The 72,089-nt window shown below is 42.1% G+C and overlaps 3 protein-coding genes across 27 annotated transcripts in view; 1 reads left to right on the top strand and 2 right to left on the bottom strand.

The window, feature by feature from the left end:
• Positions 1-18,320, bottom strand: part of camk2g2 (calcium/calmodulin-dependent protein kinase (CaM kinase) II gamma 2) — a 90,332-nt gene extending 72,012 nt beyond the window's left edge. For 14 of the 25 annotated variants that reach the window (XM_050070882.1, XM_050070874.1, XM_050070876.1 and 11 more), the window contains exons 1-2: positions 18,127-18,320; positions 16,979-17,073 (exon numbers count right to left, since the gene is read on the bottom strand). In XM_050070882.1, coding sequence (XP_049926839.1) covers positions 16,979-17,073; positions 18,127-18,191 — 160 coding nt within the window. In that variant the 5' untranslated portion in view covers positions 18,192-18,320. The remainder of the gene's footprint in view (positions 1-16,978; positions 17,074-18,126) is intronic. The other 11 variants (XM_050070894.1, XM_050070895.1, XM_050070887.1 and 8 more) reach the window with 2 other exon arrangements.
• Positions 18,321-37,086: 18,766 nt separating this feature from the next.
• On the bottom strand, positions 37,087-48,150 carry si:dkey-174i8.1 (arylsulfatase I). The gene is made up of 4 exons (XM_050070902.1): positions 48,092-48,150; positions 39,558-39,806; positions 38,430-38,762; positions 37,087-38,164 (listed from the first exon to the last, which is right to left on the bottom strand). The coding sequence occupies exons 1-4, from the start codon at positions 48,148-48,150 to the stop codon at positions 37,087-37,089; spliced, it is 1,719 nt and encodes a 572-aa protein (XP_049926859.1).
• Positions 48,151-56,570: 8,420 nt separating this feature from the next.
• synpo2la (synaptopodin 2-like a) lies at positions 56,571-70,800 on the top strand. The gene is made up of 4 exons (XM_050070872.1): positions 56,571-56,946; positions 61,675-61,826; positions 62,089-62,807; positions 65,585-70,800. The coding sequence occupies exons 1-4, from the start codon at positions 56,845-56,847 to the stop codon at positions 68,200-68,202; spliced, it is 3,591 nt and encodes a 1,196-aa protein (XP_049926829.1). The 5' UTR covers positions 56,571-56,844; the 3' UTR covers positions 68,203-70,800.
• Positions 70,801-72,089: the final 1,289 nt, after the last annotated feature.

The raw sequence follows: 72,089 nt of genomic DNA, 5'->3' as shown, positions 1-72,089 counted from the left end.
AAAAATTCTATTAAAAAAAAAAAAAAAATGTATTAAAAAAAGTCATACTTAAGTGGATTGATTTTGTCCCCACCCCTAATGATGTAAGTCTAGCAGAGATGAAGAGCAGGCTACATTGGTCTGGTTGGCTCACTTCTTTCTAGGGCTTTACCTATGATCAAATTCAGTCATTTAATTCAAATATTCGATGATTTTTTTGGGGGGGGGGGGTTCCATCTAAAGTTTTAAAGTTTGAACAGGACTCAGCTGGACGTTCAGTGCAACAGCGGCATTCACTTCATATAGCAAACAAGCTGACTATGCTAATGGTGGATCGGAAATGTGCAACAACATTTTCTTCCAACACTAGATACCAAACAAACCCAGAGACAGTGTCTTAATAAGTATCTATAAGCTGTAAATTCACCACATCTACGCAGAAGAGAGAAGATAGCATTATCTCGGAGCCTTACAGTTGAACGTTTCTCCTCCTGTAAAAATATCAATGTTGCTTAATAACTGTAGCGCATTGTATTACGTAAATGCTAATGACAACTGGACATTTCCTACTGATGCTGCTTCATGTTAAAAGTATTTAACTGTTTAAACACAAGCTGACTTTCATTATATTTATTATAGTAGTCAGAGGAAATGCAGTGTTTGTCAGTGAGATTAGCACTACCGCAGCAGAGCAGTGTGAAACATTGCAGGGAGTAATGAAACAAGAAGGAGCAGCCACAGGGAGCTGTTAGATGAAGAGCTGCAGGCGACAGGCTGCACACCTCCAACTTCTTAGCTGTGTAACCAACTCCTTCTCCCTCATTAATATTATCAGGTTCCCTATTAGCATTGGATTTAATTGGAGATATTGCCAAATGGGCACTTTTGCCATCGTCTTGTCGATCGACTTTCCTGATGTTATAAGTGAAATCCGACTCCTGCTACTCTGTGATGAGACTCTGCTGCTACTGCTGTATGGAGGAGACACTTACGGCTTATAATTGTAGCATCTGTTGTCCAACTAGTACTGATTTTAAAAAAGTAAATCGACTGTGGGGGTAATGGGCAAGTAATATAATCAGTATATGCCTGAGCACTGCATAACACCAGTAACATCTACGACAGCAGCAAGCCGACACGTCACACAGCTCCCTCTGGAGCCACAAAGCCACACAGATTTACTCGGCCAATTGTTACATCAGTTGAACCCCTGATGTGGCTCCAATGGCTTCCGTTAAAGCCCTCCAAATGAAAATAAACAAAAAGTCAAATTTTCTGAAAAACCTAAATTCGTCTGATTGACAGCCGAGTGCTCTGAATTGGTTTCCTCGGGTTTGGGGACTTGGGATTCACACGGCGAATCGGACTGCGCTATGTTACAATTCATTGTACATGACACTCAGTGAATATGGTGGCCGAGTTTATGTAATCTCAGCTGTCAGGTGTGACGAACAGGATGCACGTAAGCTAGCTGTTACCATGGAGACAGGCCGCTTGATTGACAGCATGACAGTCAGTGTGTGATCAGGAATGGATTATCCCCTGGCATGTCTGAAGAGCCTGGAGAGCCGCATATGTACACACACACACACACACACACACACACACACACACACACACACCTGGACATTGATGCTGTTCATTAATTTCAGGAATTTATCAGTGATTATTTTGAATATCTAAAAATAATCACATGAAAACTAGAATTGTGTTTTCATTACCTTGGAATAAGCCATATACATCTACATAGGGAGCAGGTCGCCATATTGCACCGCCATGTTTCTACAGTAGCCCAGAATGCACAAACAAAACACATGCTCTAGATAGAGGCCAATCTGCAATGAGCCGTGTCTGAAAATCACTGATTTGTAACACCAAACTACTTTATGCAGTGTTTTTACTGCTTTAAATCATGTGGTTGTTGTTTTTAGAGAGGAGGAGACTGCTGCCAATAATTTGTCTCCCAGTAAAAACACCCCTGAATGACTAGATGTTAAGTTATAAGAAAAGAAAAAGGTGAGCACACATTAGCATATCATGGTGAAGTTGCTTGTCTCTGATATGCCAAACAGCATCATAGAAACACTAATTTGTAACGTGAAACTGCTTTATTCAGTGTTTTAACTGGTTTTTAATCACCTTGTTTGGTTGTTTTGGAGAGGAAGAGACCTCTGTGGATAATTCGGCTCCTGGTAAAAACCTCCTGAACAATTACCACTGAAGGAATTCTAACTGGGAGAAGTTTCAGCTGCTGCTAGACACCTCTAAATCCATCTATATTTTACACACTGAACTATTTACTTTCTTCCTTTCCTTACAATCTCACCACCTTCCTTCCTTCCTTACTGACCTTCATGCTACCTCACCTTCTTCCTTACTTACTTCCTTCATTCATTACTTGCTTCCTTACATACACACTTCACTGAGCCTTATATATGCTTGTAACCAGACAGAGATCCTCCTCTTCAGGTGGTCTCTGTCAGGTTGTTTTGTCCACACCAGAGTTCGATACAACTTTCATACCAGCCTGAATGAACCAAACCAAAAGGTGTAATGCACCAAACAGGCTAGCCACAAAGACACCTTTAACCAATCCACTCTTTTAAAGATATTTAAAAAAGATTAGCTTAACATTTAGCTCACACGATAAGCAGTGGATTTGTTCATGTGTGACACACGGCAGGGCAAAAATCTTATGAGGCAGAGAGTTATAAAGAGAAAGAAAAGCAGGAGACACAGAGAGTCAAATTTGGAGACGGCTGGCGTAGGTGAGAGCATTGCCAGCATGACGTGATCTCATTGTCACACAGACACACACAAACACGGTCCCAAACATTATTGCAGGATGCCGCTCCCGTGTGTGCGCCCTGCTTTATTGCCTTTTCAATCTTCCAACTGTCGCAATAAATAATCTCAATAAAATCCTCTCTATTTAGAGAACAGCATTACTTCACTGTTGGAAACTTACTTACCTGTAAAGTGTAATTACTGCACCCATCTCACAACTAAATATGGGTTTGATGTGTGTGTGTGTGTGTGTGTGTATGTGATCTTATACACCAACAGAGACACACACACAGTGCATTCAACCACTTCTTGTTGGCACACAACCAAGGAACCAGTGACAGAGAGCTACTTGAAAGTGAGCGAGTTTCTTGCACAAGATAAATGTTTGTTGGTGTTAAAGCCGGAGTACAATAGAAATAAAAGTATGAGCATCAGCACACTCCAGTCTGCGCTGTGTTTCTCAGTCAAGGACATTCTTCAAGCTCCACACATGAACAAATCTGCTGCCACTGTCAGAAGAGGGACGCACAAACAAGACCTCCTGCGTGACTCACACACACTGACGAGACAGCAACTGACAAGGAAGCACACACACACACACACACACACACACACACACACACACACACACACACCTGAGATACTCTAATGTAATGTAATCCAATGAAGTGTTGGCAGGCAGCCTTCCCTTTGAAACAAACTCACTAGCTTCCTTGGAGTGATGAACACAGGCAGAATGGATGTGAACACAGTATGACTGCAGCTAACAATTGTTTAAATATTCAATAAATATCCAAACTACTTTCCTATTTAAAAGATTAGTTGTCTTGTTTAAAGAAAACTAGCGAAAATGTCTAGTATAATTTCCCAGAGCCCAAGCTGACGTCTTCAAATACCTTGGGCTCTAGTTTCCTGGCGCAGCGCAAGGTGGCGAACCCCGCGCAGAGCTAGTTTCGAGCAGCGCAACCCGAGGCGCGCTCAGTTTGGTAGTTTGGCAGACCGAGGTGCGCTGAGATGGGTGTGGCGGTTCACCTCAGGTGGGGGTGGGACTTAACTGCGCTCCATCTGTACTGCAGACTAACAACATCATCGTGCTTGACAAGAAAAAACAGACACTGAATTATAGAAGCAATTTATCGACAATCCCTGGTTCTTGCTTGTCAAACGTGAAGATTTTGTCTTTTTTTTTTTAATCACTGTAAATTTAATAACATTGAGTTTTAGGATCATTGATTGAACAAAACAAGCAACTTGCGATGGTCTTTATCCACTAATGAAGACCCCTTATTCAAAACATGTTGGTACATCGTTCTTTCACTCGTTAAATTTTCCATAATCGCTTATCCTAATACAGGGTCGCGGGCGTGCTGGAGCCTATCCCAACTGTCATTGGATGAGAGGCAGGGTTCAACCTGGACAGGTCACCAGACTATCACAGGGCTGACACACAGAGAAAGACAACCATTCACACTCACATTCACACCTACGGACAATTTAGAGTCACCAATTAACCTGCATGTCTTTGGACTGTGGGAGGAAGCTGGAGTACCTGGAGAAAACCCACGCTACTATTTATCATAATTAACTAATAATCCAATTAAGTTTTTTATGTGAAAATACCAAAAAATCCCTAGCACCAGGTCCTTAAATGTGCCCAATGTCTGGTTTTCTCTGTCATATATGATATTAGATTGAGAAAACAGAGTGTGGATGACCGGTCAGACAAAACAGGAAGGTGAATAATTGAATGTTTCAACGTTTTTATGGACCAAATATTGAAACAATCGACAAATTAAAGGATGATAATAACAATCATGAGCTATAATGATGACTTGTATGTTAATATTTTTTTTATTTTTGTTTTATATGGTTCGCTGCAGTCCTACTGATTTGTTCATTGACTTCTTGTGACAGATCAACCCCCTCAGAAGTAACGATCAGCATCCCCTGTCCCTGTCCAGCACTATATGGCAAATTAAAATTTTATTCAAGTTGGCTCCCACATGATGCCATATGCTTCGGACAGGGAGGATAATGATGAGCACATAAGAGCGAAAAAGAGGGCAAGATGAATATGACAGGAGGAGAGTCCTGGAAAAACACACTGAACCTCAGGACACACACACACACACACACACACACACACACACACACAAGGCACTGTGTCCTTTGAAAGCCTTGATAAGAGGACGGTTTGCATGCTGTGGGAAGACGAACATCATTCAAGTGTTACAGTGCATATAACCCTGACCGTCTCACTCTCTCTTTCCATATCTACATCTTTCTCTTTCCATATATGACTCTCCAACTCTCTTCCTCTCATCAAATATTCACAGTTGGTCCCATAAAACATTCACCATGCTGTGCTGCTACGTTTATCTGCCCTCCGCCAATCAGCCTCCAGCGGGTGCACTAGAAGCCCACCAAAAGCTTGAAAACACACACATACACATTGTCTGCCTGCGTGGCCTGCAATGTGGCGAGAGGGGAGAAGAGACGACTACAAACAGGGAGGAAGAGGTGGCAAAAGAGAGGAAGAGACAAATAAAGGGCGAGAATGGTGGCTGAAGGAGACGCATGAAAGAAAATCAGATGAAGAAAGGAAGCAAAGAAAAGGAGTCTGAGGGTCCACTCCTCAGCTCGTGTCCATGTTCAGTGAGAGCAGAGCAGCCTTGCACCTCAATAATTCAACAGCGGGACGAGTGCCGCCAGCCTCTCCCCTCCTTCTCCTTCTCTCTTTCCCTGACATCACAGGGCCTTACCTAATAACAGTGTAAAAATACACTCACTTCACAGTTCGACACAATACGTGACACATAATTGTAGCTAAAAATAACATGAAACACTGTCGAGATGGATCACACTATCAACAGTGTTTCCACTGGGTGTTATGGCGCGTCTACACAGAAAACGTTTCAGCCACATTTTTCAGTCGTCCGTCCAACGTGTGTCTGACAAAGCAAACACGCTCCTGTTTCAATCAATGCAGCTTTATACACAAGCCGTGTTTCACTCACAATATTTACGGGTAAAGGCAACCTGAAGCATTTTTACACTTCAATTCTATTTTCTATGTAACTGCATAACTACAGCGATTGTGTGTTGGGCTCTGAGCTCTGCCAAAACGCCGGTGACCTACATTCAAAACTGTGCCTGAATTCAATTAACTGATGTTCAATTAACTGCTGAGAAGAACAGCAAATCTTCACATTTCAGAAGCTGGAACCAGACTGTTTTTGGCATTACTGCTTGGGATGTGACTGAAATGATTCACAGATCATCGAAATAGTATGTTGATTATTGGATTTTGAATGATCACTGGGTTTAAGAGTTCCAACTTATCTAAATCCAAAGGCAGGGGCAATATATCAGGAGGGATGATTGCCTTTGGCGTTTTGTCTACTGTGATAGTATACTGAATATCTTTAGGTTTTTAATTATTAGTCTGGCAAAACAAACACCACCTTGGGCTCTGGGAAACTGTGATGGAGATTATTCATTGTTTTATGGCATCTTATAGACTAAACAATTAATTGACTCTTCGCTAAGTCCTGCCCCCAGACGCAGACTGGCCAATCATAGCGTAGCATCGGGCCGGCTCAGATCAGGGTCCGACAACAACACAGCTTAGCTCCATTGACTCTAATGCAGTCGTTTCAGATTTCCTTAATTTTCAGGCTGGTTTTGTGGATTTGGAGCTAAATGTTGTGCCTGGGGCACGTCGTGTATTAATGATACTCGTTACCTGGAGAGGTTGGAAAAAGATATACGTTTCTTCCCTGTTCCAAAACCAAAATCAAACCCTGAAAAGTGTAGGGTTAGCTAGCTAGCTACTGAAGATATAGCCTGCTGAATGTATACACATGCTGCTTTTGCTTTTTAATGATTATAACAGTGAAACAAAGACCGACCCTGCTGTACAGGAACCAGTGAAGGGAAGCAGGGAAACTTTGCTCATATTCAACCAGCTGTGTGTCATCGCAGTGTGCACAGATGAACGTTGTTTGACTTCCCCCAGAGAACCCTGCCTGTCCGGCAGCGGAGGTCAGGGGGCTGGCAGTGGCACGAGAGGGAAGCCAAACACTGTTCATCTGCACACACTGTGATGCCACACAGCTGGTTGAATATCAGCAAAGTTTCCCTTTATATTCATTGTCTTGTGTGGCGATCAGCAGTGATGTAGTGGTTCACTTTTACACTGTGATCTGTAGCCTATAGTTCGGCTTTAGCTTCTAACTATCTTTGTCTTCTTAAACTGTTGTTGCTGCCGAGTCAGTTTGACATCCTGGATATAGGGGGCGGGGCTTAGCAAAAGGTCTAGAAGAACTGTTACATGGGACAGATGTCAGGGAAGGGAGGCCGTCTTCACTTCCTTCATTTCAACAAGATCCCCAAGTTGCTGAAGTTGGCTCCAACAAGAAGTAAAACTTGGCTCAACTTCTGCAGCATGCACTGTAGTGTCATCCAATGATGGATTGCATTAGTCAATCAAAGACAATGCAAGTGCACATTCCGAGCAAAGTGGTCAAACCAGTCATATAGTCCTATAAACTACTGTGCAGTCTTACCTATGGTTACATTAATATAACTGGCCTCCCCAGTTTGTACTTTATCTTCTTACTGGTACCTGTAGCTACACGCCTCCATCAGCACAGTCCCCGAAGACACTAGCAATTTTGGCACCACTGAAGACGAGTCTAATCGCTGGCTCACAGCGTCTGTAGTTAACAGCTAACAGGAATGATTCAGATGTACAGAGTGAACTCTGCAACTGCAAAAATCAACTGAGCAGGTATACAACCTGCTTTAGTCTCACTTTCATAAAGGAAGAGCTCAGTTTTGGACAGTGAAGAAGCTAAAAATAACAAACTGTACTGTAAGGGAAACGCTGTTAATGTTTACATTTAATAGGCAAAGTGCCAGTTCACAACAAAGTGTGAGTGCAAACATTTGTTACAGTATTGTCACTCTGATTATTGTATATTGCTGAAACACAGTTCAGCACTTAATGAATGAGTCTGGCAAATTCAAAAAAAAAAAAAAAAAAAGAATCAACAGAATAAATTTAAGAGATTATTGACCTCACATATGTGCTGCCTTCAGGGCAGCACGCACTGAAGGAGAGACCAGTACAGGCCCACAACAGACGGGCCTTGTATGCAGCTTGTTAGCTGCAGATTAGCTCATGCTAACTGGGCAGACGTTGAACTGACTGGCAGGACAGCAACTCTGGACTCTGGAGACTGTCCTTCAGCACTGTGTCTAAGCTATGTAACAGCAGCAACAGAAAGTTTGCTTATGTTGACTATAAATGTATAGTTTCATAGGTTAACTGAAGCCTGGTTGCATTTGTTTTGTGTTGTAAGCCAATTTACATTCTTGTTCTTACATGATTTATTTATTTTTTGCGGGTACTCAAGCACTAATAATTTAACATGAACTCTCAAATATGGGAGTTACTTAGAATGGCCTTCCCTGAAACACAGTGAAGCATTTAGCAGCTAAAGAGCAAGATATTTGCCTCAGGAGTTGGTGGTGACCAAAAACAGAGCAAAAAGAGAGCAAATACGGGTTTACATTCGCCAGGTGGTCACAAACATGAAAATGAAATACTTAAATAGACATCCCTGAATTTCTTTAAAAAAAATTAAGCTCTATGTGACTCAGTGTTGAAAACATTTACTCATCCACTGGTGTGCTTTTTGTTTCATTTACCACGACATGTTTTACTGCAGCATCATCAGTGGATGCTGTGAAAGCAGAAGACTGGTGATGACAGGAAGCTCCATAAATGGAAAGCTGCGGACGGAAGCTGAGCGGCAAAAGCAAATGCTGACTTGTAGATATGCGAGGTTTGGCTTTTACACAATGAGATGAGCTACTGTAACGAACCTCCGGTCAGAAAAGAGATATGAAAATATCTTCAAAACTTCCTTTTATTGTATTCTCAAAAAAATCTAACCACTGACTTGGTACTTTATCTTTGTATGAACTGGATTCAAGCCTCTCCACGAGATGTGCAAAAGTCATGGCTCATCACAAAAGCCACGGAGAGGACTGTATCGCTCTATCTCCCCTTTTCATCAGAGTGTGCACAAAAGCATGTGAGAGCCCTCCACCACTAAAGTAAGAGTAGCATAAGCTTATAAGCACACTTCCCTTCTTAACTTCTGCTTCCCACGATTTTTATCAGGCAGTCTCTGCTGCCTCGGGCTAACAACAATTGTCATTATCTACTTCTGTAAACTGATGCTAAAGTCACTTGTGAAATACAGTATTACATTATTAGAAGCTTTAGTATCAGCAGACATGGATTGCTGAAACATTTACGCATCTGAGCAGCCATTATTTGAAGTACAAAAATGACAATTCACCATTTTGCGGGGGTTAATGTGCCAGATTATTTCTTGGCTCTGAGCAGTTGCCAAGCAACCAGCAGAGACTCCAGGAAGTTACTGTGACGGGCCAAGATTAACCCCCAGTAAAACGATCAATGGTCATTCTATCACTTGAATTTTTTATAGAGATGACAAAACAAATATAACATGTTGATTAGCAGATTAGTAGATTACTGCCAGCCTTTATGCTAAGCTATGCTAACCAGCTGCTGGCTGAAACATTAAGTGCAGTTCAGACCAAAGATTAGCAATACGACGAGTTGAAACTTGCAACTAATTGCAATGCTCTGGTCTGCAACATTCTGAAAACCTGCCAGCTGACACCAATGTGACTAGACAAGACGGTGTATTGATAGCAAGAATTCTTCGTACTTCTGTTTTCCAGATTTTTCAGGCTTATTTTGTCGCTGAATATTATATCTGTAGCTTCGTAAAATATGAATACGTATAGTGACAGTGAGATACTTGCTACAGTTGCATTTCTAGTAGAGATGAAACAGCAAACACATAAACAAAACCACCTGAGCTTCAGATGTAAAGTATTCAAAATAAATAAGCCACAATAATTTAAACAACCAGCGTCAATCAATCAATCAAATGAGTATGTGTGTGTGACACAGAGCGAGCAGCAGCAGTGACCCAACGTCCAACACCAACACACTGAGGACAGAGACCAACATACATGTCAATAGCCAAAGGGGTGCAAATAAGATGTTGTCAGAGCACACCACAGCTAGCAAACACATCGTCTGTGGACAGTTTGTAACTGAAGCTGACTTCGCTACAAGCTGAGTCACAGGTGACACCATCAGCTGGCTTGGACTGAGCTGAGACTGGTCGGTTCACACTGCTGCAACTTCTCTCTGCAACGTTCTACAATGGTTTTAACTTGTTGCGAATACTTGGTCTGATCTGGGCTTTCTATTTAACTGACAGTTATGAGAGTGGCGTCGATCTTCTCACCTGACTATGTCTGAAAGTGAATGAGCGAATTTCCCAAAATGTAGAACTATTCCTTAAAATGAGGATCCATCAGTTGATCAATAATTCAACCACAATAACAAACTGGTGCAATAGACATTTTTTAAGTGTGTATATCTGCTTCTGTGTTTTTTCTGTTTGCTCATGCATGACCTGTACAGTTTTGTATCTTATTCATGTTTCACTGAAATCTACGACCCTTAAATATGATCCCTGATCCCCTCTTTTTTTCAAGACAAAATATTATCAAGATTCATTAATGACAAAATGTATCCATAATAAAAAAACCTGACTCTCATTACATTCAATTACAATGACCGTAAATGTAAATGTAGTGTGATTTTAACAATGTGTGTCTGTGTCGTTACACACGTGTGTGAATGTCAGTGGAAGTGACAGACCACGTGTGCATGTGAGCATCCGCTTGAGCGACTGTGCGCATGCATGTGACACCACATGACCCAGCCATAATCGCTGACCTCACTGCCAGCCAATGTGCCCTCCATGAGCCACAGAGAATAGGGCTTAATCCCGCCCACGCACACACACACTCACACACACACAAACCTCGTAAATACCAGCGATATTCCAAAGTTGCTCAGACATCAAACCGCCAAAGCTGATACGCTGTATACGCTCAGAGTTTGCAAACACTGGTGAGGAACACCCAAGCAGAGATCAGACTGGACATTTACAGTATAGATTTGTTAAATTACAGCTGTAAAAAAAGAGCAACAGAGCACTGATGCTCCAGCTGCTGCAGCACTGCTTGGAGCAAGACTCTGCGTGTGCTGCACAGCCTGACATATTAATGTGTGTGTGTGTGTGTGTGTGTGTGTGTGTGTGTGCATGGAGAAGACATAACTTACACGGCTGTTACTGTAAATCAGGGCTATTAAATTATATTGTTCAGGGGCCACAAGTTCAGACAGCTAAGGGAAAGGGACCTGACATTTCCTTGAGCTATTACTGTCATTACTTCTGTGCACTTGATTCAACACGTAGGAACATCATTGCAATTTACATTAACTGTTAAAATTTTACAACCTATTACACAGCCTGCAGTTCAGTCTAAGATTCACTGAATTTTGTCACGTGACTGTTGATGTAAGCCAAGTCATTCATGGCTTCCCAGTTGCGCTGAGGAGCTTATTGGTTTTCACTGGATGTGGTGAATGCAAACAATTTGTTCTGGGCTAAAATTTAAATTAGACATGTCCAATAAAGTGATTTTAATAAATATCACTGTTTGTTTAGATTTTGTTGGGCACACATGATGCTTTCAGGAACCACTGGAAATTTTAAAATCCAACGACAATTTCTGTTTTTTTGGTTTCTGGCTATGATGAATGGTGTAATTTTAAAACAGGAGCACTCTGTTGATTTGAAAGGTTTATTGTGGCAATTCTTTTCTTCTTCAGGTTTTAAATTTGATCAAATTGTGAACACAACTCATCAGTGGGTCGGTCTGGCCTGATCGGCAGATGGGAGTTGGGCCGCCAATTGCAAAGGCCTGCTGTAAATGAAGACATCATGTTTTTGATTACAGTTGACTTATCTTGTCTACATATTGAAATCATTGTTGTGTGGTTCTGATCATAATTTCAAACAGTTATATCCGATAACAACGTACCCAAATTGGGGGAAGAAGAAACAAGTGATGATCGGACAAGCTTATAAACAAGTCCACAGTTTAGCCAAGTTACCAAAACCACTGTATTTGGATGTAAATCACATTATAGTGGAGGCTCACCAAAACCAAGGACACTGTGATGGATGTCAACAATTGACAGACAGTTAAATGATTTTATCATAAGCTCATTTCTGTAACTCAAATGTTCTGGAGGCACAAACTGTGGACGAAGGAAAACTGTATATGTGTAAAACTACAAAACATATGTTGGGTCAAGGTCAAACCAAGCCTCAGTCTGTAAACTGCGATGGATTTTTAAAATGTTAATAAATATACAGTGTCTGATCGTCTGACTGCTCGTCTTTCTTGCCTCATCCCACTCATGTTGCTGCATTTCCAGATTTCATCAATTAACTTGGTGAGTACATTGTAACTTAAAGATGTTGGTGAAGGCTCTCTGTCATCCAGGTCGAGGTAATCCTAAGTGCTTTATTGTAGGCAACTGGACCTACTTGAGTTTCTTGAAAATCTCTCTCTTCCAAGAAGAAATTTCACCTGAAGACTGAAGAAGCCTCTTGGATGAGAGGTGAAACATCTTCAAGAAACTCAAGCAGGTTCAGTTGCCTATGATATAGCACTTAGGAATGTGACGTAAAGAAACAATCGCTTTTATGAAAATAAGACTTAAATGTTATAAACCAGGCTTATTCTTTACACAAAGGTGCCTGTTCGAGTGTCACATTTCTTTTGTTTCTCTCACTTCTATAGATATGGTGTATGTGTTTGTGATACTCTTTTCCATCACCACTTTTGGCCACGCCGATCAAACCATGACCTTCCAATTTGTCTTTCCATTATCTGTTAAGACGTGTGGAGCCACACCAAGCCATGCTAGAGATGGACGATCTCTGGTGTAGGGACAAAAGTGCGTCTGACTACTTCCAAGCAGGCAGCTGTGACATCTCGCTGACTGCAGTCAAACCCTGACAACCCTCCTGAAACAAGCGTGTGTTGCGAGACTCATCTAAACTCTGTCTGTGCAGGAGACCAGAGAGAAAGACATTTTCGTAAGTCTCCGTTTTATAGTTTCTAACTATGTCTCTGTGGTTTGGAGTTTAGCTTCTCTCTCCTGCTTCCTGTTTTTACGTTAGTTATCTACTTTATTTTACAGCTTCATGTTCGCTTTCAGCTGTATAGGAGTCTCGTTAAGTTACTGCTGATGGAAACCCAACATTTCCTTATTTGCTGCTTCACAATAAAAGCTTTTAGATAACAAAATAAGGGGGGACTTTTATTGTGAAGAATGTTCAGGAAATGAAATGTGTTTATCACCAAACTTGCAGAACTCTGTCAGCGGCTTTTCTTCAATAAAAACAAGCCCTCTAATATAGCAGGGACGACGAGTACAAGCAGAAACAGATGAAGAGCTGCAGACTGCACCTCACCTCCAACAGGTAAACTTCTTTCACCTGCCATGCTGTGTGATGGAAAAACACTTGCAACAAAATAATGGGGGGCTTGTAAACATCATCACCAAAGACAAGCCATCATCATTATAGACCCACCTTCAAGTGGGTAGCCCTGTTGTAATGGAGACGCAAATCCAACCAAACCAAGCCAAGCCAGCATGAGCGTGGCAAAGAGAATGAGTGTGTGGGGATAGAGGCGGGGAGAACATGCTCCTTGTGATTGTATAAAAAAACACATTGGCAGCACCAGCACATTTCAGCTCTGACTAAGGGCAGTGCGCACTGAAGGAGAGGCTAATGTGTGTGTACTTGACGATGTGAAACTGTATACAGACAGAGGCCGTGTACGCATGTAGTTAAGTGTGAGAATCGTGAAGTAGGTGAGAGAAAATGTGTGCAACTGTGTTTTTCTGCTTCGAGTGAGAAAAGAGCGGTCGTAGATGTGTGTGTGTGATAATTGTGACCACGACCTAGACACACACACACACACACACACACACACACACAGAACACGGTTTCTCTGCCAGACAGCCTATGGGATGAAGAGTTTCACCCCTGCTGTTGCCGGGTTACTAGCTCCGGACCACTGCCAACACAGCCCACCACACACACACACACACACACACACACACACACACACACAGTAGATCAAATCGCCTGGTGAGAAGGGTTTTTAAGATCTTTCCTCAAATCAATCTTTTGTTTACAGAGAGGGGAGGGAGGGGAAGGGAGAGAACATAAAAAGGAAGGAAAATGACATGGGTGGGTGTGTGAGAGATAGAAGAGGCAGAGGGGGAGACAGAACAATTCAGCTTGCATCTCCCGGGAAAAGAGCAGCCCGATCAGTCCAGAACCAGCCCTGATCTGCACTTCATATCATCGCTCAACCTTTGGTGCAACCTTCTGACGTTTGCACACGCACACACGGCGTCTGCAACAGGCTCGCACGCCAAGACGAGACGAGACGCAGCGAAGGATCAATGGGATTCATGTGCAAACACAAACACATGTGACAACCAAAACAACCAACAGACAGAGACGCTTGGATTCAGCTACATGGCAGAAGGAATACCGTGACACACACGCAGAGCAACAGGCAGACTAAATGACAACAAATCTGCCACAAATAGTGAAGCACAGGTGGTGATATTTCAACATGTGTTACGCTGCTACGCGTAAACACACACACGGGCTGGCAGTAGCTGCAAATGTCATAAGTCTGATCTGACCACATTAAAGGGAAAAAAACATATTTCAACTTATTTTCTCAGTTTCGGCTTTCATTTCTAACAGTTACAGTAACACTGTGCTCCTCAGAGTAATAACTGAGATCTAGACGCACGGCAGCGTCACTGCAAAATAGTCTGAAGTGTCAAGACACTTACCAGACGACAGTTTATCCAGATTAGCCAAACCCCTTCATGTAGATATAAAAACCAAAGCGAGAGCACCTGAATTATCGGTCGTGGGTCTGTCAGTCTTTATCAGAAATTCTAACTCCAACTCAAACGTGGGAAAAACATAAATATACAAGTTGCGATATTTCGTTTAACAGCCAGAGGCATTCCTAAAATACTGACTGGCTGTTTGCTGACTTTGTAATGCACAAAACTGCCTCGTAATGTTGGCTTGTGACTCAAATGAGTCAGCGGAGGCAAATGAACAAAACATGGAGTACTGCATTTCACCAGACAGAGTTTACATTCATTCATTCATTTTTCGTAACTGCTTATCCTGTTGAGGGGGTCACAGGGGGCTGGAGCCTATCCCAGCTGACATTGGGTGAGAGGCAGGGTTCACCCTGGACAGGTTGCCAGACTATCACAGGGCTGACACACAGAGACAGACAACCATTCACACTCACATTCACACCTCCGGTAAATTTAGAGTCACCAGTTAACCTGCATGTCTTTGGACTGTGGGAGGAAGCTGGAGTACCCAGAGTAACCCACGCTGACACAGGGAGGACATGGAAAATCCACACAGAAGGGCTCCCCCACCCTGGGTTCAAACCAGGAAACCTCTTGCTAGGAGGCGACAATGCTAACCACTGCACCACCGTGCCGCCCAAACATTTGCATGCATGCTGAAAAAGCAGACAGATCAGCGTGGGCAGGGTTAGAAGCATAAACTGGAGGGGGCTAATGTGACGAACAACAGTAGTCCAAGAGTTGAAAATTAGCAGTTTATCAGATGCTTTTGTGAATGCTCTGTATTGATGTCCTTGCATTTTAGGATAGGCTACAGGGGTTGCAGTTTAGGGCTGCAACTAACGAATATTTTCATTGTCGACTAATCTGTCGATTATTTCTGCGATCAATAGACTTTATCGAAAAATGTGTTACAATGTTAAAAAATGTCGGCCCGTCTCTCCCAAACCCCAAAATTATGTCATCTAATGTTTTGATTCGTACTCACGCCAAACGGTTTTAGTTCACCGTCATGGGAGAGTGTGTAAAGCTGCCTATATGTGAACATAAGAAGCTGCAATAAGAGTATTTTGGGGGACTTTTATAGTACTTCTCTATGAAAAAAGACTCAAACCGATTAGTCGACTACTAAAATAGTCACCGATTACTTTAATAGCCGATTAGTCATCGATTAGTCGACTAATCGTCGCAGCCCTATTGCAGTTAAATTTATTTGAACAAATTAGACAGCGCATAGAGCAAAACTGTGTAATTGTGGCCTGGGTGACTGTGTGCAGACAGTCTGAGTGCTGCACTGCACATCTCCACGGTTTTGTAACAATGTGGACAGGCTGTGTTGCAACAACTGGCTGGCTACATGACCTGGAACTATGTATACGCTGATTCTACAACAACAGAGCATGACTACAGAAGAGAAGAGGTCCTTTATTGGAGCCACTCTGACAGCTTTGTGCAAAAGCGGTACAAACAACCAGACGTTCGCAGGGACCACGAGCGTCCTCTGCTCTACACCGATCGCAAGAGGCATGAAACAATGAAACAGACATTCACTGGTGATAATCCTTCACTGCACAGAAATACTTAACCTCAATTTAAGCCACTCACCATTACATTTGAGTCACAGAGCTAAGCACTGGTGACTCAAATGTTTGTTACAAGATATGCACAAAGATGTAGTTATGGGAATCTGTGTACTTCTCACAAGCACAGCAGGTCAAAGTTAAACCAGGAAGTCAAGTTTAGCTAACCTGGGAGTTTGTTTAAAGCATCTCTGATCATCTGACTGCTCATGTCCGACTTATTTTTAGCTATGTTGTCGTGTTCCCAGATCCCAGATTTCAGCAATTAACTGTATGAGTCCAGTGTTATCCTAACCGACACAATCCACCGACCAAACTATTAAAATAACACCCCAGAATTTTCCTTTATCTCATCCTACGAGCCGCTGTGAGAGCTGGGGATATTTCAGGCTAAAGGTCAAGCTGGTGCGAGAGACAAACAGTAACCATAACAAACCAAAAATGGTTGCGGGCAGCTGCCAAAACCCACTGAACCTCGCTGTACAACTTAAACCGCAGCAGCCCCGCTCTGCCAAGTGGCCTCCAGCTCTTCAGGAATCTCCGCGGACAGGGATTGGACAGAGCGCCTGGATCGCTGCTCTTCAGGAAACAAACTAACAAACCTGCAGCTGAGCTGACATCACCGAGCAGCTACAGCAGCCTACCGTTGTCAGCTTTCAGTTTGCATAAATTCACGTTGACTCTAATGCCGAGCTACACGATGGATATCTGCTGTGCTTACCTCTGGCTGAGAGCTTTTTTGTGTTGATAATTTTAGCAGCATACTCCTGGCCGGTGGACTTCTTGACGCATCGGCGGACGACTGAGAAGGCACCCCTGGAACAGAAGAAATCGATGACAGATCAGTGAAACCACTTATAAAAGCATAACATCACATTTCTGCACACGGGGGGGAAATGCACAAACTTGTCACACACTAAGGGCATGCATGAATCACACACACCTAAAGAGAGGGGAAAGGAAGTCACATGCATAATTAATACAGTCTGATATCTGTGTGGGAGATGTGAGAAGAGGTCCTGGCTACTAGTGCGTGACAGGGGGAGGGAGAGGGCTTGTCTCATTGTGAAAGGACCCAGTCATTAGCTCGCAGGAAGAAACATGAGTACAGGAGAATGAAGCCACTGAAAGGTAGAATTAACATTGAGCTGGCTGCATTTTTGCACAGACGCCTCCTTTAAACTCGTGCTGTCGGCTGTGTTGGAAGGTGGAGCAGCTCTATTAGCCACACGCAGAGATTAGATGTTACAAAGTGGCTTTGTAGCCAGGACATACACTGTAACCTATGTGTCCTTTCATGTTTTAATCCTGCATGCAGTGCGTGTGATGCGCATAGCCAAAATGTGCAGCCACCACAGTCATGTTTGCAGCAAAGCCTCGTCTTCCCCTTTTTTTGACATATACAGTAGCCCTGCAGTCTGCTTAGAAATGCACAAAAACACAGCTGAATGATTGAACAGGAGCGCGAGGATGCCACCAGGCAACGGGCGCGTGCGACCCGAGTTTTCGACGCGTGCTACCTGCAGATAAATTGACAAACAAGTTGCGTGGATGTTTCGCACCTTTAGGGTTACAAAGCGAGCGACAATGGTGCGATACAGCTTTAAATACACACTCAGGATTAAACACGAGCCTTTGTGCTGCGAACATGAACCTGCAGCTGACTGTTGCTGAGGTGCTTCTCCTACCCTTCCCTGTTTTTTGACAGCCCCTCTCCCTTTGCCTTGTCAACACTGAAGTAAACGCGCACAATGGCAGCAGCAGCAGCAGCAGCAGAGAGGAGAAAAACGTGCAAACACACACACATGCGCGCACACACACACACTGAATGCAACAAGAGCAGCAGCAGCAGCGGTGACGGTCGCTTACTTTCCGAGTTCCTCGTACAGCTGATATTCGTCTGTGAATCTGGTCGAGGTTACAACTGTAGCCATGTTGACTCAAGTGCAGGCAGGGGAGAGGGGGGAATCGGCTCGCGCTTCAGTGGCCGCCTCGCGCAGGTTTCGGGAGGAGAACTAGTGAAGGCAGAGAGGGGAAGAGAGGCTCGAGCTCAGAGAGGAGCAGGGAGTGGGAGGGGAGAGGAGAGGAGGGAGGATAGAGAGGAGCTGTAGTAACGAAGATCCTCTATTGAGATGATGACTTACTCTGTGGTTAAAACATAAAGGGACATTTGAACTGGTCTGCAGAAGTGGGTGTTAGTATTTATTTACTTGATGGAATATCTTGTGGTTGTGACATTTTCTATTTGATTCTTTATTTCCATTATGTTTCTTACTTTGAGCTCATCTTGAAGTTGGTGAAATGACGTCCCACTGTCTGCAGAGTGCATCTTTTCCAACGCATAAGTTGCAAAATCTTAGACGACCACAGCTGCTGCTGCTGCACTCAGGGCACCGGTACATACTCCCCTGTGCAAACACAAACATTCATATACAATCATTAGCCCCTGATGCCCTTAAATATCTCAATCCATAAGGACCGACAATTTTTGAAGACAGCTTGCTCCCTCAGGACACACCACTTTGTATTTATTCATGATTCAGTCCTCATTATTGAGTACCTGGTGCTCCTTTTAATAAAGCTTCCATTTTTCAAGATTCAATTGTCTTGGGCCCTACACCCATACTGCGGCCACAGAATTACAACATACAACATGGTAAATAGACAAATCAACATCATCCTACATTGAGGTTGCAGATTGAATCCAACTGAAATGTTTCTGGTGTGCAAAGTGTGTAAGAGAACTACGATGGCCAACGCGAAAACGTTAATAGCCCTATCTAGAATCAGTGTTTGGTTTGTCCATTCTGGGCTACTGCAGAGACAACATGGTGGACTCCATAGAGAAGGACCCGCTCCATATGTGTATATATAGGCTATGTCTCAATCTCAACAAAAACACAGCGATTCTTATTTTAAGGTGGTTATAAACCTTAAATTAGGTGTATAATCCAAAGCGACAGGCACTGTGCTGGACCATCGTGGTGAAGCGGGAGCTGAGCCAGAAGGCGAAGCTTTCGATTTACTGGTCCATCTACATCCCAACCCTAAAGTGCAACACACACTGCCACCGGCGTGGAGCTGTGGCCGTCAAGTGGCGCCCTCCAACACACATTGGCAGCAGCGCGCACCGTCTACACTAAAGTGTATTTCCCACCCCAGCCCGCTAGGTGGCTGTACCTACACTAGTTGCCAACGGTTGCCAACTGCTAGTAATGGAAGAAGAAGAGGAAAAATTTTGAGGCAACAACAACTTGGATTTCACGGGTGAGCTTCTTATCAAAATCGTCTTATTAAAAATTTGAAAAACTTAATAACGTTAAGCATCCAGAAACCCCTCTGAAAGTTGCAAATGAAACCCACAATTGACTAGCTTAAAACATTTAGCTAACGGGTTTTTTTTAGCCTTTCAGCTTACTTTTTTAGCCTCAAATGTTAATCCTACTGCATCTCATATCTTTCGTTATTGTTGCTGTAATTTAACACAAACAGTTTTATGTTTTAACCTGTAATGTTTATTTTAACAGAAGTAGTAAAGGTGGCTGTAACGTTACCTACACTAGTTGCCAACGGTTGCCAACTGCTAGTAACGGAAGAAGAAGAGTTGATACTACGGCAGCTAAGACATACATAAAAGGCTTTTCTCGCAGCGCTGGCCGCGCTGGAAATAGAGCAGTGGGCTGAAGCAGAGCGGCGCGGCATGCCGCCGGTGTGGGTTTGTTCATAGAATATAATGAAAGCAGGCATTTTGACGCGCGGCGTATGGCGGCGGTGTGTGTTGCACTTAACGTATGGTCATGAGCTCTGGGTAGTGACCGAAAGATTGAGATCGCGGATACAAGCAGCGGAAATTAGTTCCCTCCGTGGGGTGTCTGGGCTCAACCATAGAGATAGGGTAATGAGCTTGGACATCCGGGGGAGCTCGGAGTAGAGCCGCTGGTCCTTTACGCCAAAGGGGTCAGTTGAGGTGTTTCGGGCATCTGATCAGGATGCCTCCTGGGTGCCTCCTGTTGGAGGTGTTTTGGGCATGTCCCACTGGTAGGAGGCCCCGGGGCAGACCCAGAACATGCAAGAGGGATTACATATTTCGTCTGGCCTGGGAACACCTTGGGGTCCCCCAGGAGGAGCTGGAAAGCATTGCTGGGGAGAGGGACGTCTGGGGTGCTTTGTCCCCATGACCCAGCTACAGTTGAGCGGATGAATAGATATAGATATACATGCATGAAAACATGGTTATGAGTATTATGTACCATTTCTGCCAACATATCCCCCGAAACCTTATACACTGAATCTTTTAATTTGGTCTTCTTTTCTAAAAGAAAAAAAAAAAGATAAAAAAAGATAAACGACCATTTTAATATTGAAAATTTGTAATTTTCTGTGGTGGATTCTGATGGGGTTTTTTGTCCACCCTATTTTCATACATGGGGCTCATCGTCCTATGAAAGCATCTCTTCACATTGCCCTAACCTTTAGCTTTCATCAGTCTATGAAACCTTAAATCCGAAGTCTGTTTTTGTGTCTGTCTAGTCTTTTTATTAAATGCACAATAGTTCTATTCATCTATGTTCCCCTGCTGTGTTTTGTTTTGATGTTTTCTCACACCAGAAATAATGTCAGAGTGAGACCTCTTCCTGCTGTCTGCTCTCTGGCAGTAGTGGTAGAGGTGGGATGAAAGCCACGCGAGATCTTTTCTCTTGTTCCAGGAGCTACAGATCCAGGTTCAGTTTCATCATCTCTCCCTTCCATCTCAGATTTATAGGCACAAAGGTAGAGCTGACTGCAGAGCAGCTGAACAGAGCAGCATCCTTCGAAGGACCGTGTAGTGAGATGTGATGCCGCAATATTTTAATATTGGCACAGAGCAATGAGCTGCATGCCCACTGTATTATGGTTTTCATTTCCGAAACTGGGCCTCCCAAAAAAGGAGGATCAGTCACAGCTCAAAATGTGGCATCAGGAGACAGTAATGACTCAATATTTGGATTTTGTTTCACACCTTCTACTGTTTGTTTCCAAACCATTTTATAAATCATATTCAACAATCTGACCAAAATCTTATTCTGTAGCTGAAATAAATCATTTTAAAAGTCTTAAAGACAGTTCTTTATATTTCTTTTATTCTTTAGTTTTTAACACAGAAGGCTTTCCAAACTGACAGACTATGTGTTTCTGTTTTTTTTTAAATTATTTATTTTTTTGGTGGTAATGACATGTCTTGAAAAAAAAAGAAAGATTTATTTAATTTATCTAAATACTTCTGACACTAGATTTATTTAATTTAATTTTTAATTTAATTTAATTTTTTTATTTAATTTATTTTTTTATTTAATTTCTTATTTTTTTTATTCAATTTTAATTTTAATTTTAATTTATTTTATTCTAAATTTTATTTTTATTTCATTATATTTATTTTGTGTCCTTTAGTTTCCATATCTGAGGACACTGAGACACTAAAATGTCTCTGACATTGATTTTAGAGCACAGCTACAGCTTAAAAACATTGAAATAATACAATAATGATCTCACACTGTGTTAGTGTTACCCTTAAGGCTGTTTCCCTGTGACAGTGCATCCGTACAGGCTATCACCTTCACAGCTAAATGCACATGCCCTCCTCTGTGTCTTTTAACACTGTGTGTGTCTGTCTTCATTCACAGTGCTGACGACTTCATGACCGTCACTACCATCATTATTATCACAGTGTGTTTTATCTTTCACAATCACAGCTTACGCAATCATGACGATTGCATCACCCCCATTGTGGCAACTTCACAAATTAATTTAAAATAAATACCTAAAATAAATACAACACAGGGACAAATATCAGTGTTCAAAGAGCCTTGATAGCAAATATCTGATTACCTCTAGTTTATAATCTACACCAGCCGGAGGAGATCTGTTCAGGGACTCGAGGCTTCGATCCGACTCATGTGCAGTTTTAGGGATTTTAACTGTAAGCTGGAGCGTCATTGTATAAGAGACAGGGAATTATATGTGTTATGTAACGGCCTGCTGCACTGTAAAGGTTTATCTGAGCTTTCATGAATATCTCATGAAGGGTATTAATATATCCTCTTGGCACCGCGTTTAAGTATGTATGTGTGTTTGTGGGTGATTAACGTGACGAGCTTACTAAGCAAAAACTGTTTTGTCTCTCATCCTTGATCGCTTAGATATTGCATTGATTAATATACATATGGTTTAAGATAATCTTTTAGTCCTATATGATGAAAAGTGCTTCTGGAGCATATCACATGATCTCTATCCACAGATGGAGAGTTTTCAAAGCACTTTAAAAGCTGCTCTAATGAATATTTTACATTAACACTGGGTCGAATGACTACCTTTAATTTAAAAAGTGTCACTAGTGACAAACTCGCAGATAATAATCCCCAACTCTACTGTTCCTCTCAGCTCTACTGAGTGTTTCAGCAACTTTCATCTCACTCTTTGGTTTCACAGCCCACTCACCCACTCTCATCAACATTGTTTCCGCTTAAAGAAAAAGCGTGACAAAACCCACTGTGTATACTCCCTGCCCAACACCAAACTGCACACTAAGTTAGTAAGTAGCTGCTGGTGAACACAGTGGAGCACTTAGCGACTTAAGAGTCAAGTATTTCCCTCCAGTGTAGGTGGAGACCAAAAGCAGAGTAAAGATTGGACTTGAATCTAACAGGTCACCAAAAACATGGCTCCAAATGAATGACAATGGTGTTCTGTTTGCAACAAGTGTCCCATACAAACTTAATAAGGTGCTGTCAGTGTACTGTACACAGCTTGTTATTCTTGCATTCATGTGGATGCTACTTAACATGCACCACCTACCAAAACACTGTTGCAGATCAAGTACCCTTCCTCATGGCAATGCGCCATGTCATGTCACAAAAATTGCTCCGGAATGGTCTGAGGAACATAACGAAGAACTCAAGATGTCGACCTAGCCTCCAAATTTCCCAGATCCCAATCCAATCGAGCATCTCACCTCGCAACTCACAGGACTGAAAGGATCCGACGCCAATGCCCTGGTACCAGACACCACAGGACATAGGACCTTCAGGGTACCCGTGCACCCCACAGATGCTCAATCAGATTGGGATCTGGGAAATTTGGAGGCCAGGTGGACACCTCGAAGTCTTTGTCACATTTCTTGGGCCATTCCTGAGCAGCTTTTGCAGTGAGTCATGGCGCATTGGCCACTGCCATCGAGGAGTGCCGTTGCCATGGCAGAGTGTACTTAGTTTGCAACAGTGTTTTGGTGGGTGGTGGATGTCAAGTGGCATCCACATGAATGCCAGGACCAATGGTTTCCCAGAGGAACATTGCATTGTAATAAGATAATCAATGTTATTCACTTAATCACTTGATAGGGCAGCTATGGCTCAGGAGGTAGAGCAGGTTGTCCACTTATCAAAAGATTGGTGGTTCGATCTGCGGCATGTCTTTTGTGATCAGTTTTTAAAATTATTTGTATAACAGAAGCCCCTTTGCAGTCATATACAGTAAGTGACAAAAGGCAAAGTATGGTATCATATACCCCACCCCCACCCTCTACCCCCTGACACGTTAAACCAAGGAAGAAGCAAGAGAAAAAAAAGTAAATTAAAAATTTTAAAAGGTAGAAGTATAAATAAGTACATATATAAATAGAATATTGATAACAATAGAAGAAGAGGAAAACAATTACATGCACATGCACACACACACACACACACACACACACACACACACACACTGAATATCATAGAAAAAAAAAACAGGAAACCAACAATCAAACCAAAGTCCCTCCCCCTCCCCCGCTGCCCAGGAAACGCAAAACCACTATAGACATATACCAACAACAGTCAGACACAAAAGAGTAAGATAATTGTGCTTATTTCCTTCATGATACAAGATGATATCCACAGAGATAGCCAAGAATATACACAGTATATATGTACGTGAAATACACATACAAAAAATATATTATGTACATGTATGTGTGCGCATAGCATGTACAAAAAATTCTCAACAACTCAACAAGCAGGTAAATGTTAGAAAGAAAAAAAACAACAACCACCTAACTGGTAACAATTGGTTAGTTGGTTCTCTAGTCATCATGTCAAAGTATACCCGGGCAAGATACTGAACCCCAGACTGCGTCTGATGGCAGATCCACTGGTGTGCGAGTGCGTGTGAATGGTTACTGAGTTGCAGGTGGCACCATGTATGGTAGCCTCGGCCACCACTGTGTGAATGTGTGTGTAAATGGATGAATGAGGAATGTAGTGTAAGAGCGCTTTAAGTGATTGGAAGACTAGAAAAGTGCTATAAAGCTGCAGTCCATTTAGCATTTTACCTGTCAGTTTACTTAATGATTTGGCTTTTCAGTTTATTGATTTCGGTGATGCTTATGGGATTCTCCATGTTTAATTTGTAAGGTAGATTAGATAGATGAGTCAGATTAGGAGCACGTTCTCACTCCGAAGTTGTCGAAATCCGGTGCTTGGGCAGTGACTTGGGTGTCCGAAACCAACCAAACCCAAAAGGCATCCTTTAATGTCACTATGATATGCGGGTGGTTGCTCTTATAGTTTAACAGTGCTCAGCAGTGTCGGGGGAAACACAGTGGGAAAAGGACAAAAGTTAAAAAGTCCAAGTGGTGTGGGCGTGAGTGGTGGTGGATGGGTCAAACAAACACCGACCTTCACCCGAGAGAGCGGTTTTCGTGTCCCGTAAGATTCTAAAGCCAAACCCTGTTCTTTTTTCCTAAACCTAACCACTTCCTTTTGTTGCCTACACCCAACCATGTGTGTTTGTTGCTGAAGGAAAAAAAAAAAGTAAATTTGTGGTGGTATTTTGAAAGAGACTGTGTGTAAATGTTAAATTTCCTGTGAAAACAGAAGTGTATCTTGAAAGAAGAGAACTTGACACTGTGTCCCAGAACGTCAACAACCAACGCAACCAGGGTACCTAGCACATCATATGAGGACGTGGAAAGTCCATGAGCAAAACGTCACTGTGTGGCCAGGTCTGAGTGATAATGTGTTGAGCTTACAGTCAACTGAGAGTTAATATCAAAGGGCCATTGTACTGAGGAAAGCCTTGAATGAATGACTGATTGAATCAACCTTGTCATGAGGTCATGAACTGTTCTTTTACCTGATGATTTATAAGGCAAGGCACTCTGAAAGTCCTGCAGAGAACACCATGTTTGGGTCTTCTCTAAGAGAACTGGCAACTCTCAATATTTTAGAGATATTTCTCCAACGAAGATTAACTCTAAAGTATTTCCTAACAAAGGGGCCTGTCTGCCAGGTTGGCTGTGCCTCCCGTTCTTGATAAATTGCCCTTAAACCCTCCTCTCTCTACCTGTGTGTCTGAATTTCCTGGTTGACAGCATTACTTAAAGATGACATTACCAAGTGTATTGAAAGGTTAATTTGCGCTTACTTCATAGAACAAACAGACACTTGGAGACTGTGCTAGCTTTTGGCTACATCAAACAGCAAAATGCCTTTAGCATGCTCCATATGTGCAAATGCAAACGTACACCTCCTTTTCTTTTCTTTTTCTCTGCCTTGCCTCTGAACTGTGAGTGTATAACTGGAACTGTGTTTAGAGAGCATTGCTGGCGATTAATGAGTGTTTGCAGTGAGCACAGGAGCAGTGCGACCAGTTTCTGCCGTAATTACAGGGAGCTGCTCTGATATGAAAGCCTAATTAGCGAGGGTGCAGAGGTACCGTCGTATTAATTGCTGAATTGCTGTGTTTCTTGGTGATGTGCCTGTCAGAGGGGTCTTAGACAGGCTGTGCAATGACAGGTTGAAGGGTGGGTGGTAACAGTGGTATAGAGCAGCCATTCCCAACCTTTCAGGCTTGCAACCCCTTAAGATGAAGCAGTGAGTACTTGCAAAGCTTTGTCGCAAGTTGCATATCTGTATGTTTCTGAGCAGTTTGACCAAAAGTGGTTTCTCCTGACTGTTTCATTTTGAGACAAATTGTTATAAGTCTGAGAATGGAAAACTGCTACTGAGTATTACATCAGAAAAATAGCAAAGATTATAAAAGTGGATATAATGTTGTGTGACCGAAGACATTTTTCATTTGCCATTTTATTTATCATCTTACCACCCCTCAGATTTATCTTGTAACCCCTTGCAACCACTGGTGTGGTGGACATCTGGAGGAAGAAGCAGGTTAGGCAGTGATACATGAGATGTAAAATGAAGAGGTCAGTAGAAAGAAAGGGGATGGGGAAAACTGAGTCAAACAAAATTGGGATTCAAAAATTCTGAATCTTCTTCCTCTCTAATCCTTAAATACAATCGGCTTCATTTTGGTGAGGTAACTGCCTCACATTAGTAATAATTCACTGTCTTCCTGTCTCGATACCTCCTGCCTCATCACATGACACTGCATTATTTAACATTAGAAAAATAAACCCTCAAGGAGAGTGTGCATAGAGAACCAACAGCTTCCAAAACAACCCAAGCAGAATAAATGCTGGCATTGTTGGCACAAAAAACACTTGGTTTGAATTTAAATACTTGCTTTTGGTGCCACAATAATGGCTAGAAATGCCGCTGGTATATCACTTAAAACACCTAGTTTTGGTGTCACAATCCCAGCTGGAAATGCCACTGATGCCTTGTTAAGAAACACCCAAATTTTGTGCCACAATTATAGCTTGAAATGCCGCCGATGCCTGGCTAAAAAACATTTGCTTTTGATGGCAGTCGCCGCTAAAAATGCTGCTGATGCCTTGCTAAAAACACCCGCATTCTGTGGCACAAGTGCCCCTGGAAATGCTGCGGATGTTTTGCAAATAAACCTCCAGTTTTGGTGGCCCAATTGCTACTGGAAATGCTCCCAATGTTTCACTAATAAACATCCAGTTTTGTGGCACAGTCGCGGCTGGAAATGCTGCCGATGTTTTGCTAAGAAACAACCGGATTTGGTGTCAGAATTGCCACTGGGAATGCCACTGATGCCTTGCTAATAAACACCAGGTCTTCCTGTCACAATCATGACTGGAAATGCCACCAATGTCTGGCTAAAAAGCACCTGCATTCGATGGAAGAATCGCCACCGGAAATGCAGCCCATGTCTTGCTTATAAACATCCAGTTTTGGTAGCAGTGTCTCGGTAGCAGTGCTGCCAATGTCTTGCGAAAAAACACCTAGTTATGGTGGCATTATCACCACTGGCAATGCCCCAAATGTTACACTAAAAAACTATTATTTGTTTGTTGTTTGTTGGTCTCAAGCAGTGGTATGCAGCTTGGCAGCCATCTTGAGGTATGTCTACTTTACTTGAGTCAACTTCCACTCCAGTAGATTTCTAAAGGAAATACTGTATTTTTTGTGTCTCTACAGTTATGTAACTGTTACCAAAAAAACCTGCTTACTATGATTTTACTTACAAAACAGATGATCAGCTTCTTAAATATGATGTTAAATATGATGGTGAATTAAAGGTCTTGCATACTCACACAAGTGTTTTCAGTTATGTGTCAGATTAGACCTACATAGGTTGCAGATGTGTAAAGATATACTGGGATTTACTTCACTTGGACACAGTCATCATGTACTACTAAGAATGATGAAGTTGTCAATTGTTCCATAACAAAACTAACATGCCACACACCATAATAATACATCTTGTGTTTTTAAGATTAAGAAAACAGATCATCTTTCACTCTCTTGTGCTCTGAAAGCTAAACTTCCTTGCAGCAATGACACTGTAACAGCAGTGTTGTGGAGCCACAGAGGCCGAAGGAAGGGGAGTGACTCATTCTGCAAGAATGTTTTCAACTTGGCTCACGGCTGCTCTACGTATCTTTGGAGAACCTCTCCTCCCTCATGCTGACCAGTAACATCACACAACTTTTATGGTGTTGAGATGTATGTGTGTGTGCATGTGTGTGTGTGTGTGTGTCTTAGGGAGTGACCACTAAGCACAACACCCAGAGGTCAAACCCTCCTATCTGCTGCCGAGCTGCACTGAGACAGCTCATTGAATGTCACTCAGTAAATCTGTTTTCAAGCTTTAACCTTAAGAGTTTCCCTGGGAACACTATGTCATGTACAGTACATTAGGGTGGATCTATTACCTTTCTTTGACAACTACTAAACCGTCACATTGTCCCAAATAAGTATTTAATAGAACATCAGTGCTATTCCAGTGCTTAATGAGCTGCAATTTACGGTGCAAGAGACTCTCGCGAATGTGTCCCAATCGAGTCGTTGATACCACTCTGTCTCACTGAATGAGCGCAAAGAAAGGGCTGCATTTGCTTTCAGTGTCTTATCGAGAACACAGTGTCCAACTCAAGGAAATAAAAAATAGTTATATTTAAAACAGTTTCATGAGCCCATTGTGTTTAACTTCACGACTTTGCCGAAGAATCTGGAGATCTGAAGTTAGCCTTACCTTCAACTGATTATCCAACAGTGGATATGACAGCTCCCTCCCACGTACTGGATAGCACAGTTTTGTCTGTGTGTGTGTGTGTGTGTGTGTGTGTGTGTGTGACACCTCCTCCGTGATTTATATCATCTGACGGTGCCTTATTTCTGCGGGCCATCACTGTATACTGGGAATCAGATGTGTGGGCATCTAACGATTGTCTTCACCAGTTTCTCACATGTATGGGACTCTGAGGGTCCCTCAGCAACATTCCTACAGTTAACCCAAAGTAGTCTCATCAGATCTCATCACTGGAGTCTACTGTGTGTGTTGGTCACTGGTTCCTCTGTGTGTGTTTGTTACATGCACATATACAGGAGGAGGTGAGCAAAGCGCCTTCAGCTTCATTGCTCCTTGGAGTGATGTCATGGAAGTCATGAACTCTGTGCAGATGGATATTCTTTGAGAATAGAAAGCCTCCAGTTGTTTGATTTCCAGCACTTTTCATAAAGAAAGAGGTCACTGAGTTTCTCCTGACATTTGTGAAACAGCTCTTGATATAGCAATATAGTGTTGACAGAGAAGACTGGCCACCCTGTACATCCTCTCTATTTCTATAGTGCTTTCTTTAGTCATAGGACTAAGAGACTACAGCAATACTATTGGCTCTGTGAGTCACAAGTCTACTCCATCAGAACTGCTTGCCAAATGGTCGAATAGTAAACGCCTTTACAATGTCATAGGGGTGCTGTGTCCAACAATTTCTGTATCTTTCTGAAGCCCACAATCCAACATTTGTAATCACTTCATACAGGGGGATGAGAAAGGAGCCAAGGTTTGAGCTAGCTCTCTTTTTTAATGTGTTACACAACTGTGTCTGTCACTTTTTCGTGAACAACCAAGTGCAACTCTATGAAAACCATCCACTGACTTTCTGAAAATGTGCGCCGTTAACCGTATATTTGAATGACATCGTGTCTTGCTCTTCTCTATGACAACATTTCCATCTCACCTTTGAGAGTGTCCATTCGGATCAGATATTAACATTTAATTTCTGAAGTGATCTGACAACATGTTGTACAAAGTAGTTACTAGCATAAACCCCTTAAGGGGTTACACCAACCTGACATCAAAGAACTAGTGGGATGAAGTTACCAACTGTTGCGTCACCTCACGGTGCCTGTGTCTTGGCCATAAACTTGCAGTTGAACACACCCCTAAGCCAGTGGCCAACTAGCTCTATATTCTGCACCTGTGTGAGAGGAAATAATTCTCCATACCAGCAGGTGGCAGTAGTTTGTATTTTTCATTCAAAAAGGGAAACCAGAGGACCAACAGGACAGATTCAAGACAAAAGTCCTTGAGTGTGTCTCAAATCATATACATCTGTTAGTACACTTCAAAGTGGTACATTATGTACACTACGTACTTCTTGCGTGGTACACTAATTTCAACAGGGTAGTGTTGTCTGAAATCGTGCACTGCTGTTTTGCGCTCTCTGGAAGTGACAACGGCTTTTTTTTTAACCGCCTCTGAAAGGCAAATTGCGACAGATGGTGCAGCACTGCTGCCAACATTTGACCGCTATCTCAACCCACACATAAACCAAACTTAGGCCACAATGTCACTGCTGATTAAAATGTGCCACCGTAGCTGGAAGCAAGGTAGCTAGCTAGCAAATGCTAAGCTAACGTCGCATTATTGTTCGCAATACCAAATCATGACAGACCCAACAAACATTACTGACGGCTTCTATTCAACAACAGTATTGGTACTTGGTGCAAAATTCATGTATAACTTAGACGTCATGTCAAAAGTTAAAAAGTTTGTGACGTAGCTTTGTCTCAAAGGTGGCAGCCGTTGAGGGTGAGAAGTGTCTATCAATTCACACTCAACTTTTGGACTGCTTTGATTATGCCAGTAGTACACTGCATTTCGCTGTAGTGTGAATGCACTTAGCGCACCTGTGCACTCAAAATACTAAGTGTCTAGTACAGAAGTATGCGATTTGAAACACACTGATTGGCTTGGTGTGTCAGGACCCTTAGGCACAGCAGTCCTTAGCTTGCTATCATGCACACAATGAAAATGCTAACATGCTAATGTTAAGCAGGTGTGCTTACCATGTTCACCATCTTAAATTTAGCATTTTAGCATGCTAACATTTGTAAGTTAGCACTTAATAAAAAGTGCTGCAGAGGCTGATGGGAATGTCATTTGCAGGTATTTGATCTTAGACCAAAGTACAGGAAAAATTAAAATATTGATCTACAGAGCTACAGTAGATGAAAACTTCAGGGATCACTAAAGTCATCAGGATTCATGCTCTGGGCACCATGAACGTCTGTACAGAGTTTCATTGCAATCCATCTTGTAGTTATTGAGATAATTCATTCTGGAACAAAGTGGTGGACATCAATAAAGTTGTACTGCCTGTACGTGACAAAATACACAACCACTGCTATTACACACAATGAATGAAACTTTGCACGGCCTTTGTAATTGTGAGTCAGCAAATTCAAAGCAGTTTCTGATGTCATGTTTCTATTTTGTCTACTTCCAACTGCACATGCTGTACCCATTAATAATACTTAAACTGTTATCTTGCACCAGTGTACTCACGAACACACCCTGACACACTCACAGAGAGTCTTTGCAAAACACTGATACACAAGAAAGTGTGTTCCTAACCACCAGCCCCCTCCCTGTTTAGATGGAAAGTAACTCTAAAATGACAGATTCAGTCTGTTAACGGCTCTTGTGTAAATGTCCTCGACCCAGACACCAAAGCCCAACCTGCACACATACTTGTATTTATTTTTAACATTATTAATAGTAGTAGGAGCAGGACTAGTGTTAAACTGATACAAATACAAGAATAATGTAATAAAAATAAAAATTTCCTTGATATAGAATGCAAATATAAAATGAGAGAGGGTTAAAAGGAAAACTGTGAAGATGTTTGACTTAACGAATACTTCACCTACAAACTGATCATTTGTGTGCCAATCAGTCACCCCATGTTACACAGAATTTGTGAATAAAACTTTGCTTTTCCTCGCATGACTACATGGTGAACGAAGAATCCAAAAATGGGGAAAATTCCAGATGAATCGGAGTGAAAGATATCTAAGTCAAAAATTACATGTTTCATTATTCCAGTCATTTGCTTTGTATTTCTCAAACACAAGCAACTTTGCTAAAACCTTACGAATCAAAACACTTCTGCATAAACAGTACAGCGCAAGAACGTGTAGCACACCTCTTCAACTCAAAATGCACAGGTAGAATTCAGACACGCACTTGCCAATGCACAAATACTCATAAGTGTTTTAAATAGTAAGGTTTTAGCAAAGTTGCATGTGTTTTGGAAGTACTGAGCGTACGACTGGATAAATGAAACTTCCATTATACTGCAAGAGTTGCGTGAGTTTGTAAATGCATGTTTTAATATAGTTTTGCTGTTGTTGAACGTGGCCCCCTATCACTTCAATTCATCGAGATTGGTCTTCTTTTTTTTAGATTCTTTGTTCCTGATGGAGACATCTGTTCTTTACAAATTCAATACAATACGGGGTGAGTCATTGAAATACAAGTTATTCTTTTGTGGGTGAAGTGTTCCTTTAACTTTTTTTTAAATTATTTTGATCACTGTGATTCCCTAATGACAGTTTTGGTCCATAAGACAAAGCTGTAACAATCACTTGACCAATAGAACTACACTATAAACTATCAAATTGAGTTTTCTCATATATTCAAAGGATACGATCGGTGATACTCCAATTTTTTTTATTTTTTTTTTTAAAGATATTTTTTAGCCGTTTTAGCCTTTAATTGATAGGACAGCTTAAGCGTGAAGGGGGGAGAGAGAGAGGGAAGGACATGCAGCAACACACACAGCCAGGCTGGAGTCGAACCCGGGCCGCTGTGGCAACAGCCTTGTACATGGGGCGCCTGCTCTACCACTAAGGCCAAAACACACCGGCGCCGTACGACGCGCGTCGACATGCCACGCATGCTATTGTCCTATTTTTCCAGCGTCGCCGCCCTTGAAAAAGCGCTATTTTGTACTTCCCAGCTCTATATCTAATTGTGCGGTCATTTTCCAAAAATCCCATCTGAAAACATACCTTTTCTTATTATTATTATCATTATTAATAGTAGTAGCAGTAGTAGTAGTAGTCATAGTAGTGGCGGTAGTGGTGGTAGTAGTAGTAGGATTTAGAAAATATTAAAAATGCATCAATAAGCCACACATGCAATGGGTGCCATGTTCCTTCATCATGATGAACATGGATATCGTAGTTTTGTGTTTCTCCCACACACATATATCCTCTAAATACTCATTAGCCCACCAAATTTAAGTACAAACTAGTCCCTAAGAGTCAAAGACAGTCAGAAAGTATTGAAAGACAAAGTGATGCATTTTGATCCTCTAAACGGATTTGCTGACAATAATGAAAGCCTCATCCTTTAAACTTGAAGATTCTCCAACTTTCACCTCATCCTTGCTCGTCTGAGTGTGTGTTATGTATGCAGTGAGGCTTTTTCACTAAACAAGATATTTTAATCAGATCTACAAGCACTTCAGACATGACAGCCCCCTGCAGCCCCTGGGGAGCTCTCTCTTCCCTCCTCCACTCTTTTTATTTAACAGAGCTCTGAGCAAAAACATGGCTAATGCTTCTAACTCGATCTTCCAAATGAGCACAAACAAGTGAGTAGGATGAGGAGCAAAATGAGAAAGAAAGACAAGGGGGGGTGGTTTGCAGAGGGAATGAGCAAAGAGCTGAGGGATAAATGGAGGGAGAGAGGGGGGGTGACAGCGAGGGAGGAGGAGGCAAGTGGGGAAGAAATAGCGAAGAAGGACAGTTGAATATTCATTATCAGGCCGCTGGGGAGAAATCTACAGCCCTGTTGCTACTGTGTGTGGGATCGCTGCTGACACACACACACACACACACACACACACACACACACACAGACTCTTCTAAATCCGCACACACACTCAGATTAAGACACACAGCTAAAAGCTGGGGTCAAGGAATGAGCTGCTGCACTCAGTACCTATCACTGTTGAAGCTGTTTACTGTGTACATGTTGTATGAGACCAAGCAGCACCACCTCTGATTCATTCCTATTAAGCTACATCAGCAGCGCGGCAGCAGCTTCACCAGCAGGCAGATACATCACACCTAATCAGACAGCATGAGCCTAAACTATGGTTTCCCCAGCCCAGTATCCCTAGGTATTACATCCATATTGGATGATTCTGCACCTCACGATTTAGGCCCATTGCCAGTGCTCAGTGCCAACACGGGAAGTAGTGTGCCTTTCATGTAGTGAGGTGGGGGTGGTGGATGGGCGTGGAGCACATCTGACTTCTCTGAGTTAGCATCCTGTCACAGACCTGCAATTAATCTTTGTTTTTTTGTATCCGTCACCATAATGTTTCTCTAACCTTAAAGGGGCACTCCACTGATTTAGCACTGCATGTCTGCAACATACTTCACTAACATTAATCATATTGCAATAGCTGTTAGGGGTGTGGGGTTAGTATCATTTTTATTATCATTCAAAAAAAAGAAAAATGTTGTGATACTCACGATATTTCGGCTTGTTGACATATTGATGTCATACTGTTACCCACGGAAACAGCAAGCAAGGCTCAAAGCGAAGATATTACAGACTCCGCAGTGGTTCCAAAAAGAGGAGAAGCTTCAGTAGTGTGGAATAAACTGTGGCGTCCTGAATGTTTTATGAACAGCCCCGGACTTCTCATTTAGTGACTTACTGCTCAGAGGGAACTCAGTCAGCGGCTCCTCTGGCAGCAGCACAGCGTCTCTCTCTGAATCTCACTCTGAGTTACTGTTATTGTTCACAAACTAAAGAAATGAGATTATTTTTGTTTAGTTTTTAATGAAGATTTGAAGGCAGACTGTAAAACTATATCACTTGTATATGAGCTAACTCTGTGGGGATGGTGGTTAAAGTGTCACATAGCAAGATGCAGACCACTGCAGACAAATGTTCGAGACCAACAAACAACAAAGTCGCTGCTGTTTTTCCAGCGGGTTTTAGGCATCAAATGTGGGTGTTTGGTAGCAACACATCACTGTTTTCCCAGCGGGATAATGACACATAAGCAGTTGGTTTTTTTACCAAAATATTACTGCTTTTACAGCGAGAACTGTGCCCCCAAAACCGTGTATTTTAATCCAAAACATGACATTATTTTTGTGCAGAAACCTAACCACACGTTAACCACAACACTGTTTAAATATAAATTACATACGCACGTACACATGCAACATATCCTTGTTTTGCAGAAATGTTAAATGCCAACCTTTTGCTGACAATTGGGTTGAATCTGGTTCTCTCTATTTTCCCTATAACCAGTGTCACATTACATTGTTCATGTCAGGAACCATCTTGGAAATTCTTTGGAAATAATTAGAAAATAACAGACATGTAAAATAATGCTGCCTTTTTGCACCCTACAGGTTTAGTCCATGACGCTCTGCAGAGACTGTGTGAAGTCATGAGATGCCAATACAGTTTTTTTGCATTTAAAATTTAATTGTGATCATTTTAATCAGTTTTCCAGCATTTCATAACACAATAGATGAGTTAAGTAACATTTAGAAGTCCAAGACAGACTGACAGTATCAGCTACTGAGCTTTTGTTTGTTAGTTATTACAGCTGAGACTGGACACTTTGTGTTGCTCAGAGGTCTCTTAAAGGCAGAGCAGTGTGCCACTGTGTGAGCAGAAGTGAATGTGTGTAACCTCTAAACAAAAGAACAAGGTGACATTTGACAAAAACAACCCCCGTGGGTGTCTTTGTGTCATCCTTAAAGGGTCCTCTCGGATGAGTAGGAGATGAGACATCGAGACATCACCCTCCATTCCTCTTCCCATCTCTTCAGGCCTCACTTCCACATGCACGCACTCTATCTGTATTATTCAAACTGCTCATGAATACAGGCGTACATGCACAGCGACACACACACTGCTCCCTACGCGGTCCAGCGACGGCCCAAAGTCACCCTGCCGCAGTTTGGCCGCAGGACAGTGAGTGAGTCAGCTTGCTCAGCCGGCCGCACAGCCTCGTCTGCTTTTCTATCAGGCTGCCTGTTTATCTGCAGACCTCCAGTATTTGATTGTGGCTCTATCTCGTCTATCTGACCTGTCTGCTGGTCTGTATTTTTGTTTGTCTCCATCTCTCTTTCCCTTTACCTTCCTCCTGGTAAAGACATCAATATGCTTCAAATGAAGTATCATCGAACAGCGCCTGAAACATCCTACCTCACAATTTAATGACGTTGGTATTGACTTTGTCTGCTAATTTTTGCTACTTCCCAAAATTAACAATATGACAAGCATGCCGACTATATGCAGTGAATGACCAGGTGTTCAGAGGCTTTTGTGTGTTGCCATTGGAAACAGGTAGCCTATTAACATTTTTGCCCTCAGATGTCAGACAACACTTTGTAAATTATAGTTCATTTGAAGCACACTGAACCTCCTTGTCTAATTAAAGGAACTTTGGTATTTTTCAACCTGAACCCTGTTTTCCCATGTTTTCGTGCTTCTGTGACTAACTGGAAATTGGTCCAGTACTGAGTGAGACCCCTGCAACTGGCAGCAGCGAAAAAAGCTGTATGTAATCATTTGAGGTATGTTTGCACCGTCAATTTACGTCCACTAAAAGTGCTTGTTTTTGCGACTGACAGGCTCAGATTGTTATAATGAGGGTCTGACAACGTTAATTAAAGGATCCCTACAGAGTAAGATCCTTTTAGTTTAACCAGAAACAGCCTCAAAATCACTAATGCCTACCACACCAGACTGCATTTAAAGAAACAGTAATTTTATAATCCTAAAACACATTTTATTCAAAGTCAACAGAAACAAAATAGAACTCACAAAAGCCGACTTGGCTTGTCTTTCCACTGTTACAGTAATCACCAATTCTGTTTGGGTAAAATAAACCCTTAATTCACCCAGTTAGATTTAAAAATATGATGGTTCTATGCACGCTAAATGACTGTTTATTTAAATGGAGTTTTGTGTGTTTTGCGATGGCATTTTCTAGGCTGTTTCTGGTTAAACAAAAGGATTTTACTCTTTAACAAAAAGGTCTTTCTCTATAGGGATCTTTTCCATAAGATGTCTGACACTTTGAATAACAATCTGAGCCAGTCAGTGACAAAAATAAGCACTTTTAGTGGATATAAATTGACAGCGCTTAATTGCCCCCAGGGATTACATTGCAGCCTGTTTCGCCACTGCAGGCTGCAGCCCTCTTGTTCAATACTGGACCAATTTCAAAAATTGTTGTTCCCATTAGTCACTTCGACACAAAAATTTGGGGAAATAGGCTCCAGGTTGAAAAACACCAAAGTTACCCTTTAATGTTGAGAGATGAGACATTCAGAAGAACAGGGTGTTCCTCTGCAGGCGTGACCCCACCTTCTTAAAGAGGGCTTTTAATTTGCAGACTTTGCAATGCTTAATCTTCATTATCCTTTCTTTCCTGCCATCGTCTTCTCCATTATGCCCCTCCAGGCCCAACCAGGGACTCCACACCCCTCCATGGAGCTCAGGGTCAGCCATAGGATCATCTGGTGGATTTCTGGGCATCACAGCTGTCTGGTTGTACTCTGCCAGCCTGTTCAGCAGATGCTTCACTATCCCTGGACGAGCTTCCGCCAGGTCCGATCTCTCATAGGGATCAGAGGAAACATTAAACAGCCAAACTGATTTCCCAACTTGATTGCGCCGCTTCTCAAGTTTCTGCCACCGCTCTGGACCACCGGGTAGAGCCTGTGGTGGTATCCAGTCCCCGTCACCCACATTTCCTGTCAATAGCTTCCAGTCCCCAGCCCTTATTGCTGCCCTTACGGCTGTGTCCCAGATCCCAAAGCCATTGAGTACCAGCGCCTTGTCATATGGCTCCCCAGGCTTCCTGGAGACTGGGTCAATGTTGAAAAGGATTTCAGTGCGAGGACAGGGTAGGCCCTCGCTGATGGTCCCCCACACATCGTGACCGTCTAGGCCCCGGTGGGACTGCAGGGCCCCGGCCAGCCCCAGTAATGTGGGATACCAGTCAGAAACATGGATCAGTGCTCTGCTGACTAGACCCTTCTTCTTCAGGAGGGGACTATGGACAAAGCCCACAGCCCGGATGCCCCCTTCCCAGTAGGTCCCTTTGCCACCTCTTAGTGGCCAGTTGCTTCCTCCAGAGAGTGGCTGCCCACCGTTATCAGATGAATAGATCAGCACTGAATTTTGATAAAGCCCACTAGTCTTTAGTTGCTCAACCACTTGTCCAACCCCATCGTCCAGGCAGCTCAGCATGGCTGAGTAGTGGCGCCTGAGACGATTGCCCTGGGAATCATAGGGGTGCAGAAAATGGTCCGGTACCTGCAAGGGTGTATGGGCGGCCTGAAGGGACAAATAGAGGAAGAATGGTTTTTGGGGGTTGTGGCTCCGAAGGATCTGCTTCACTCTGGTTGAACAAAGGGAACATTGGACAGCTTATATGGTCGTCTCTCTCTGTGTATGAATCTGTTTAAAGATTCAGTGTGTAATTCTGGAGAAAGACATTTGATTGTCTCATTCCCAGGTCGTCAAACGCTCACAATTTGGGTTAGCGGTTCGGTCCGACCACCAACCCAAGGTCGTCGATTGACGACCTAGGCATGTGACTCATCAATCTACTATCTTTCTCTAGAATTGCAAACTGAACCTTCAGTGAACACCTTAATGCTCACCTCTCTATGTAGAGCAGAGTGGAGTAGTTGCCGCTCATCTCCCACGCAGGCCTGTCTCCATCATGCAGGTCAAATCCACAAGCCTCAGCCCCGTCACAGCTCCGATAGGAGAAGTGGTCTCCACTGCCAGTCAGTGTACCCAGGAAACTCTGAAAGCCGCGTCCTGTGGGCAGACAACTCGGCCTGCAGAAGCCCAGGTGCCACTTCCCGACCATGTGTGTGGCGTAACCAGCTTCAACCAGACGCTCTGGTAGGGTGGGGATGTCCGGGGGCAGGCAGAGGGGTTGACGTGATCGGATGATGGAATGCTGGAGTCCAGTGTGAATTTGGTAGCTAGAAAGAAAGAGTCTCGATAAGCTGTAGTGTATATTATGAAACAATAATGAGAAATTTCACAGATGGTTTAAGAAATATTGCACCCTTGGATACTCTCACACTGTTACACAACATAAAGCTGAGATGTTCAGTGATTTAATCATTTTGTAATAAGCTGTTATTTTACTTTTTGTTGTATCCACTTTGAACCTGCCAAATTCCTGCCAGAAAACTCTTTAATCTGCACTGAACATATGTCAGTGTGAGGTCATCCAAAGAGATAATAGAAATCCAGGATCAAACAACAGAACAGACCCAGAAATACGAGGTGCTTTGCCAATAGCTGTTTTATTAAGGATAGTAAAGATTAGATTAATTGTAGCTTATAAATTTTGATATTGCTGTGATGTGAGGCAGCGGTCTGTGGTGTCCCTCTCTAGCTATGAAACAGATCATTTCTGCTTTTGTGGCCAATATGATCAAACCAATGTCTGGAAACACTATTGTACTCCAGTAAAACGGGAATTAGCTCTTTGTTTCTTTTATATCAATCCATAACTCAGAATACGGGTTTATTTTGTTCTAGCGATTAGATAAGATAAATAATTTAGTGCTTCATCTTGGCTCTATTGGTGGTACTTTTATTTTATGGCCTTTCTTGTACTGAAAGCCGCCCCATCACTGAATTCACCATTAGAGATGCTCCCAAAGACAAAACGCCTATAAAGCCTATGCATAATTATATAATAAGAGAGCAGATGCAGTAATGGGATAATTTCTGCATAATGATGCAATGATGAGGAAATCACTCACCGCCCTGTCATGAGTTGACTGCGAGAGGGTGAGCAGATAGGCTGGACGTAGTAATTCTCAAGTTTGACCCCCTCTGCTGCCAGCTGGTCCAGCACCGGAGTGTGGATGTCGGAGCCGTGGTAGCCAATGTCTCCGTAACCCTGGTCATCCACCATGATAAAGATAAGGTGTGGAGGCCTGGGCCTTTTCACCTCCTCCGTGCCGACACTGTCATCCACAGACTCGTGTTCACCCAGGCAGCCGAGGCCACTGAGCAAGGTCACCCCAATCACCAGGAAAAACACAGAGCAGATTCCTCCCCTCATCTCCAGCTATCTGCTAACGTCTGATTTTGTCTGTATTTTCTTTTCTGCTTAGTCTGCAGTCAATAAATCTCAAGCCGGATCGCTTCTGCAGAAAAATGAACAGATCTGTGTGTCCGAGGAGCCGGTCCAAAGGTCTTATCTGCCCATTAAGTATGAGTTGTCGTCTTTTTCTGGGGCTTATTCTTGGTTTTGTGAGATAGGGTTGAGATGGTGCCAGCTGCCGTAGTGGGTGGAGAAAAACTGCTGTCTCTATGATGGGCAAGAAGTTGGTAGAGGTTTGTGTATGTGTGTGTGTGTGTGAGAAAGAGAGACTTCCTTCTTTACAGTAACTTGCTACATTCCTCTATTTTCAGGGGCGTCAGATGATGGCTGGGAAGACTTGGGCAACTAAAATACACACAAGCTTTCACACACATACACACACACCAGACAGGTACTGTATATACACTATACGGGCTGTATAGCCAGACATTATTTACTTGGATAAGAACCTGACTGATTCTCCTGTAACTCACAGCATGACACCTAAGGATGAGAAAAAGTACTTGTAGAAAGTCGTGATCAGCTCAAAGTAGTCAACCTTTGTTGCTAAAGGTACAAAACACAAACTCTGATGAGCAAAATTACAAATAATGGATCACAGTCGCTTATGGCACCTCGAATTGCACATCATTTACAACTGCTATCTACCCAATCATGGTCTGATTCAAAAATGATACTGTGCTAATATCATTACAGGGCAAACACGCCATTTGTGCAGGTTTAGTGGCTGCAAAAAATAATAAATAGGCCTACTGATAAAACAGTGGTCTTAAAGGAAAAGTTCAACATTTAATTCAGTATGTTCATTCACTTTCTCGCCGAGAGTGAGACAATGAGGTTGATACTAATCTCATAAAATATAAAGCTACAGTCAGCAGCCAGTTAGCTTAGCTTAGCATAAAGACTGGAAACAGAGGCGAACAGCTGTCATGCCTAAAAACACCTCTAAAGTTCACTAACCAACATTTTTATCCCATTTTTTTTAATCTGTACAAACCCCTCATAAACCACAACTCATTTTTACATTTCAGTTTTTATATGAAGATTGTTGAAATACGTTTTTGAGGCCTTCACATACCAGCAGCAAAACTGGGAGTGAAACAAAAGTTGATCTGACATTGGACAGGTCAAACACAGATAGATCTAATAAAATTATTAATGTCTGCATTGCATTGCATAATTAGGGCATCAGTTTCATTGTTGATGTAAGGTGCTTTTTCCTCAATTACAAATCAAAATGTCTGCTGTGAAACAAAGTCCACAAATCAGATTCATTTGGAAATGATAAAGAAACAAGCATGTTTCAATTTGAGCAAGTCGGAGTGGCAGGATTCATTCAGAAAGCAAAATGTACAAAATGTAAGTAGAGAGAACTGTCTTGCTCTCCATTTCCCCGTCAGTATAGCAGAAGAGCTTTGTGTCTTTTGTGTGTAAAAGTTCAGCGTGACCCCTTTCGCTGTGTTCAAAGTGGGGAATTACAGGAAACGTTTGGGAGCCACTTATCTGGGTAATCCACAGACCTCGCTGCACATGTTTTTGTAGGGACTACTTCTTCTTCTTTGATATAAAATAATATTCCATTGACTTCTATTGTATTTTGATTGCAAATGAAATCTCTAAAACATGGACTAATAAAAAAGCTGGAAACCACAAGAGGTACTGTGAAATTTTGTTTTTCTGTACTTTGAAACTGTCCATTTAAAGCTGATCCTTCATACAGCAATATGTATTACTACCATTACAGCTTCTACCACAATAACTGTCACTAACACTGTCATAACTCCTATTTCTTCTCTGACTGCCACTCCTATTAAAGTGCTTTTACGACTGCTACCGCTAATATATCAACTGTGATTTCCTGTACTCCATATTCCCAACTATACTGTAAATCCCTAATGAAAATCAAATAACCCCTGTCATCTGTCTTTCGTTGCTTGATACGGCTCAATTAATAGAGTCACCTGATGACAATTACTGCCCGTGCCGGGGCAGTAAAACCAATCAGACTACGGAGGAACATCCGGTGTTGTGATGAGAATGTTTATCGACCAAAGGGCTCTGCCATCTCCTTCCCATAATGCTGAGAGGAAATCAATGCCTCAGATACGAGTCCATTTCCTACGCTGTAGAAGCAAACTCGTGTTGCCTCACCCTGTGGGAAATTTCACAGGCTTTTTGCCCACAGTGAGAGTGAGGCACATGCTGAAGAGAGTACGATCTATATGGCAGGGGAGGGAAAGATGACGAGGAGGTAAGAATAAGGCTAACAAAGTGGGTGGGGGTGATACATTGAGGTGGATTAGATGAAAGAAATGGTGGGAAATGAGAAGATATGAAAACGAATATATAACATAAAAAAAGAGAAATTAAGCAGTAAGTAAAAATGACAAGAAGGGCGCTGGAAATGAGAGAAAAAAGAGGGATAACAGTGAGACGGAGAGCAATAATGTGCACCCACAAAAAAAGAAAGATTCCCTGTCTAAGATGAGAGAGTACAGCATAAACAAAGTGGCATAAAAGGAGCAGTCACTTTGTCTTGCTGTGTATGTACGTCTGGGTCTCTGGGTGTAGCCATCAGTTTGCCTCAGGGAAATGTAGGGTGACATGAACTCCGTTTTACCGCTAAGAGGGGGGAGGAGAGGGAGGGTACGGGAGGGGGGGCTGTAAAAATGGAAAGTGACAAATGTCTTCTTGAGGAGGAGAGAGAGCGAGGGATTGTGTTCTTTCCTCAACTGTCTGTAAATTTCAGAGGGGTCATTTTATGTACTGTGTCGTCTACAGAGGTGCAATATCGAAAGCTTACAATGATAAAAGCTTCATTTTAGAAGAAAAAAAGAGGTAAAACATGGAATAAACATTTAAAAAGTAATGTAAAAGGGCTTCATTTTTAAGTAGGACTTTTTCAGGGCATGCTGTACGCTGTATTACCAACAAACACACTTTCTGCAGTGCAACAAAGGGGTAATAGGTCAGGTAATAGGCCAAGTGTCAGTGTAGGCCAAAGGATGCAACCTATAGCCCAGTGTGTATTTGTACAGTGTGTTTGTGTGTGAACATGTGTGTTGGTGTGTTTTGGAAAAGGCAGTGGTGCAGAGTAGAAGAGAGTAGCAGTGGGTGTGATTTATTCATGACGACGAATAAGTGACTCACTCGATCTGGAGCCACTATGTTGAGCTGGAGCTAAAGTGGGGGAGTGTGTGTGTGTGTGTGTGTGTGTGTGTGTGTGTGTGTGTGTGTGTGTGTGTGTGTGTGTGTGTGTGTGAAACTGCATCTGAAAATGACTTTCATTTTCAAGCCTATCATCCAACATGAAAAATAAAGAGCCCTATTTTTATATTAAAAAGTCCCTGTCTGAGATTTGTTTTGGCATTTAAAATAGTTCACCCTATGCACAGATGTTTTCATGGTACAGTAGACTGGTGTCAGCACTGGTTAATGGAAAATGGTGTCATTGATACTTATGGATTCCTGCCTTACTCAAAACACAGGACTGGCTTTTTATAACCTTTGTAAATTATGCAATTAAAGATGCAACTCTGTATGTTGACAGCACTAAAACACAATTACAGGTAATATTTTTATAAAAAGTTAAAGTCCAGTTTTGCTTGCACATGGCCGTTTAACATGGTGAAAGGGGTGAAGTGACCATGCCACAGCACTTTGGACGAATACTTAAGTGCCATAGTAGTCTAACATGCAGTAGCCTAAAATAATAATAGATATCATGGAAGTGGTACTGCTGTACTAGCATGTAAGGTAAGGTAAGGTAAGGTAAGGTAAGGTAAAACTTTAATGTTCTTAAGGGGCAATATGAGATACAAACATGTCCAGCAAATAAGAACTAGAATTTCTGGCTCGCTATTGTATGCCTTAACAAATCAGTCAAGTTGCAGGTACAGTTTACATCCATGTCTGTGAAGCTGACCTTTGAGCTTTTGGATAAAAAATGTCACCGCTTCAACATTTTATCCTTTCAGACATTAGTGTGAAATATTGTCATAATTAGCGTATGGTCGAAAACATGTATGTGAGGTCACAGTGACCTTGACCTTTGACCACCAAATTCTCATAGGTTGAATCTTGTGTCCAAGTGGACGTTTGTACTAAATTTAAGGAAATTCCTCGAATCCCTCTTGAGATATTGCGTTCAAAAGAGTTAGACAGACGCAAGGTCACAGTGTCTGTTGACCACCAAATTCTAATCAATTCATCTTTGAGTCCAAGTGGACGTTTGTGCCAAATTTGCAGAAATTCCCATAAGGTGTTCTTGAGATATCATGTCCAAGAGAATGACACAGATGCAAGGTCACAGTGTCCATTGACCACCAAATTCCAGTCAGTTTTTTGTGGAGTCCAAGTGGATGTTTGTGCCAAATCAGAAGAAATTTCCTAAAAGTGTTCTTAAGATATCATGTCCAAGAGAATGAGACTGATGCAAGGTCAGATTGATCTTGACCTTTGAACAGCAAAATCTAATCAGTTCATTCTTGGTTCCAGATGGACGTTTGCGCCAAATATTAAAAACATTCCCTCAAGACACAAGACAAGACAGACAACCTGAAAGCATAATGCCTATGGCCATTGCGATTGCCAGCGCAGAGGCATAAAAAAGTGATGCTTGTTGTGACGTTACTGGAAGCCTCAGTAGAATCTGTACGTTGAATTTAAACATTATTTTTGCTACAGACAAACGTTTTACGTCGGGAAGATTGCAGGAAATTGTAAAAAAATGCACCTCAATGTGTAAAGAAAATAACAATGTGATGTTCTACCAAAGGCGGACATAAAACTCGCAGTCTTCAGGATAAAGCATCACCAAGGTCTGAAGGCTTTTCTCCTCAAATTTGAGGTGAATCTTGTCAACTTGCAAGGAGTAATCAAAATACAAAACATGTCATTTCCTGTTGCCAATAGGTGGCGCTGTAGCTGTTACCAAGTATTGACATATAAATGTCTTCAGGCTGGGACTCTTTGTTAAACATGTACAGTTTGCTGCAGATTTGACCATGTACAGCCAAGTTGCACACCACTTTCTGTTTCATGGCAGCGCATGGAAAGTTAATACCTCACCAAAGCCACACGGTTCAACAAAATGAAAGACAAGAACTGACTCTGAGAGTGATGTGGTGCTCTGAGGTCGACTGGCAGATATTAAAGACTGGAGTCTTGCAGCTCAGGTTTGACACCTTTGTGAACTTTATAGGAATGTGGCCAGTCCAGAGAGCATCAACATCAGGTTTGACTTGTTGACACTGCTCTTTCATAACAGCTGAAATTATGCCCACGATTATATAAATATCTGCCACAGAGTACCTTTTAGCTAGTGACTAGCTGTACGCACATATAGCAACAAATGGAACAACAATTTGTTAAATGCAACAAATTAAGAATACAGCTTCATACATATTTATACTTAATTTAAGATAATTTGACTTGACAGTTTCCATTACGGCGTGATACCCTGAAACTATATACCGCAGGCACACATACACCACACACACACAGACGGTGTAATCTAAGGCGAGGTGGTCCAAAGTAACGTCTGTCTCTCTGTACAGGCAGACGCGGGCTCTGAGACATCACACAAGCATCGTCACTCCCACCGGCCCTGAAGGTGACACTGACAGAGACCCTGGCTCTGCTGCTCCTGAAATACTCGAGGATCATCTTCCAGCCTGCAGAAACTCAATCCACTCCCTATTCTCTTCACCTCACTCAGTGATGGATTGACAAGATGAAGCTGAGGGGGTGGGGGACCACTCGCTCTCATCACATCAAACAAACCTCCCACACAGAGGATGCTGGTGGCCTTATGTCAAATTCACAAACTTTGGCTAAACTTTTTCTTCCTCCTCCTCCTCCTCTTTACAGTACCTCCTTGGCCGAGTTGTTCCACCCTATCAGACATTTCCCCCGAGGAGAGTGAGTGCTGGCTTTGACTCATCAAAAATGAAAGGGATTACACAAGCTCAGTGTGTGTACAGTATGTGTGTGCACTGTGGTGGTACAGTCAGTGGAGAGTGCCACCGTGAGGATACAAGGAATAATGCATGCAGAGTGATGGCAGAGACGATGGAGGGGGAATAATAAAGGGCCCTGCTTTCTCAAAAACATGTCAGGGAGGCCTCTGATTCTACCGTCACCCAGAGAAGGCTCAATTGTAAAGGACAATACACCAAATTAGCTTAACTTAAAAAGGCTTACTAAAAATGATCTTTTTAGTATGATACCCAGCTGGGTAAAGGACAAAAAGGACAAAGCACATGAGGGAGAAAGAGTGCGAGTCTATGCTAATTATTCCAAGCTCCCTGAAATGTAAAGCTATAATATGCAGGAACTGTCGGCTACTATTTGTCAACAGTATCGCTGGTGACAGTCAAAGTAAAGGCCAACCGTAGATTCATTCTTGTTTTGGAACAAGCTTTGTCCGCTTGGCGTTTCGCCTGGCTATTTTTGTGGGGGGGTTTTGCTGCTCTGCTCCTCTTGGATGTGTGCTGCTTACAGTCTGGCACCTGGTCACTACAATTTTTAATAAGTACCTGTGAACTGTGTCCAGGGAACGTCCTGAACACAGCAACATAAGAAGAAAATAAGAGAATACAGGAAGAGGGCAGCGTCTCTGCAGATTAATACACCGCCACACACTTCTAGTGGGTCATAGGTGATGAGTGAGAGGGATTAGTTTTGCACTTTTATACTATCCTTTTTTTTTTTTTTTTTTCAAGGAAAAGCCAACACAGTATAAATTAATGAGGCAGCATTTCAACCATCAAGCAAACAAGTCAGGCAAACAATCGTTTGAAGAATGAGCAGACTGTAAAACCCATAAACACACTACATTGTTTGTGTCATGTGATCTGCAGGTGGAGCTGGGATTTTTTTTTTTTTTTTTATTGTCCTTGTACAAACATACTACAACATTCAGGTGCACTCAAGAACTGGGCTCATATATAAAAATTAGTAATAAATAGTAATAAAAATAAATAAATAAATGCCTCCATTCCACTCACACACCCACTCTACACAATTGTATATACACGTCATACACTCATTGCCAATGTATGCAGTTAAAATGGGATTTTAAAAAAGTGTTCATACATATTATTGCACATAAAATAAGTTACTGCACTTAAGAAAAATAACTGTAATATGTTTTAGTGGGTATATTCATGTGCAGCTAGCTTCTCTCTAAATTTTTGCCTGGAGAAAATGTTAAAAATGATGATGATATTTTTTGCTAGCAGGATGGGTCTATGCATATTGAGAGACTTCGGTAGGCAGCTCCACATATTGTACAAATATTCACATGAATCCTACCTACTTGACTTTTCCTCGAGCACCACCAGCCAGTTGACATTTTTGGCTTTAGCAACATGTCTTTAGAACCACTGGATTGACATGAAATCTAGTACAGATATTCATGTTCCCCGCAGGATGAATTGTAATAACTGGTGGTTCCTTCACTTGCCATCTACTGTAGCACCACTATCAATCTCAGTCTGTCTAGTACTGGTGTTTATGGCTACATACCTGCAACACTAATAACATTTCCATCAGCAAAAACGGCACTTTGAAATAAATACTGGCATGCTAATGTGCTAAACGAAGATGTTAACATGCTGACCTTTAGCTCAAAGCACCACTGCATTTAAAGAAGTACAGAGTTTAACCTGTTTAACCTTTATTTACCATGTGTCACTGACAGTGTTTCCGAGGAATAAACTGGTCACACTAGTGACACACACTGCCCAGTACACTCAGAGTCTGATCTGATGGCCACTGGGCCGTTCCAGCAGGGCAGGAAACAGGATGCCCAAAATAACACAATGTATTCCAGAAAGCACTCTGAGAAAACGCATGCTCCTAAGTTTGTATTTATTTACTGAACTTCAAATACCAAAAAAGGGCATTTGTTACCATGAGTATCGGCGTAATGGCTCTACTGTGAAACTAAATATGAGTTTAGTGGATTGGATAAGAAGTGTAAAGGTCACTGAGACATTAATATATAAATACTGATGCAATGGTAAGTTTCTGGATTACACAACCTGAAATCCAGCCGTCCAATAAAACAGAAAAAGAAACAAAACACACACGCACTAAAAGCAATTATAGCTTGTTGTATAACATATTTTTTTACACTACTGTTTGTGTGAGTTTGGGAGAATGTGTGGCTGTGTGACTCACTGGTGACAGCACACGGAGGTTACGAGAGGCCACCTGGCGCAATGCCGCCTCTGTGTCATGAAGCAGATGACACAGGACTCATCTCTCCCAGGACAGTGGGAGTCCTGGGAGAGATGCAGCACAGTCTGTCACAAACTGGGGTCAAGAGTTCAGTGAATGAGGGGGGAAACGGGTGGAGGCACAAAACAAGTTAGTCAGTGTGAAGGAATATTTGAGTGGCTGCAATTGGAGCAGCAAGTTTTTGCAAACAAATGTGTCACGCAGTAGAGAAAAGGACATCCTGGTGATGGCGTGACAGTGTGAGGAAGAATTAAAACTAGAGGAATCAATTGCCGCACAAATTTTTTTTAACTTCGACTCAAATTATTTAAACATTTTTGGCAAGTGGAAGAGTGAGCAATGCGGAGAACTGAGCAAAGCTATGACAAGAGGTCTGAAATAAGCTCCACATGTACACATTTACTTTTACACACAGTGTGGCATCTTAAAAATTGAAATAGGTATACAGTTATATCCGAAAGCATTGAGAGGAAGTGACCTGGATGTTACCAATCAACTGCATCATGAGGCAATATTCATACACAAGGCTGGAATCTGAACAAATGTCGCCTTAAATAATATAATTAATTCCCAGGAGAAGTCTTAAGGGTTTTAGAAAAAGCTAGAGTTTAAAATAGTGTTGAAAATGTCAGAATTATACCTCATTCAGGAGGGAAACCAACCTTTGTAACTTGACATTTTAGAAAAGCCAAGACTCTCTGGGGTCATATAAAATGTGTTCCCCAAAAGGGTACAGTATGATGTCGAGTACAATATGTTCTCTAAGACTTAACTGTGGAATTTCACTTCCTCTACAAATACATTTTTAATATGCACAGGTTTTATTGCATGCGGCTGCCTGCTCTAAAATCAAACTAGGAGGTTTAAAGTGTTTTAAATTTTTAATTTTAGCATTTACTCTTATAAAACACACAGCATCCTGTTTGATTACTGCCTCTCTGATGAGCACAGAGTCTAAATACTCCTACATTAGCTAAACTAGTGTCAAATAAATTACACAAATGTTTGGAATAGTCACCATGCTTACTTTCTGCATCTACGTTCATTAAACATATGCACCGTTCAATTTGTGCACTTTTCCAAAGGCTCTGCTTACATCATGTTTATTAGTATGGCAGTCTCATTTTCACCTCACCGAGCCGAGGGGCAGGGCTGGCAGAGGCTGGTTGGCAGTGTCTGCCATGCTGGCGCAGATGCCTCAGTTAAAGGGCACTGGGCCTGTGCCTGCTGCTACTCAACAAATCTGTCTGTCAAAGTCGTCTTGGGAAGGCAAGTTGGCCAACAGAGAAGTTATTAAATAGAAAAATGAGAGAGGGGGAGAGAACAGAGAGAGCGTCTGAAGCTCTTCACAGCAAAAATAGTTGAAAAGGAGGAGAAAATAAAACAAACCATGAAACAGTGAAAGAGAAAACCTTGAAAGGAAAGATAGGCCGACACAACTAATTAACAGGGGGAACATGAGAGGGATGAAGCTGCCGCCTCACTTAACAGTTCTCCCATGTCCAGAGGAAAAAACACTCAGCAGCCATTTCCTGAGTTAAAGCTACAATCGGGAGTCTTTGCTGCACCCTTATGCATCGCTTTAATTCATTTTGATGCCAATAGAAAGCATATGGAGTGAAAAAACATATGGAGCCACAGGGGAAAGTTAAACATTCAGCCATGCTGCTGCATATGGATTTTGACCTTTATACTTTTCCTGAAAGACAGCCAACTTCTGTTCAGGGCAGAGTGACTTAGCAGACGTCTTCCTTACTTGTTGCTACTGAAGTCGCAGCTCTCTGCAATGCAGTGTCTTTGTTTAGTTTGACAAGGAAACAGTCACTTAAAGCAAACAGCACATTGTGTACGTTTGGCTGCATAAGTCTGTCATCAAACATCACAAAGTTTGCTTTCTATGCACAGATTTCTCACTCCTCTGCTGGCAGTGTTTGTGTAAAGTTATCTGACCGCTCACTAATACCCCTTCACCACCAAAATTAGCGTGTGTAAAAGTGTGAAACCTTTTGCACGCACTTTAAGCCTCTTTTCCACTGCATAAAAAACCTGCTAACACCTGTTAACATCTGGCTTTTTAATGTAATGGAAAAGGTTACAATCAGCATTCACACCCAAGTTGCATGACTCAGCGGTAGTATTTATCGGCTCCGGCTTCGATCGACATTGATGGAGACACAGCACCTGGGTGAATGTGCTAATTTTAGCCCTTCAACCTGTGAGATGCAATGATGCACCACCACCCATCAGTCTCCACCCAAGCAGCACTTGAACATTGATACAAAGTAGTCAGCCGCAAGTTTGAAAGAGAGACTGAATAAGTAAGAGATACCACCATGAAGTTTTCACAGGCCTCCATGCTGCGTTCTACTATTTACTAACTTATTTCCTAGCCTGTCAAAAGTGACACACCAAAAAACCCTGCGCATACAGCAAAGTTCATCTGCTGCAGAGCCGTGTACACAGTTCTGGTCTACTGGCAATGGGAAAGAGTCTCTAGCCTTTTTTTAAGCGAGTTCACCCATGTTTAAAAAACCTGCATACATGTGTTACTTTTTATGGAAAAGGCGTATCTGCCACAAGGTCTTTCAAGGCTCTAGCACCTATACTGGGACAGCATTAGGCTTTTGGTTTTCGGACTCAGAGGGATGTGAGGATTTGAAAATAATGGAAATGTCTCCCTAAAATACAAGAATCCAGAAAGTTTTTAACTGTTCACAATTTGCAACCAAATATTCACCTATCTCAGTGTCGCTATAACACTGGTGTTTCTTCATGTACTATGATCTGTGCATGGCGTGATATTCAGGTGAATTAGGAGACAATGGGCCCCTGGACACAGACAGGCAGAGGGCCCCACTGCCTCTCCTACACAGGCAGAAGACTCACAGACTTTGTGGTGGTTTTGCCTGTTTGTTTGTTTTTTCTCTTTGTGTCACTTTGCAGTTCTTTAGCATGTCTCTGTGATAAATTTCTGTCTTTTCAGTCATTTTGTGTCTTGTTTTGTGTTCTTTGTAGATGTTATTTGTCCTTTTGGGTAATTTTGTTTCCTTTTTGGTTGTTTTGTGCCTGCAGTTCGTTTGCATCTCTTTGTGGTAATGTGTCTTCTTCTTCTTGTTTTGTGTCTCTAAAGGGATTTTGTGTCTCTTTGTGGTTGTTTAGCATATTTTTGTGGTAATTTTGTCTCTTTTAGCCATTTTGCGTCCTGATACTTGTTCTTTGTGGTCGTTATGTGCCTTTTTTAGGTAACTTCATGTCTCTTTGAGGTTGTTTTGTGTCTTTAAAGGGATTTTGTGTCTATCTGCAGTTGTTTAGCATCTCTTTGTGATAATTTTGTATCTTTTTGGTAATTTTGTGTCTTTTTTGGTTGCTTTTTTTCTCTCATTATGGCTGTTTTGTATCTCTGAGGGATTTTGTGTGTCTTTGTGGTAATTTTGTGTCTTTTTTAGTCATTTTCCGTCCTGTTACTTGCTTTTTGTAGTCGTTAGGTGTCTTTTTTAGGTAATTTTGTGTCTCTTTGTGGTTGTTTTGTGTCTTTTTGCAGTTGTTAAGCATGTTTTTGTGGTAATTCTGTGTCTTTTTTGGTCGTTTCATGTCTCTTTGTGGTTGTTTTGTGTCTCTGAGGGATTTTGTGTCTCTTTGCAGTTGTTTAGCATGTCTTTGTGGTATATTTATATCTCTTTTAGTCATATTGTGTATTGCTGTTTTGTGTTCTTTGTAGTCGTTACGTCAATCAATCAATCAATTGTATTTATAAAGCCTAATATCACACATCACAATTTGCCTCACAGGGCTTTACAGCATATGACATTTGGACCCTCACAGCAGATAAGGAAAAACTCCCCAAAAAAACCCTTTAACGGGGAAAAAAATGGTAGAAACCTCAGGAAGAGCAACTGAGGAGGGATCCCTCTTCCAGGACGGACAGACATGCAATAGATGACGTACAGAACAGATCAACATAATAAGTTAACAGTAATCCGTATGACACAATGAGACAGAGAGAGAGAGACATGTTATGTGTCTTTTTTTACGTAATTGTATGTCTTTGTGACCTCTTGTGCCTTTTTGTGTCATTTTGAGGCTTGCTGGTTGCTACATGTTACTTTGTGTGAAATTTTGCAGACGAAGGCCAGGGGGGCCCTGACACTTTGAATCCCTTGACCTGTGCCTGGTAGGTTCGTTCAATAATCCATCTATAGTTAAGGTTCACCCTGAAAACTGCGTTGAGTGCTATGTAAACTTGGTGTGAAGTTAAACACGCAACACAAAACACAAAAGGGTAGTTAAAGATGTGTCAAATCTAACTTAAGCTATTCTCAACAACAGAAGAGACAGAAAAAATACCACTGCAATAGTGGAATTATTGAGAAATAAATAGAGCAGAAAACGCTCCAGGAGGCAAACTACTAGCCTGCCTTTAACCACTGGGGGGAGTGGTTGGCACAACTGAGCTACATGTTTGTTCAGATATCTGTCTAATACTTCACTTTGTAAAAACAGATCTGATATAAACTGGATCAGTTGTATCTGCGTGATTGAGCACCTGCTTTTACTGTGGTGCTCTAATAGATCTGATACGGTCTCTAGGAAGGGAGGCTGACATTTTCTCTGAGTGTCTGACCCAGGACTGATCTTGGTTACTATCCTGAGGTCTGGAGACAGCTGCAGAGCAATGCTGCCAAGGGGAGCAGCTATCATTGGTAACCTCCAGCAGCATTGATAATGGCGGCGTTGCCTTTCTAGCAGGGAGACGATCCAGCTTCTATCAACAGGTTTAAAGGCTGTCAATGCCCCAAAGGAAAATACAACATAGTTAAAGCAAGTTCACGTCTGCTGAGACTCTGTGTGTGGTAGAGATGGAGGTGTTTGTGTTTGTTTGGGAGATTGTTTTTCAATCTATTTTTAAACTTAATTTAAGTTAAGATTAGAGTGAGTTCAGACATGTACGTATAAAAAGAAAGATAATGACCAGGAGGGAATAAGAGAACAGAGAGATGGTGACAATGTGAAGGACAGACCCAAAGTCACACTTGATCAGAGGATTCATAAATCAAATGTTTCAAAAATGTATGATGGTTCATAAGATTTGACTTTTAAGTTAAGATCAAACCTGTCAGTGTCTCCCATGAGCATAGACCTCATTTTATACACTTTAACTAACCAGACTAGATTTTGGAAGTTCCCTTCACCCAATAACTGTATCTACAGTAATTACAAGGATTTCATGTAGAAACCACAAGAAAATATCATTCAGTTCAAGCCAGGCTGCAGGAAAGTTCTTTGACTGTGTTTCACCTGTGCAGTGTGTGATAAAATACTCCCAACTATGATTAACTTAAGTATCAAAATCAACTAATATAAGGAAGAGAAATGCAGGAAGAATTCACAAAATGTTGGGGTTCAATATCTCTAGAAATGTTTTCAGGATCAAAATCTATTTAACCAACAATACAGTCATGCTACTTCTGTGAGATTGTACTGAGACACAGTGGTGTTTTGTGATAAATGCTAACATCACCATGCTAGCACACAGATGTTAAAGAGACAGTTCACCCCAAAATCAAAAACATATTTTTCCTCTTACCTCTAGAGCCGTTTATCAGTTTAAATTGTTATGGCGAGAGTGCCGAGTGTCGAAGATATCAGTTGTAGTGATGTCTATCTTCTCTCAAATATAATGGAACTAGATGTCACTCAGCTTGTGGTGCTCAGAACAACAAAAATACATTTGAAAAACTCAACAGCAACGTCTCTTTCCAGAAATCATGATGACCCACTTAGTCAAGATAATCCACGGACCATGTAGGAACTATTTTCTTCCTACCAAACTACACCTTTCAACTGTATCACCATGCAGAAGGAAGCACGCATCTACTGCTAGCTAACCTAGCACCACTGAGCTAGGTAACGTTACAGCTCAGCCAAGGAGGACGCCATTATTATTTACATCTCACGCTGCCACAAGCATGAGCCTCTTGTCCTTAGTAGATGCACGCTTCTTTCTGCATGGTGATGCGGTTTGTGGGTGTAATTCAGTAGAAGGAAAATAGTCCCTACATAAAATTGCTCACAGCAAGGTCTGGGGATTATGATTGCTGTAAAGAGACATTGTTTTATCATTTATGGACCCCACAAAGAGTAGCTGTTGCCTTGGTAACCATGAAAAGGGATCCAAATAAACAGTAAAACAGTATTATATCCAGGAGAGGGCAGAAATCTCTACTGTCGATATTTCCAACACTGAGCAGCTCACACCAAAAAAATCTACACTGTTAAATAGCACCACAGGGAAGAAGAAAAATATTTTTATCTAAATTCTTGATTTGGGGGTTAACTGTCCCTTTAAACGATGTAATGTTTACCAACTTAACTTATTAGGTTTGTTTCTGTGTGTGTTAAATGTGTTGGTTCAGACTCTCCACAGCTGTCATTACATTGAGGAATCTGACTGGTTGTAAGAATGTGGGGTCAGATTCCTCAGGATCAAGGTAAATGTGTGGTGGAATGAAACCAAATCTGCCTTTAAAGAGAGATTTCATCATGTGTCTGTGAATTTTTTATCAACCATTTCACACACCCAAAAAAAATGTTAATAATGTTTGCTTTTCTTGTGTGTCTACACTCTGTATCGGTTTTTATACAAGCAAGCATGGGTCCCCTCTGTGTTTCAAAGTGTTTGTCATTCAGTCAACACTGTGGAATTAGGACATATGCAGACACGCATGCTGTTTATCCAGAGCATAAGCATTTATCCAGAAGGCTCGATGATGACAGCCTAGAATGTCTCCAGATCCAGAGGAGCTGGCAGGATGCACAGCACTTAAAGGGATAGTTCAGATTTTTTGAAGTGGGGTTGTATGAGGTACTGATCTATGGTCACTGTATTACTTACAGAAGATGACAGTCAGCATGCTCCCAATTTGGAGAAGCAGGCAGGGGTGCAACTACAGAAGCTAAACAATGAGCTCCTGTGGATGGGTGAAGCAGCAAAAAGTATTTTAACCACTTAAAAAAAAGGCCTACTCCAAAAAAATGATTATGTTTAAGTGTATGCTATATTAAGAGTATTTCCACTGCTTTACCTTTACATCTGACAGCCCTTTCCATTGGCACCATATACTATGTCAGTACAACACTGCATTCCAACAAAAAACACACATGGTTGGGTTTAGGCAACAAAAACACATGGTTAGGTTTAGGAAAAGAGACAGGGTTTGGCTCTAGACACAACTTTCCCAGGTGAAAGTCGCTGTTTGTTGGACTCATCCACCACTACTCTCACCTGCCCTACTCGGACTTTCGCCGCCTTAACTTTTGTTTTTGTCCCACTGCATTTCCCCCTGATGCCGCTGAGCTCCATGACACTGTAACGGCGACCAGGTGTATATCATGTCGATGTTGACGGACATCTTTTTTTGTCTGTGTCGCCGCAAGTCACTGCCCAAACGCCACATTTTGACGACTTCAGAGTGAGACCGGGTTGTCTGTAAAAGTTCTTCCTTTGAGTACTCTGGTTCATGAAGGTATCCTGTTGTCTTCACAGTGAAAGGCATTTTGTTGAATCACTCAGTATTTTTCATGTATTTATTGTCTCCTCCATAAACCGTTGAAAGTCTGACCCACACAGCTGATCTGTGGCGTAATACCTTGCGTATGTTCTATGGTTGAGAAAATGTAGTGCAAAAGGAAAGGGCTGTCTGACAGCAAGGTTAAGCAGTGGGAGTATTCACAACATAGCATCCACCTAAACTGAGATTAATTTTTTAGGTGGCTGAAATATGTTTTGCTGCTACCCCTGTCCACAAGAATGCATTGCCTAGCCTCCATAGTGGTAGTCTCCTTCTCCAAACTGGGGGTGTGTCGACCATCATGTACTGGAGGTAATATACTGACTATGGATAAGGACCTCAGACAACCACTTCAAAAATCTAAACTATCCCTTTAAAGACTAACCATAAGTCAATCCACTCGTACATCATTTATTTTCATCGGCAGCCCTTGGTGTAAATCAAAAGATATTTGGAAGTACCTAATCATGAGCGGACTGTCCTACCATGGCAGGTCGAGAGTCTGAGATTTGAGTGCCTGGGTGTGACCTGACTAAAGGTTACCAATGACCTCAATGCTGTAAAGCCAGATATGAAACAGTGCCATTTGGATGTTCTCAATGTTAACTTTCCCTCGGTCTACAGAGAAGCAGGCAAAGCAGCAGAGGTGGTGGTGGTGTCCTATTTTTGGAGGGGCTATCAGCGACCCAGTGGCACAGGTCTGAGTGACAGGACAAGTGTTGCGTTGGACCCTCCCCTCGCTCATTTGGGGCAGGCATTCCTCAGTGTAAGCAGACACAGACCCCCCTCCTCCCTCCCATCATATTTCTCTCTCCTTCTCCCCCTCTCTCTCGCTTGGCTGTGATGGTTGGCCCACTCTGGCTATGGGTGGGCGCACAGGAGTGTGTGTGTGCATGTGTGTGTGTGTTCAGGTGTGAGCGTCTGCCTTGGAGCTGGACTCAGAGAGAAGTCAGCGTCTGGACAGTGTGGCAGGCAAAGAGAACGTCAGAGCTCTCTGAGGGGGCCCTGACCGCTGACCATGTGGCCAACGCACTGAGGGCCCCCCAGATGAAAACATAGGAACCAAAGAGGAGCAAATCACCAATAAAAAGAAGAAAAGCTTAAAAAGACAAAGAGAGCAGAACAATGGTTGCAGAGGAAGTGATAATTACATTGTCCGGTGGAGCGCCGTGGGGCTTTCGTCTCCAGGGAGGCGTGGAACATCAGAAACCACTCCAGGTGGCTAAGGTAAGGCGGCTCACTCAGCAGGTTGGACAGAAGCAATCATTTCTTGGTTTGCTGATTGGAAAAAAGAAAACTGTGTTAGATTCAACAGCTGCAGTAAAGAGAGGTGAAACATCAGATGGGATATATCAGATGGAGATTTAAGAAGCTGCGAACACAGTAGAAAATGGAAAATTGGCTGTGATGCAGGCTGGTTTGGGGCCTGAATATGAGTCATCATCTTGTTTGAGAACGGTCTTCATACAGAGGCGCACCAATGATTGATTGTGTGAACTTCACACTTCAAGTTCAGCTTCAAATGTAGGGCAGCCTTGTCGCATATCTTCCACTGGAATGCTGCTTCTCTAATTTAACTGCATGATGCTCAAAGTTATGTGTGATAATGACCAGAAAATCTTGTCTACATTGCGACAAAAAACTTTGGGCTACCTACTGGCGCTGGTCCTCAGTAGCGCTTTAAGCAGCTAAGTGTTAACATTTTTGGTTCTTAAAGGTAATTGTTTGATTTAACTTGTCATGTGGGGAGCTTATGGATGCTACACACCATTCACTCATCACCATGTGCTGATTGCCCTGGTCAAAAAGCATGTTTCCACTACGTCATCATTTCAGTAAGAAACTCAAATCACATCAGACATGCTTGGTCATCTATAAGCTGTCAGGTTACCTGAGATTTATCTGGAAACACTGTTGTAACAGTAGAAACCATACAGGTGAGCAATGGATGTCATTAAAGTCTGGATCTAGGTCAGTTCTTGAAATCAGTGTGGCTCAGGCTAGATTGGTGTCTGTGATATAAAATACTGAAATTAATGGCTTTGTGAGAAATACAGGCGACTTTTATAGATGTTCTTGTATAACGAAGTTCACTGAAATAAAATGTTAACTGGGTAAAGGAAATATTTAACCTTACGACTCTCAGCTCATTTTACTCCGCTAAAGCAAATTCTTCAAGGACAAGAATTTGGTGACCACATTTTGGCACCGGTGAAGCGGTCCAGATTTGAATCTTGATCTCCATTTGAGAAAGCAGAGATTGACATGTAAGCCAAAGAGGAATATAAACTGGATAAAGGGATTAATTCGGCTTTAGCTGAAAAATTAGTCCCTCTGGGAGGAGGTAAGACTGAAAATGGTTGGGGAATACTTAGAGTAAAAACTCAGGTTACACTTTAGCTACATTTTCTAACTTCATATTGATCCTCTGCCAATTGTATCGATTCAGTTTCATGTCATCACCGTCTGTGACATGAGTAAAGATCATCGATCCACAGTCGTCACTGTCTCAACCTTGTCCTTCCTGTTTAAAGAGACTTGGGCCAACTCTCTCCTCCATGACACCTTTATATATAGAGATCTTATTTCTGGGTAGTTCAGGTTTGAACTCACCTGCACACTCATGCGTACATGTACACACATGACACATATCCACACATATGTTCAATAACTGTTGACTGAGCAGAACTACTTTTCCAGGAGGCTATTTTTGGTTGAGAAGCAGCAGGTCACGAGGTCAGCCAAGGTGTGCGTTTCAGCTCAGTGCTCAAAAATTAACCTCATACACTATTTTTATACATGTACCGTCAGTATCTTGCTGCTTGGAGCAGAACGTATAACCTCTTTAAGTAGGTTAAGAAGAAAGGAAATGCTGATTGCTAAACCTCTGCGGATTTGATTTGATTTGATTTGATTTGATTGTCAGAAAAAATCTGAAATTTGTCTCTGTTTCATATCAATACATATATACAAAATACAAATCTAACCAAACAACAAAACCAAACAAAAAAAAAAACGCTGCAAATCACAACAGACAATACATAAAGTGGATGCAGTGCAACATATTACTCAGCACCTATCACAGTCAGTGTTTGACGCAGGTACACCGAAGCTACTTAGAAGCCATACCCTGAATTAATAGATGGACAGACTGAGGAACAAATGAGTTCCTCGTTCTGTTCAATCAAACATGTGGAACTCTAAATATTCTGTGTGATGGCAAAAGCTGGTATTCTTCAAATAATGTGTGAGAGAGGTCGGACGTGATATTACCAGCCAGACAACATTCTGTTAGTATACTTGACTTAAGCACTTGACCTACAGTCTTTGAGCAGATGCATAGCAGTCTAGCCAGTCTAGCTTTAAGCTGAGCAGAGAGACAATTGTTCCAAGCACTGATTCCATACTACATAACATATGTCCTCCATATTGTTCCTGCTCAGGCACCACATGAGCTCTGAATACATGATCAGGAGAGAGAAACCAACTAGCTTTTTGTTTTATGATGTCTGGTTTGTCATTCTTAGTATTTTTCTTTTAAATCTTTCTTATCTATGTACCTAAGGTACGATTACGTACCTATCTAGCACCACCCTGAGACAATTACTGGCCCCTTCCTCTTTTCCCCGACTGGCAAAAACAATTGGAGGCCAACATTTCTGCCTTTAATAAGCTGTGGCATGCTAATTTTTTTAAAGCTAGCGCAAAGGTAATGATATCTTGTGAAACGCAACAACCTAAGGCATCCATTGGTACCAATCATGTTGGCATAGCTTGTCACAAAGGGGGCTACATAATGGGACAAATTTAGGCTAAATTTTAGGAAGGGAACAACTGGCATGGCCATTTTCAAAGGGGAACATTAAACTTTCACTTCAAGTTATCTTGATGAAAATGGGTTCTACGGGTACCCGTGAGTCTCCTCAAAACTTAAGAAGACTTTTTCCCAGTAAATATTTTGTTCTTTACAATCAATGTAGTCACGTTAAGATTATTTATTCATTCATGTATGGAGAAGGAAAGCCAGACCAACCGAAGAACAATGAATCACCTAACATGTATACATAGATAACACATTAAAACAGGATTGCTGTGGAAGTCAAAATGTCAGCTGTACTGGTATCAGTCTAATCTTAACTGTAAAATAAGAAACCAAAGTTGATCAGAATGCAATCCTTTAACTCTCCATACTGACTAAGTCTTCAACTAGCCTATATACTACAACTGCATAATAGAATTCCTGAAATTCAGTTATAATTACAGTATTTTACAGTATGGGGGTGCTTCTGCCTACATACCTCACAAATTCTTTATGGCAAAACCTGTCTCACGAAGACTCCCTTGTGCCAGCCAAAGTGGCGCCTTTACTGGCTAAGAGGCTAATTTTTGGGCTTTGGGTCATGCACTTCTATGGTATACCTCTGAGACAATCCCAACATTCATAAAACAACCACTTCTTATCGACAGTATTTAGCACCTTTAATAATGTTTGCTCTTTAAAATGTTAATCCTACATGTAGTTGACTTGTGCAGAATGTACACAGAGCCACAGGACACCAAATCACCTTTATGGCGGTGGAGAACAGCTGCCTCTGTTTGACTATCCAAAACAGAGTGCTCCTTCACCCCTGAGACCAGGAAGGAGTAATCTTGTGAAGTCTAATGCTACACCGTCCCTAACAGGTGGAGCCGTCTGGGGCTTCACTGAAAGAGCTGGTGTGTCAGTGCTGGGTTTGTGCCTGTGGGCCTGCATGCGCGTGTTTGTGTGTTTATTTATACGAGTTCATGTGTATTTTTGTATCAGTCCATGTGGTGTGTGTGTGCGTGTGTCTGTGTCTGTGTGTGTGCGAGCATGTAAGGGTATTATAACTGTTATGACATGAGACCACAAGGTGACTGACTGAATGAATAACTGACATCCTGTGCCACAAGCAGGCACAGGCCACTTTGAAAGGCTTAGCTAAATACGGATGTGGGATTTCATTACAGGCAAGTTACCAGAATAGCTGTAAAGAAAACTTATTAGGTCAACCAAAGCACCATTTCCTTATCTCTGAAATCTAGCATACAATATTCATTTGATACATGACAGTGCCCCCACAGAGTGCAATCGACACTGCAGTCATTGTCTTTGAAAATCTTCAAACATCTGCTTTGAATTTATTACGGGACATGTTGACGTGGCTTGCAAAGACCTGAGGCAGTTTAGGGTGGGCATAACGCCATGGTCCTGACAGACCTCGTGCACAAATAGCAAAGCACCAAATGAAGATGGCTGCTGGCTGGCATTTCCCTGTTAAAGTGTGTATGAGTGCCCTACTTGAGCTGCAATATGTGGCATATGTCCACAGCAAGATCGAGCTGTCAGGACAAAAGCTGCTCTCTGTCAGTCACTATCACAAACCAAGACAAGACAGAGGGCAGAGCTCTGTCAGACTTCTATTTTCTATCCCTGTGTTACAAAAGCCAAACATACAATTCTAAGGTAAATAATGAAATAGCAATGAACGAAAGACAGAACAAGTGTAGTGTTTGGACCAGTGGTCTTATTATCCTCTTTTAAGTTTCAACTGTACTCAGCTCTTCAAACCAAATCTGTAGACCTAGGGCTTGACCTTTAGCTTCAAGTGATATTTGACATGATAAAATCCTGGAATAATAGAGTGCAACATAACAAAATAAATTATCCCAACACAGAACTCAAAAAATGTATATATGCCCTTCTGTTTAATCGCCAGAATTCAGATGTGAAAAACTTGAGGCTTGACTCGAGATGTGCCCTTGAGACATAAAAGAGACCTGGGTGTCTCTTGAAGGACACTCGAGTTGTCATGGATTTGTTCCAAAAATCAAAAAAAAAAAAAGATTGGCTTTATATTGTAAATATTGTGTGATATAACCCACCAACATTTTCGTAACCTTTGTCATCAATTTTATCCCTCTTTGCTTGTGCAGGTGCGTAAACGCAGCAAGGCATGCAGGGCTGGGCTTCGAGAGGCTGATGAACTGGTGTCCATCAACGATCAGCCATGTGGAACGCTATCTCATGCCCAAGCCATGGACCTAATCGACAGCTCCCCTGGGATATTACATATCCGGGTAAAAAGGTCAGAGGAACAAAAGAATTATTCTCTTACTAATGATAAACCATCATCAACCCATCGTAATTGGGTAAGAAAAAAATTATATTATGCTCAAATCAAAGAGTCAAGTCTATGAAAATGTATTGTATCAAACACATATACTACTGCATATTACATAACATCCTACTCACTGTAAGAATCCAGATTTAGGAAGTTACATTCTAATGTCACATCCAACAGCCCTCATTTGGCCCCATCAATATTTAAACCCTTCACTTGTTTGCAGGGTGCCTGCTGGTTTTCAGTCCGTGGTGCTTGTGACCCGTGCCCCATCCCCCCGTATAGACAAAGAGTACCGTGCTGCTCTGCGTGCCATTTCACCCAACAGCCCCCACCATGCACCCGTCCGTGAAGTCCACCGTAGCCGCTCTTCCATAACCAGTGGCTTGACATCTCCACCTGGTAGTGAGGCGTACTACGGTGAGACTGACAGTGATGCAGATGTGGCGGGCTATGAGAGACAGCGCCGGCAGAAACGCCGCAGCCCCAGCAACTCCAACCCGGGGAAACCAACAGGACGAGCGTCTCCTGAGGGCGGCGAGACATCAGAGATGAGTGGCTATGACAGCGCTCCAGATGCACAGGTTTTCCCCAGTTTGATAGATGGACGTGGGGGAGATGGAGATGGAGAAGGGGGGCTGCCGGGGGTGGCACGGAGGGAGGTGATTTACCAGCCTCCTGGTCCAGGAATGTGGTCCTCCCAGACATCCACTGAGACCTCCTCCATCATCTCCTCAGCAGATGACCAGGGGCCACGGGACGCAGGGCAAGAGGAGGATAGCGGCTTTCTAGAGCCAGCTAATGTGCCACTGGTGTCCCCTGAGAGGGCAAAGGAGGCCCTGATGCTGAGCTCCCGCAGCCAGCTTGTGCCCATGGTGGGTCCTGTGAATAAACCCGTTGATGAGGAGCTTACAACAACCTACATGGAAAAGGCCAAACAAGCCAGTAAGTACAGCTGAGGAAGAAGAAAGAAATATGTGCGTCATGTGGCTTCCCCAAACTTATGTAAACATTCCTGATAAAGGTCACTGGTTGGTTTAAGAATCACAAAACTTTTTCCACAAACAGATAAATATATATGTCATTAGGTGAAGTCTTGTAGCAAATACAGATTCTTTCATTTCAGATCTTTTTTTTATCAGGGATGCTCCTCTTGATTCTGTTTAATGTCCTTTTCTATGCATTATGTCTATGTGCCATCTGCTTTGCAGCACAGAAATACACCACTGAAGTGAAGATCAGCTGTTCCCATACACAGGAAGAAAAGTTCTTATATGGCTTCGTATGCCAATGTAATATTGACTTGAGATTATATGTACAGTACATGCCTTTGTTGAAGCTCAAGACAAATATGCCCCTGAAGCACTCAGAGAAAACCTAGATATTTGCAGAGGGTTCAACAGTAAGTTCAAGTCTCCACACCTTGAACACCAAACTGATAACGCCACCCACGCTCCCTTCTTTGTTCACATTTTGTCTCTAAACCAAACCTATAAAAGAGTCAACTACTGGTTTAAAATAGCCTTTTAGAAAGTTAAGACAGAATATGTATCTGCAAAAAGTAAACTTAGTTTTGCAACAAACCCGTCCCTATTTAAAAATATGTATTTTCAATATTAATCCTACAAATAGACAGAGCCATGTTTTAATGCAGTTCAATACATTTTCTTGCCCACTGATACCTGAAAATCTAAACTGATAAATATGTATTAAAGTAATAGGAATAGAGTGTTTAAGTGCTTAATCTTTAAACTGAATCTTAGTAAAGACAATCATTAAGTGCTAGTCATTTAATCTGACAGTCAACCACCTCAACCAACCAACAACTACCAGTAAAGGTATACTGTGCACACAGGCCTGAAATACACATGCACGAATAGAACCTACATGCATTAAATAGAGAGATGTCAGAGCGAGATAGCTGCCCACGGACAGAAGCCCACAGCAGTTGTGGGTTTGGTGCCTTGCTCAGGGCACAACAGCAGTGCCCAGGAGACGAACTGGCACCTCTCCAGCTACAAGTCGACACTCCACACTTGGTCTGCACTTGAACTGGTAACTCTGCTATTCCCAAGCCAAGTCCCTGACTGAGCTACTGTTGTCCCAAAACTGATCTACTGCCGCACCTGTGAAGTATCAAAGTAATCCATTTCAGTTATCTCTTAAGACCAACTAAAAGTGTTTGTCAGTTTATTTATCTGCAGAGACACTGCCCTCTGCCTGTGTTTTCTTATTTCTTCTTATTTTGCTGTGTTTGGGACGTTCCTAGTTACAGTGCACAGTTGAGGTTGGGTCTTTATAAATAGGTAGCAACCAGGTGCCAGACCATGAGCACCATGGATCCAAGAGGAAGCTACAAAAATCACAGTCACGGCACAGAAAAAACACAAATATAGCGAGGCAAAATACCAAGCGGACACAGCTGAGGTTGGCTTTCACTTTTACTTTTGTTTGGAAACAGTAGCTGACAATTCCTGCATAGTATACCTTTAAAGTTAGCAGTCTGGTGTGAGTGGGTGGCCTAAGCTAAAGCTGTTAAACAGAGCATGGCCAACACAGTTTACTATATTTACCTCCAGTTATGTGTGTAAAAACCCCAGTGATCAACGTGGGAGCACTGAAAAGCATCTACAGCTGTTTTAAGGTATCAAGTAGCAAAGCAGGAATACTCTCATTTTCCCTTCCCCTTTCTACATATCTTCTCTCGCTAACCAATTCGCATGCCGTTCTTTTGATATTTTATCAACTTCAAGAAAGACAGCAAGTGTAATGTGTTTTGTATCACTCAATATTCTTCCAACACATGGATGATAAGGTAATGTGTCACAAATATAAAAGGGAACATGGAACAGTCACCTTGACTGGCAGTTGAAGATGGTGTGTGTATCTAAAATGTCACAAAAGAAAGCTGGTGTTTCACAGTGTTTACCGTTTATCATAATGTGTCTTTTTCTAGTTACTGAAGGCTAAAAAATCAAGTCAAGTCTTACGATTTTTGGTATTTACAAACTTTGAAGAAAGGTCAACAATTGCAAAAATACACAGAGCACTGACACTTGCAAGAATTCCTTCCTACAACTTGTCATCCTGTTCATCATCCATAATAAGCCCAGGAAGAGGACAGAGCTGGGCTATTTGAAGTCAATGGGCTGTTTTAAGAACTCAAATAAATTCACTCTTGTAAATCCCCCTTGCCATCACCAAGTACAGGTTTAAAATTCCAATGTCCTACTTAGGAACCTTGTCCTAGACAAATTAAGAACTCCCTTCACGTGGCAGTGCATATTAGGAAACGGAATTAGGTTGCCTATGATAATCTGCTTAATACCATAACAAGTTAAAGCATATGTTGTGACTGCCCTTTGAAGTTCTCCTTCCAGTCACCTACAATGTACAACTTTCCACTAGCTTGCAGATATTTCTAGTTAAGTTAGATGTCAGAGTACATAAGACTAATAATGTGCAAATTTATCCTTCACCCCAGCTAATGTGAGAAGCTGAAGGCTTGCCTGGAATTTTCCCGGAAGTGCTCCTGTGGCATATTAAGAGATGGAAGCCTGTTGAAGGCATGGCGGTCAGGACAGGTTTAGATGCTCATGTCAGAGTCAGTTCTTGGTTTAAAGGTTAAACCTATTAATTTAGACTTCGCTGACCTTACTGCAGTATTTGTGATATGCTACTGTGCAACTGTTCCTAATAGCTATGGCTTTCATACCCTGCAGAACTGAACAGAGGGGATACTCAGCAAGACAAGCAAGTAAAGGAAGCCAAAAGCAAGTGTCGAACAATTGCGTCCCTACTAACTGATGCTCCCAACCCTCACTCCAAGGGGGTGCTAATGTTCAAGAAGAGGCGGCAGCGCTCCAAGAAGTACACCCTCACCAGTTTTGGTAGTGTGGATGAGGACAGGTGTCAGGACTCACAAGAGGAAGATGGGGTATTCCCTGGAAGCGAATCAGAGTTTGATGAGGATGGCTTCTCTTCAGTTCCTGACCCAACTTGGGATAGTGACACCTTGGATATGCTGGAGAAGAGGGCAACTGCGGGCACTGAAGGTCGTGGGGATGGGGCAGAGGATGCTCCAAGTCCAGGGTTGAGTGACACCGCAGGCAAGGGCGCCCAGCTGTTTGAGCAGCAGAGAAAGAGGGCTGCTGAGCATGCCAAGAAGGTAGAGGCAGCCCAACCTCATGCTCCTCCGCCATCTCAAATCCAGGAGCAGACTCAGATTTTGCATCCAGAGACACAACCACAGATGCAGCCAAACCTCCAGCCTCAGCAGATGATACCACCCGGCCCTGTAGTCACACAGCAAGAGCCGCCTCAGGCTCCAGGCCCCGTTGCGGCCTATGGAATAACTAATGGGGACCTATCCTATTCTGCAGTTAGTACAGCTAGCGTGATGATGTCACCTCCATCTACAGCACCAAAACCAGCCACTTCCTCTGTGACTGTTCTAACCAGACATGCCCCACCAGCTGAAACGCCACTACCAGAACTACCTGCTAGTAATGTTCTCAACAGAACGGCACGGCCTTTCACACCTGGCTTCATCAGCATTCGTGCTGCGACTGCCCCAGTAACGTTCCGACCATCCGTCTCGAAGATGAGCCAGCGTCCTGCCTCAGCGGCTGTTGTGCCACCACCATTCTCCACTGCCTCTGAACTAGCGATGAATGCTACATCGGCACAGCTACCACCTGGTCCTCCGCCAGTGAGCTCCCCACCGACCTTTGTACCTCAAGGTCCCTTGGCCCCGACACCGGAAGCTCCTGTTACCTTTCATCCTCCTGCCGTCTCTACCTCTGTAGAGAAACTGGAGCCATCACCACCAATAACTGCCACTCATCGGGCTCCATTTGTAGCTGTGCCCCCAGTATCTGTGCCTTTCATGCCCCTGGCTCCACAAGCACCAATGGATCCAGCTCCAGGTCCTCCAGCATCTCAAATTCCTGGCTCACCTGTCCCAGTTGCACCATTACCTCCAGTCCAAGTGCCACTTGTTCAACCACCTCCACCTCAATTTTCCATGGCACCTGTAGCTACAGTGTCTGTGGTCTCTCAGCCAGAAGCTGTAGCTCCAACCCCTATTTCTGGTCGCACAGGAATCTTGCTTGATGCTCGACGGCGAACAAGTGGCAAACCCAAACCTATGTTCAATGTTCCAGAGATCAAGAAGAACTCCCCCAATCCTGAGCTATTGTCTATGGTGCAGAACCTAGATGACAGGTCCACCCGACACAAACATGGCCAACCACTGTCTGAGGGCATCTATGATGATGCAGAGGAAGAGAGGGGTGGTGAGGCTGGCATGGGGAGGGTGCCTCCCCCAGTGGCACCCAAGCCTCGAATCATCCACGAGACCCCACGGATTCTTCAAGCAGGGGGTAAGGGGGCCGAGCTGTTTGCCCGCAGGCAGACCCGCATGGGAATGTATGTAGTGGACACCCCACCCGAGACCCCTTACCAGCAGGAAGTGACTTCACAGAGTGCACCCCAATACCTTGACTCCTCCCCCAATCCTTTCCATCTCTCTCAGTGGAAATACTCCCCAAATGTCCGAGCTCCTCCACCCATTGGGTACAACCCCCTCCTGGCCCCCTCAATCCCTACTGGGCCTCAGAAGAATACAGGTGAGAAACCAGAAAGCAGAGGTAGAGGAGGCTCCCAAAGACAGGGTATCAAAGCTCTGGATTTCATGAGAAGGCAGCCCTACCAGCTCAACTCTGCCATGTTCAACTATGGGGGTAGTGTCACTAATCTGTCAGCCATGCCTTCCTATCAGGCTCAGAGGCAGCAGCAGGGTGACTACATATCAGCAACAATGGTGGGCAGCTCATTGACCCCACCGAAGCAAATCCCCCTTAAAACAGCCCGTGTCTTTGAGGTCAAGCGATTCTCCACACCCACACCCATGTCAGCTCCCACTCTGTCTCCAAAGGTCATTGCACCCCGCTCGGCCACCACCCTCGGAGAACGTTTGACTCATTCCGGCATGATCTCCCCACCTCCTGCTCCTGTACCTTTCACTCCAACCCTAGCACCAGCCAGTGCCCCAACACCAGCTTCACCTCCCTCCCAACCAGCTGGACTGCCCGGCCTCCCAGTATTCTCTGCCACCCCTATTCCACATCCTGTGCCCCCTTCAGTCCCTACACCTTACACTCCAGTATCGTACACCACTGGGCTCCAGTCAGCCAAGCAGTTCCAGAGTGCTCCTGAGCTCAGTATCCTGGCGTCTTTGCCCCCAGTTAAGTCCAATGCAATTCAGGCACCCAAACCACGTTTTGTTGCCACCAAGGGAGGCGTCCAGCCCCGTGTGTGGAGGCCAGGGGCAATGTGAACACCAGCATCCACCACATTTGGACATTTTGTTGTACTATTCATTTAGAAATGAAATGAATGAATCAGCCAACTCTGTTAATTGGTCCATTGTTTAAGTCAAAAATGCTTCTTCTTACATTGTTGGTAATTAAATATCTTTGGGTGTTGGGTGGGGCTTAGGCTTTAAGAAATTATGATGGGCAACTCTCTAATTAATTCATCGATTAATTAAAAAAAAAAAAAAGATGACAAATTAACGTAAGGAGCCCTGCAGCCATTCAAGGTCTAGTGTGTAGGATTTAGTGGCATCTAGTGGTGAGGTTGCAGAACTGAATCTTCTCCCATGTACTATGGCGGGTGACACAAAAGCACAAATGGCCCGATCTACAGCCAGTGTTTGGTTTGTGTTTGGTTTGGGCTACTAGAAACAACATGGCCGACTCCTTGGAAGAGGACCAGCTTTGTATTTCGACACAAACGGGTCATTCTAAGGTAATAAAACCAAGTATTGTATCAATTTCTGCCAGTATATCCCTCAAAATCCTTCACACTGGACCTTTAATTTAAACCCTAAATACAACTGTAAACATAAAGTGATGAAGTGATTCAGTATAGAGTTTGAAATCCAAAAGCCAGTCAAGTTTTTGAAATATGTTAGAACTTGAATATTGCAAATAGATCGTTAACATCTACTTGCTGTTCAAAATGCTGCTTATCACATTTATTTTTCTGCCAACACATTTACTCACACATGTATCTGAGTGACAATAACAATAGAGTATACTAGCACATACTGTATGCTGTATAGTCCACCATATGCCTGTCCTGGGGGAGGTTTGTGTAAGGCTTCTGGAGATCTCTTTCTACTAATTTAGCAGAAATACCATCTAAACAGAGCCTGTACTGAAATATTCTTTGAAACTTGAAATGTCTGAGAGATGCTGAAAATGAATAGTTGTGGTTCTGATCATATGACTAAATCACTGGAGAAACGTGTTGTAGTATGTTGACAGGTGGGGGATTATAAAGCAAGCTTATATCTTATCTATCTTTGAACATTTACTTCTGTTATTCAGTAGTTGTCTTACTACATGATGTACTCCACATGCTTTTTTTTTACCCCTCTCTGTTTGTAGCATTGTCAAGAAGGAACCCATGATGACCTTGTCTTCTTGTCCCGGGGTTTAATTGATGCATGACCAGCTGAACATTGTAAGATGTTTTTAAATGCCTATGCTCACCTTGGAACTATATGTGAAGACAAGGCCTGCTCTTGCAAGTGTTAGCGAGGTTGTGCCAAATACCTCTGCTCACTATAGCCAAAAAGAAATGCTATCTTTTTTAGCATGGGTCACATTCAATAAGTGCCTGGGCTGTCACTGAATGTACACTTGTCACTGGATATCACAGCTTCTATTAGGCGCACGAGAGCCTCCTTAGTATCCGTGTGATCGTTGCAGACATATGTAATTTCTTAACTTTTATTAAACAAATAACACAGATGAAGGAATGTGTATTTCGTTTTGATTAATCGTGATTTAATCCGAAGTGGTGCGAGGGGAAGTTGACTGATTTAGACGCACCTGAAATCCTAAAAGGATTCAAGAAATGAGAGCGGCTGTGGAGGAGGGATACAGGCAGTGTATACTGTAGGTAGGGCAGATGAATGGGTCAGAGCCCATCATTTGTGGGCTATTGGGATTTATGGTTGAATTGTACATAGTTATGCAATCCCACAGCCTGTAGAAGTTAATGGGGAATAGAAAGGAAAGTTTGATACCTGAAGTTTACTGGTAAAGCTAAAGAAGCCGATGGAAAGAAGCATAAAGGTTTAGCTATTAAATAGCACAATTGTTGCTATAAAAAAGTAACGATAAACATTTAACGGCTATAAACCTTGAGAGACCATAGGTAACAATTAAAGAGACAAAGAAATGAATGTGTCGTTTTCAGATGTGGAGTTCTTGGGGAGATACTTTTTTTTTTTTTTTTTTTTTACCATTTTTAAAATAAAATATCTCTTAAAGCTTTGTCTTGTTTTCATAATAAAAAAAAATCTAGAGTGTGAATATAGATATGCTGAGGTGTAAAATATGATAAATGTTTCTGAATGTAGTTTGATCAAATAAAACATGTTAAAATGTTTGTTATTGCTGCTGAGTAGAAGTTTATACTGACTAGGAGACAAGGCATTTTTAGAGAAATAAAATCAGATTTGAAAGCTCTCCAGTTGTCTGGCATGTCTGATTTTACAATGCCCCCTGTTGCTGACTGTGTGACCATGCTCTTTTCGTTCATACACAGTACATGCAAATATTTACAGCCTGTTTTATGAGAAAAAACACAAATGCACACACACAGTAAGTATTCAAGGCTTATTTGGAATTTCTGTTTACCATAACATATCAAGACCATCTGCACATGAACAAATATACTATAAGTCAGTCTGTAGCTGTTAAGATATTTGACTTAAATTAATTGCAACTTCCAAGCCAGATCATGAGTTTATACATTTTGTGGGTTGTTTGATGAAGGAAGAAAGCTATTGTTAGTTTTTATTATTATTATCATTATTTTCATTGTTATTATCATCATTATTATTATTATTATTTCTTTTATTTGCACACACATACAACTGCATAAAATCTGAATAGTAAAAAAGAAAAAGTAATAAATGTGTCAGGAACAGTGGTCAAGAAGCCACAAGGCTATACAAAAAGACCTCCTCTCAACTTAAGGAGAAAACAGAAAATTACAGAAAGAAAGGAGAAAAGCAGACAAAAGAACTAAACAAAAATATAACAAAAGATAAATGACATCAGGAAGCACACTGAGCTGTAAGTGCAAAATAACCCAATAAAGTAATTAAGAAATACAAAGGATACAAGGCAAGAAAGAAAGAAAGAAAGAAAGAAAGAAAGAAAGAAAGAAAGAAAGAAAGAGAGGGAAATATATTTATATTATTATTATTATTATTATTATTACATAGTATTATGATATAATACATTATCATTATATTATAATATATTTATATTAAAGTCAAGAAATAATTAGACATCATGAATTAAATGTAGTAATAATTTAAGGGATTACTGGCCATTGTTCAATTTCTCAGAGGGAAGGTGGACCTGATTAACCTGTCTAGTATCATATGAATGAATTTGGGAATTAAGTTTAAAGAAATTGCGAAACAATGATGGTAGAGACTAAGGTATGGACATGTATTGGACATTATATTTGTGCATTTGAACCTCTCTTAAAATCAAAAATATGGTAAGAATATAGATTTACATACAAACACACACATCTGATGAATATTTATATCATACTGAACCAAGGTTCGTTGTCGGTGAAGATTCTCAGTCATCCAGGTCATGTTAATCGTAAGTGCTTTATTGTAGGCAACTGGACTTGCTTGCGTTCCTTGAAGACGTTTCGCCTCTCGCCTTTTGGTTTCAGTTAAGCTGAAATTACTTCTGCACTCTGTGCCTGCTGCATAAAGTGTCTGACTTACCAAAGAAACTTAACCCTCTAGACTAGCCTGGTCAGGCTAATTTTTAGGGTTGGTTTGAGTATGTCATTCAAAAGGAGGATACGACATAAATTGAGCTGTATTTCATCATAAGGAGGCTGTTGTGTGAGAAATTAACTTTTAGAAATACAAGTCAAATTATCTTGTTAAACTAATTACGTGGCAAGAGTCCTTTTTGGTACTTGAAGGATGTTGTCAGTATCATGTTTGATCTTACACATACACAATTTTCAGCAGTGAGGAGGCAGATATAATCACAATATAAGCAACGTTCACATTGTGATTGATAAATATATGATGATAACATTAGAGAAAGTGAATTACAACAAGCTGAGCTAACTTCTATGGGTAAATGAAGTACATGAGTGCAAGCA

Source organism: Epinephelus moara, chromosome 19 (genome assembly GCF_006386435.1).
Source record: "Epinephelus moara isolate mb chromosome 19, YSFRI_EMoa_1.0, whole genome shotgun sequence".
Taxonomy (NCBI): domain Eukaryota; kingdom Metazoa; phylum Chordata; class Actinopteri; order Perciformes; family Serranidae; genus Epinephelus; species Epinephelus moara.
The sequence above is the reverse complement of the archived record's forward strand: the minus strand, read 5'-3'. Positions and strand labels throughout refer to the sequence as shown.

Excerpts from the sequence above, each read along its gene's own strand:
- si:dkey-174i8.1 (XM_050070902.1), bottom strand. The coding sequence starts at position 48,150 with ATGACACAGAGGCGGCATTGCGCCAGGTGGCCTCTCGTAACCTCCGTG. Across the intron at positions 39,807-48,091 it reads ACCTCCGTGTGCTGTCACCA|TGGCCTCGGCTGCCTGGGTG; the intron begins GTGAGTCACACA and ends GACCTTGCTCAG. Across the intron at positions 38,763-39,557 it reads AGTCAACTCATGACAGGGCG|CTACCAAATTCACACTGGAC; the intron begins GTGAGTGATTTC and ends CTTTCTTTCTAG.
- synpo2la (XM_050070872.1), top strand. The coding sequence starts at position 56,845 with ATGGTTGCAGAGGAAGTGATAATTACATTGTCCGGTGGAGCGCCGTGG. Across the intron at positions 56,947-61,674 it reads AACCACTCCAGGTGGCTAAG|GTGCGTAAACGCAGCAAGGC; the intron begins GTAAGGCGGCTC and ends TTGCTTGTGCAG. Across the intron at positions 61,827-62,088 it reads TTACATATCCGGGTAAAAAG|GGTGCCTGCTGGTTTTCAGT; the intron begins GTCAGAGGAACA and ends ACTTGTTTGCAG.